Below are 71,548 nucleotides of genomic sequence, written 5' to 3'. Positions count from 1 at the left end.
CCTGAACATTGTACACAGAATCCCTCATTTCATCCTCACAGAGAAGGTCCGAAGGTGGCCCATCCATAGCTCTATTTTGCATAGGAGGAAACCAAGCCACAGAGAAGTTGAGATATTTGCCGCAAGCGACACAGCTTGTAAATGCCGAGCCAGGATTTGAACCTGGGCAGCATGGTCTCCACCCGCACCGCACACTGCCCCTTAGAGCACTAGAGGAAGGTGGCATCTGAGATCTCCCATGCTGTTTGCTGCTGTGCTCCTGGGCTGGGGTATAGAGGAGGGTGTTGGAGACTGCAGGCCACGGCCACATCTGTGTGCTGACAGTTCAGGTATGATGGGTGGGGTACCTGGACTGGCATCCTCGCTGGGCTACCTGCTGCCTCTGTAACAGCCACAAGGTCACTTATTGTCTCGGTCCATCTTTGAAACAGGTAGAGCCCGCCTTCCCTGGAAGAGTGACATTTTGTGTGTGCCCAGCACGGAGAAGACACTCCATAAACACTGGGCTCTTTGCCTGCCTTCCTGGTGGCCGGCTTCCATGAAGCTTGACCTGGTTTCTTTCTGGCCCCCGGCCTGTGAGTTTCTGTAGGATACAGTTACACGTCTCTTTCCAAGTGATTCACTCTCAGCAAGACCCGGGTGGGACACCGTCCCCAGAGCAGGCCGACACCCCCGCAGGCTGAGCCAGGGTGCCTGTCCAGGAGCTGCGTCCGCCACGCTGAGCCATCTTCTCCCCGGGAAAGGCCACCTCCGGACGCCCAGGAGCCCTGCCCTTTGTGGCAGCTGGAAGGAAAGATTGAGGCCAACCCAACTTCTGTTCCCTGTCCATCGCTTCTTCAGGCTGCCTGGCGCCCTGCTGGTCGGGCAGAGGAGGGAAGGGCCGCCGGCCTCGCTCTGGCAGGCCCAGCCACGCAGGCTGCCCTCATCCGAGCCCCTGTAATCCGATGGCTGAGTGCCGTGATCTGTGACAAGGGCTTGGGGGGCCTCCCTGAGCCAGGCACCGGCATTCCCAGCCACCTCCAAGGGTGGAGGAGAGGGTGCTGCCTGGCTCCGTGGAGCTGGCAGGATGTGGCAGGGGGACCCAGGGGCCAGCAGCTTCAGCTGGGCGCACAAAGGTGCCAGTCCCCTGGGAGGGCCTCTCTGGGTCACAGGAAGGAGGGTGTGAGCTGACAGAGGGGGGCGGAGCTGGTCAACACAGACTGAACCTGGGGGAGCCCACTCTGCAGGTGCTGCTTCCGTTCCATCATGGGCTCACCATTGCCATCCCCCCACCCCCATGCACCCTGCGCGTGCATGGCATTCCCCGCTTGAGCCGGAAGACTGCGTTCTTGGGCCTTGACCCAGCTCTTGGCCCCCCACTTCCTGTCCTCCCCCACTCCTCTGCCCTTAGGACAATTGGTAGAGCTTTTTTCCAAGCAAGAGAGTGCGGTGCAGTGGAAGAGGCCCTTTTATTCAGGTGACATCACGCAGGAGAGGAGCAGGTTGGGTCAGACGTACCAGGATCTCACCTCAGCACTGTCCCTTGGGCGGGGTGACCTTAGGCAGGTTACTTAGTTTCTCTGAGCCTCAGTTACTTCATCTGCAACCTGAAGATGAATCAGATTTCTCAGCGTAGTTCGGATGACCTGAGAGAGTGTGTGTAAAGCTCCCGGTACAGCGCCTGGTACACGTAAGAGCAGAGAGTAAATTGTTCTAGGTCTCTCCTCCTGCCCCCAAGCAATTCTGCACTTTGCACCCATCGCATGGGGTTATCACAGCCCCTCTGCTGCCAGACCCCGTTCCTTGGGACCCCCTTGGAGCCCCGTGGTCAGGCCATGACTGCGACAGGAGGAGCTAGCTGGGCCAAGAGCTGCTCCCCAGCCTGCAGCTAGTCACAGGATGGAGGCGAAATCAAACTCGGGGCTGCTGGTTTCACACCCCTGGCGGCCGGCTGGGCGGTGGCCCTCTTCCCTGGGTGCAGACACTGTCTCTGGGCACAGCTGAGCTTTAACGTGATTGTGGAGTGGAGCCCGGCGTCTGGAATTACACCGCTGGCCTTGAGGTTTGTGCGTGTCTCATCCTCTGGGACGGTAGCCAGGCCAAAGCAGCATCTCACTGTCCAGGGGCCTGGAGAGCTGCCCTTTGGTGGCTCATCTGCTGGGCCCCACCCCCGGGACCCCCGACGGCCACTCGGTCCTGGGTAGCCCACGTCTGGGCTTCACACTCTGCCCAGCACCCTGCCTTCATGGAAGAACATGCCGCTGCCTCAACTTCCCGATTCCAGGGAAACGCTGACACCAACCAGGGAGAAAGGACAGTCCAGCCGGCAACTTGAGGGCAGGGTCCCTGGAGACCCGTGTACTGTTCCCAGGAGGTGGCACCTGCTGTTCCCGCCATCACAGGAATCAGTTTGAGTAGCGGCGGTTTCCTCGTCCATCTTGCCCACCAGGCGCTGAGCTCCTTGAAGGTACCGACTGTCCCAGGTGCCTGACACAGTCCTTGGCTCGAGGGGGAGCTCAAGAAATGCCTGCTGAATGGACACCTGAAAGGGGTCGGGGGAGAGGTCCTCACAGTGGGCCCGACAAGGGTTTGAGAGGCGTCCTCCAGCAGCTCCTCTCCTAGTGGGCCGAGTCCTGCGTTTGCGGGAGTCTGGTGCCCGGGAGACGTACGTGTGCTGGGCAGCGTGAAGGGGGCAGACGTGCTGCCGGCTGCCCCCATGGGAGGAGCTGACATAGGGTCAGAGGCCACGGGTGCCCCGCTTCCAAAGCGTGGCGAGCATGGGGCTGAATCTGGCCAGGAAGCCGCTCTGATCACAAACTCGGGGGAGCAGGCGCCCTGGGGGTGGGAGCAGGGATGGGCCATGGGGTGTGGCCGCACCTTTGAGCACAGCTACCCGTGAGTCAGGCTCCTGGTCTCCTCTAAAGGGCACAACGAGAAGCAGAGTTCAAGTTCCAGTCTTGGATGCGCAAACCCTGTTCTGGAGTTGAAAGCTTCGGTGATTTGAGGCCCCTGCCAGCAGGCCTGCATCTTGGGCTTTTCTATCCTGAAGCGGAGGATTTGAGCTGGTAACTCTTGCGAGGGGCTCTGCCCAGGTGTGGGAGAGCCATTGGCCGTAGTCCCAGAAGGGCTGTCCTTGGGGTCTAGAGGTCTGGGCCGGTGAAGCCTTTGCCTCTGCATCGCTGGGTGGCTTCGGGCAAGTCCCTTAACTTTTCTGAGCCGCCTCTATTTATTGCCATTGAAGTGGGCTGCCTCATGAGCTTCCAGAGTGGGCACGGTGGTGTGTCAGGTGACAGACGTTTGAAAGTATCTTCCGAAAAAGACTCCCAGCGTGTCAGGTGCTGTTGGTATTTGTTCCACGTGATGGTTAGCCCTGACCCTGCCCATACCCCCAACTACCCCCTGTGGCTGGGTTCTCTGGAACTTTCTCTACATCCAGAAGTTGGTTCTGCCTGTTTGTTTGTTCAGCTCCTGATGGAGACAAAAGACTCCTGATAGGCAGAGAGCCTCCGGGCAGCCGAGCCCTGGCCCTTGTTGCTGGTCAGGACACCGCCTCCAGGAAGCAGGCTCTCTTGTGACCAGGGACATCGCATGTGATTTTCTGGCAAAAAGGGGTCGGACTTGGAGTTTGGTAAACCCGCTGTGCCATTGACTCTTCCAGCTCCTCCTGGAAAAAGCCCGGTCCATGGCCTAGGGGCGGATGGGTCCCTTGGAGGAGAGCCAAGTTATTGTTGCCCCCGGACGGAGCCCACTTCCTGGGTTGCTGTGCCTGAGCCCAGTCACGTGAAAGACCGTGTGAGCCGGCCCTCTGGCTCAGCCCAAGTCCTTCCGTTTCGCATGGTATCCACCATTTGTAAAGAAATACCGTTTTATGCATTTAGCATACGTATACCCTACAAGCCCAGGTATAGAAGGAGTTGAATAAAGTAACGTCAAATTATAAAGAACAACAGGCTCATGTTTCATCTTAGGGACCAAGACATGTGGGCTTGGAGAGAAAATATAGTGTCGCGGAGGAATTACAAGGCAATCTCTGAAATCCTAGGAGCCCCTCCGCTTCCTTAGTTTTGGGGTCCCCATCCTTGATCTTATCAAAAGTGTTATAATGCACCCACATGCCATATTAAGTATAATTTTATGGGGGAGAAGAGAATGAGGAGACCTTATAGCTTTTTGTAACTTTGAGTTTTGAGAAACGAGATCTATTCCTTAGTGACTATTTGAGGATTAACTGAAATTACCATTGACCAGTTAATAATGTTATTTTGCAGACATTTAAATAACATCGGTAAGCATAGGTTTTGTAGTTCTTTATATTCTGGAGCTGATACTTTATTTTTTCCTCTTTAAGGATTCTAGTATTTTCATGGGCCCATGAAAAGCCCGCAGGCTTTAGTCATTGCGCCAGCACAGCTTTAAGAAAGAGAGTCTTGTGGAGACAGAGGCTTGAGTTTGATTCCTGGCTTTGCCGAAAGTTAAGTGTGACTCACTGTGTGACTCTCTAAACCTCACGGTTTCCATCTGTGCATGGGTCTGGTTTGCTCTCGCTGTTTCGTGTATTGGCTGTGACAATTAGCTGAGCTAATATCCAAGAGCATAGCCAGTACCTGACTCCTACATGGAAAACCACCCGGTTAAACATGTTAGTGTGAAAAACCATATATAAACAAAAGACGCAAGGTTCTAGAGTTTCAAAAAAATAATAATTTGTATGATTTTCATATTCTCCAGGAAGGTCCCGAAAGTGCAGCTTTACGTATATAAATGGTCATCGTCCAGAAGTTCATTTATTCAGAATTCAGAGTAATTTCCCCCTGTCTTAGGCTTAACTAGAAATTTTTGATGATAAAAAGGTTAGCCCTGGGGACTTATTATAGAAACATTATTTGATGGAGCGGAGAGGTTTGGGGGTTGACTTGAGGGAACGAGCTTTTCAGGCCCTAAGAAACACCTGCTTGGAAACAATTAGTCTGTTAATTAGGGAGGATTCTTATCAGATCCGGCAGAACCTGGTCTTGGCCCTGCCCCCGTAAAAGGGGTGCTCCGCAGTCGGACACAGGGTCAGCACCCCGTCACTGGCAGCTCTCTGTAACTGAGGGTTTTCAACTCATTCAGGCCAGTCTTTCTCCCTGAGTTTGACCTTGGGAGCTGCGTGGAGGGGGACCTCTGTGGGTGGTGTCATGGGCACATGATGAACACACTCGTGATATGAGTCATGCCTGAATGACTCCAGGTAGTTTACCCAACATCATATTTGGCAGTCACAGTTCTTGTCTTTCTAATTGGAAGGGCAAAGTGGCGGACTCACTGGTGGAAAGCTTGAGCTTGGAAAATACGTGGGCATTTCAGAGAAGGTACCAACCGCCACGTGGTGCCACTCTGGGTGGTGGTTTCTGCTTTGGGACTACGTGCCTTGGTTGTCACTTGGTTTACTGTGTGCGCGTGATAGCCTTGATGGGTAGGAAGTATTGGGATTCAGGACCCCTAAACTCCAGCTTGGATTCTGTTACCAATAAGCAGTGTGGCTTCAGAGAAGTGACTATGACCGTGGAAGAGTTAGGGTTTATAGCCTATTGAATTCAAGAAGGATGATATATTGGGGGAAATGCACTGCTTTCCAAGAGCGCGGTCTGAATGGATGAGGTTGCATTTGACTTTGTTGTCTGGTTAAAAGAGTAAAAGTGAGCTGGATAACAGTCTTGTTGGGCAGATTCCCAGGGGGTTAAACAGCAAACCCAAAGTATCAATCAAAGGCTCATTCCGAGTCAGAGTTGCACTCCAGGCCCCCATGTCTGAACTTTTATCCGTGCCCTGACTGAAGATCAAGCAAGTCTAAAGACGACACCAGGCTGGGAGCAAACCAGCATGATGGATACAGGCATTAGGGTCCCTGATAATCTCCGTAGACCCAAGAGCTCAGCCAAACCCAACAAGATGGAAGACTTTCAACTATGGCTGTTCCACTGCATGTGGTTTCAAATTCAGAAGCACAAGAACAAGATTAGAGAACCCTCCGTTGGCAGCAGTTCACTTGAGAGAGATCGGGAGGTTTTAGCTGCCCGCAAGCCTAATTCGATCCAACAGAGCGACTGTTGCTAAAAACACAAAAATCCTCGTAGGCTGCCTCAATAGACATATGGCGTCCAGATCTGGGCAGGTGGTGCTACAGTGTCTTCTGGCCTAAGCATCTAGAGGAGTGTGTTTAATCCTAGGCGCCACGTTTGAAGAGGAAATGATCGACCATTGGGGGCACGCGGTGGAGGTACAGGTGAAGATATTGAAGGGGATTAACTGGTCCAGCCGAGACCCACTGGATGCTCGTCACCCCGAGTCTCTTCCTAGGCGCCCTGAAGTCCACACTGATCAGCCTCCCTTGTGGGCAGCCAGCCGCTGACTAGCTTCTGGATGATGGAATATGCGTGGAGCCGATACACATGATTTCCAGTGCCCTGTAATGTGTCCTCCTGATGGCTCATGCTTGCTCCTTTCCTCCACTGGTCCTGAGGATGGCAGAACAGCACGATCCGAGGAGGGGGTCACTTGGAACCCCACTTGGAAGGCTCCCTATCGAACAGCCAGCTGGACTGGGGCAGGAATGAAAAAAATGCTCCTTGTGTTAAAGCCCTGAGACTTGGGGAGTGCGTTGTTCCAGCAGCTAGCGGTCCTCGCTCTGGGGAAGAGACAGTCAAGACGTGATCGCTATGATGACGGTTATGTACTGATGATGGTCCCGCACTAACCATGCAGGTGCTCGGTTAACCCCCTGAGATACTGCTTTGCTTGCCGCTCTAGGACACTCGAGGGAATAAAATGGCGACTTTCTCCTTCTGGAAACAGTGCTGGGGACATGGCTCCTATAGGAGCAATTGTCAGTCTCCCACTCCCTGCATTCCCCTGCCAGGTTTTTTATTTTTAATAGTCTATTCATACTTCCCCCACGTGCTAGTTACGTGACCTCAAGCGAGTTACTTGACGGTCCTCTGTGGCTCGGTTTCTTAATCCATAAAATGGGCTCAAAATAGTACCCATGTCATAGAGTGGTTGGGAGGGTTAAACGCGTTAATCATACAATAGCGCCAGTGTGTGTTAGGTTTCGGTTTCGTTTCGTTTTTGTTTGGAAAGGCTGTGCTCAAGGAACGCCCCACTCAGGTCTTTGGAAAGTCGGTCCCGTCGAATGCTCCACAAACGGGAAAGAGACAGGTGTTGGCTTTTCAGTTATTTATTTCTTTTTATAGATGATGGAGTCCAGGCCTGGCCTGGCCTTCACGGACCTGGCTGGGGGAGAGTGGGAGTGAGGAGGGAGGGGCTGGGTGGTCCCGGGGCTGGGTCATGAGCACCTCCTCCCTGGGGAAGACCCAGCATCGAAGGGCTGTCTGAGAGCCGGGGAAGGACCAACCCTGAACCTGTGTTGTGAACCTGAAGGTAGACACCTTCTCACGATGGAGGTCACCCTCCCTGACCCAAGGACCAGATCCTCCCCTGTGATCCAGGGACCACAGGAGCCCCGGGGGTTGCAGAGAAGGTCTGTGAAAGGTGTTGTTAATGGAGGGTGGAGATTATCCATGCTTGGGGCAGATCCGTACGCAGGCACCCGGAGGTGGCGTGTTGCCATGTCCCCTCTGTGCCCCACCCCATGACCCTTCCTCGTAGTTGCGGTGCGTCCTTGGAAAAGCCGGCTGATCTCTCCAGGTTTCCCTTTCCTCCTCTGTGAACACCTGCCCTGCCACGTCCAAGAGGAGCTGATGTTAAGTAGGCAGACTTGCGGACTCACCTGTCAGGCACAAAGCACCACTCAGGGCAGGTGTGTCTGGTCCTGCTTTAGCTCAGAAGGAACTTCCTCACCTCCTAGGTGGGCTTGAGCTGTTTTATGAGTTCAGGGGCACCTGGGAACCGGAAGTGCTGGACCAGAGGCCAAGGGTGAAGGTGAAACTGTCCTTGCACGGAGGACGTGGAATCAGATGCACGCCAAGGTCCTCTGGGAGCACTCTTCTTGCTGCGTATTTTCCAAGCAGGGACGCTTGAAGGGGCCACGGGGCACGAGGACAGGTCACCCCTCAACCAGCAGGGCGGGTGGGCGGGTGGGGGGTGGGGGGTGAGGGGAAGGGGAAAGCCCAGGCGCCTGAGCATCTCACATAATAACTCAGGACTGCCTACAGCCCGGCGAGGTGTTTCCCACTCTGCGAAGGCAGATAATGAAGCATTCTTCCAAAATGAAAGAATGCGTCTTTTCTTTGCTTTTTTCCTCTTTTCACAATAAAATAATTAAACCGGGATTTCCGGAGGCCTGACACCTTCACCCCCTCTCAGTTTCTGCAGAGAGGGTGCGAGAGCCCTGAGCTCCAGTGGGAGGCGAGAAGCCGGGCTGGGAAGGGGCTTGACTGGTGACAGAGGGAGAGCGGGCCTGCGGGGCAGGGTGTTGGGGTCTCAGAGTGCGCCGGGGCGGGGCCTGCAAGGTTCCCACCCCCCCAGATGACATATGACTTCACACGTCCTCAGTCTCCAGGGCTGCAGCTGGCTGTGGACTTTTCAACATGTGTTTGGTATTATCGATGTTTTTAAAATAATAACTGTGGTCTTGAAAGGGGCTAAAATTAATTAAAATGCAGCGCTCCGCCACATTTTACACTATTATAAGAATGCTTGCCTGGAGAGGACCTCCTTTGGGGCGGGGTCATCTTGCCCACGACCCCCCTTCCCCGCCCCCCCGACTGGGTCTGTGTCCCAGTGGACTCTCTGGGCCCGTCTCAGAAGATTGCCAGAGAGGGGCAGCCTGCAGTCTTCCAGGTCCAAGCCCTTCTGTTTAAGGACATCTTTCTTGGTGTTTTAACTGCCCTGAGTAGGATAGTGCAGACACCCTCAGGTGCTGGGCCCGTGACCCCAGACTTACACAGAGGACGCCCCTCTGGTCAGATTTATTCGATTCCCTGGGGCAGGCTCTCTTCGGAAGGCACCTACCTGCCTGAAAGCGTCCTAGTGGCATCCCTGGTTTCTACCCACTAGCTGCTGGTGCCCTTCCCACCCACCCCCATGACAACTGAAAATGGGTCCAGACATTGCCAAATGTCCCCTGGGGGGCAAAAATGCCTTCAGTGGCGAACCACTGATTTAGGAAAAGGCTCTCCGGGATTCCTGCCAAGAGTCAGGTGTCCAGGTGGGACGAGGGGGCTAGTGCAGGTTTCAGAGGTCCCTGGCCCCCTCTCCCACCCCAGCTGCAGGGAGGCAGCTCTAATCCAGGCCGCAGCGCCAGGGGAGTGTCACCATCGCTCATCAGGAGGGGAACAAGTGACTTGCTATGAATAACATCCTGAGGTTTGGGAGTGATTCACTTTTTAAGACAAATTAGAGCAGGTACTAACATAGCAACATCGCGTCCACCGCCTTGTGTCCCAGTCAGCTTTTCCAAGTGGCTGGGCCTCGCCGTTACCCGAGCCTGTCCCATGGAGGCCACAGTCCAGAGTGGGTCAGCAAGCCTTGCTAATACGCCCCGAAAAGTGTGGCAATTACAAATTATTGCCGTGGTCTGGTGTTTCACCACATTGGGGCTGGTCTACGAGACGGTGCTGCGCACAGCCCGGCCGCCTCCGGCTCCACCAAGAAGAGAAACTGGATGCCGTGGTGTGGGGCCGCCGGCCCTGCCAGCCCTGTGGGCTCAGCTCCTGGGACTCTCCCGTCACTCACGGCTGGGCTCCGGCCACGGCCGCCCCCTCTGTCCCTCTCACACGCTTCTCCCTCCCAGCTGCCCAGAACCCTCTCCCCGGCGTGCTGAGCACGGTTGGCACCTCCTCGTCCCCCTCCTCCCTGTCTCAGCCCCATGGTCACCTTCTCAGAGACACTGTGTACGCATGACATCTTGGCTGCTGTCCTCTCCTGCCACGTCAGGCTCTCTGTCACATTGCTCCATTATCTTTCCATAGCCCCCGTCACTACCTGCCGTTGGCCTGGTGTGTGTCCCCCCCAAGTCTCTGGTGGGCTCCCCAGGAAACAGATATTCAGATGGAACTGAGGGGGCTTGGAGAGAAACCCCTATGAGCAAAGAGGGGAGAGGGCAGCCTTGGACAGAGACTGCCCCCCGGAGAAGTGCTGTGCCGGTGGACACGCTTGGCCCTGGGCTCACCATGTCGCACTGCCATTGTCCAGGGGCAGCCCTGGGGAGAGCAGGGCCTCAGCCCGACAGCGACAGCGGAAGAGCACCTTGTTGGCGCGGGGGGCTGCAGGCTGACAGCCAGTCCTGCTCCTCCCAGACAGGCAGCGAGTCCCCTCCTGAGGGGAACCTGCATGGCCCAGCTGTGTCCGCCTCCTGGGCTGGCGTGTCCCTCCTCCAAGAGCAGGGCTCCTGTCCATCTTTTCTGTGGCCGGTCCCCACCCTGCAGAACAGATCTGGGTGCACGGCAGATGCTCAGACGATATTGTGGGAAGACAAACCCGCGTCTTGAGGAGGGGGAGGCAGAGAAAGACTGTTTCGACGTATCTCAAATTATTTTTCACCCCGCACGCCTCACGACATTGGGGCAGCCGGCCGCTTGCCTCTTGTAAGGTGGGGAGATTTGGGCTGAAGGACATCTCTTGGGGCTGCTGTGCGAGTCAGGGGTGAGGCAGGTGGGGAGGGAGGACCGGCAGCCCCAGGGAGTCCCAGAGGAGAAGGAAAACGCAGCTATCAGGGGGGCCAAAGGCACATACCAGGGGGCCGTGAGTACCTGCCAAACTGGAATGGTTTTCTGGTCGGTAGCGCGCAGTGCCCTGGGTGGCTGCACAAACCCCAGATATGGTGTTCCCAGAGGCCGGGGGCCGGGGAGACCGCCCTCGCCTGGGTTAGCCGTTCTCCCGCCCTGGCATCTCCCTCTGCCTGAGGATCAGGCTGGGATGGGTGTGTCCCCTAAGCTGCTGTCCTTTCAGGGGCCACGCGGAAGCCCAGGATTCCCAGGGATCAGGCCTCGCTGTGTAGCCTCAGTACGTGCAACACACAGTGACTCGCAGGAGTCTTCCTGGGTGACCAAGACGCCGGGGGCTGTGCCCAGGAGCTTGGGGTAAGCAAGGAGGGGAGAGTGGAAACTCGACACTGTGAGGAAAGGAAGTGGGGGGCGGTCCATCCTGGAGAGGTGCTTGGCTCCGAGAGCAGGTGTGAACCCTCCTGTATAAACTCAGCAATGTGAGAAATAGAACATGGTTTCCTTCTGAGTCCACTCTGCCGGGGCATTTCAGGGTCCCCCATATTCATTGGTATTGCATCCGACTTTAGGGGCTGAGGAAGGCTAGTGGGGTGCCGTGGAAATAGGGAGCTGGGCGGTGTGCTCGGTCTGCATCATTCGTCCACACTGGATGCCTTGAGACCTCCCACAGCGTGTGAGGAGGGGTGCGGCCATTAGTGCACTCTGGCTGAGCTTGAGTGGTCTTGTTCCCACCCAGAGACGCTGCAGGGCACCTTGGTAGCCCAGCTTGGAGAACCAATTGGTTGGTACAGTCTTCCAGCCTCAATGGCGGCAAAAATGCAATCGGGCACCAACAGGTGGGTGGTGAGTCTCTCCATTCCTTTCCATTCATGAGACCCTCTTGCATTGAGTCAGGAGGGCCGGGTACCTGACCCAGAGCTGGAAGAGTGGTTTGGCCCACACAACAGACACGTGCCATCTGGGGATCTCAAAAGCCACTCAATCCAGACTGAAGTCAGATTTTCTGAATCCACGTCTAGGCAGAGTGCGGCTGTAACCCAGGCCAGAGCTCCCAAAGGAGAGCGACCCAGGTTTAAATATTAGCTGCACAGGCGAGTCGTGATCCTGGGAAACACATGTTATTTCCCTTCGTCTCAGTTTCCGCATCTTTAAGTGGGCACAATCGTTTTGAAAATCAACTACGAGGATGTTTAGGAGGACTTTGGAGCCGTATATGGCCTACCTGTTCACAGCCAGTCACTGTTTATTCCCTTCTGTTTCTCCTAGGAAGTTTAAAGATTCAAGAACAGCTCTCCTCTCTGTGGTTCTGAGTATTTCAAGTTGAGAATTCACAGCCACTCAACCCCTGGAAACTAAAATCAAGCAAATGCAGAGGAAGAACTACTCAGACCTTTCTAGCTCCTCCTTCTCAGCGCTACTACCTGGGGTTGGTAACCGAGTGTCTCACTTGGCACAGACCCTCACCTGGTGTGACTCAGTCTCTTGCAATGCCCTGCATTGCCAGGGGACTTATTTCATCGCTGAGAGTCTTTTACTGATAAGACAGGTTTCCTTATTCAGTATCAATTTCTTCAGCCGATTGGCTTCCTTCCATTTCTTATCGTGATGGGTGCCCACCTAATAGAAACGCAGCTCTGACGCTGGAGAAGGAAGTGCCAATAGCATTCTCCCCTTTACGTGAGCCCAACACAAGTGAAATCATGGTGTGGGGGAAAGGCGGCGGGAGGGATGGGTTTAACCCAAGGGGCAGCTGCCCCTTCTTCTCGCGGGCAGGATGCCGGGTTCTCTATTCTTCTGAAGTCAGTGGTCTCTCAGCCTTTGTGCCCTCGGTTCAAGGTCACGGTCAGGAGCCCTTATGCTCTGGAGGCAAAGCAGAAATGCTGGGATTTCAAAGGAATGGTTAGCTTTGTGCGGGAGGAGCGCTCAGGGCCCACGGCCTTTGAGGGGCAGAGCCATCTTCCTGTTTATCGGGGTACAGGGGGCCCCAGTAAAGTGTGGATTGCACATCACATTCCTCACCTGTGAGTCTTTATTAGTTGAGGAACGAATGGTGTTTGGCAACATCCCTTTGGAGTTGAACTGTCTTTATTCTGACTCAGAGGGTTGGGGCTGTGCAGGGCATAGGGGGGAAAGGGGACTGGACTGGGGGAAGTCCCTGTCACCTCACTTTACCTTTCCCATTTACCTGCCCCTCACCTGGAACGAGTGCATCGGTAATACAGCCTGTGGGGTCAACAGCGTGGAGGTCACCTACTGTCCTTGGGCCGCCCCACTGCGGAGCATGGGCAGAGGAAGTGTTAAGGACTGACCCATTTTTGCAAAGGTGTTTTACCTACTGCGGCCCAAGTGGAAGAGGCAGTAGCTGCCCAGAGACCCCTGCAGGCTCGGGACCTGCCACAGTCATTCCAAGTTGGCACCTTCCCTGCAGCCAGCGAGCTGACCGCTGCCAGCAGAGGTCTGAAGGCTCAGGCAGAGGTCTAGACTCACTGTCCCGGAAGTTAGAGCTGGAAGGACTCTCAGAAATAGTCAGGTCCATAGAGTCTCATCTTACAGATCAAGGAATTAGGGGACCGGAGTGGGAGGGTGCCCAAGGGCGCAGAGCGGTGAGCGGCAGAGGTGTGAGTGGGACACAGACCACAGAGACATGTACACCCCAGTGGAGGGCGGGTGCCCGGGCTAAACACCTGGCTGTGCTTGCGCACGCCTTCCCTTAGAATGGAGAGCCGTGCGTGTGGATTCCCCTGGGAGCCCCTCCCCGCTGCGCCCCACCAGCCCGGTGCCCCAGGAGCCTAACCCGCAGAAGCTGAATCAGAAGGCTGCCCGCCCCTCTGGCTTCCGGGTGGCTCTGGGCAAGGCTGCGTTTCAGTGGGAGACCAGAGAGGAGGAGGGGGAGCGTGGAGTGGGGGCTTCACGGACCCCCCACCATGCCAGCTCTATCCCCACTTCTTTCACGAGTAGCCGCTGAGCCATATGGAAGGCTCTCTCTCTCACAATTTTCCTACCCCTGCCCACACCTTGTCTGACAATCCCTTTACTAACTCACCTCCAATGACCTAATCTGAGTGTGTCATGCTTCCTGCCCGGACCCTGACTGACACGAACAGAAAGTTAATGGAAGGATTGAAAAACTGTAACGGCGTTTACCGAACCCTTTTGCTTTCACATTCCTTTAGAGTAAGCTAAACTTCGGAGAGCGTCACCCAGGAAGCCTCGGGGAGCAGCGCCAGGACCTCTCCAGGGCTACCCACTCTCTCTTGTTTAGCCTTCTATTCTCCCTGCTGCTTCTGTTCTCATTGTGACGAAAATGAGACAGGTGTCACGTGACAACATTTTGATGGTACGCCAAGAAAACAATTCAAGTGTCTATAGGTTGAATGACTTAATCTGTCCTTGTGCCACCACCAACCTCAGTCCTTTTCATCTGGCTTCCTGTACGTTCTCCTAGTCTTCCTCTCCAGGTGATTTTGTACCCACGCGCACATACACCCGGGTGTAGACCTGAGGAAACATAGGTTTGGCTCATAGTACATGCATTGCTCTACCACCCTTCCTGTGGGTCCCTCATTCTTTTTAAAGTGCTGCATATTCCATAACATGGATACATAGAAAGCTATGTCATTTAAGGGTGTATAGTTTTTTATAGTTGTTCCACCATTACACGAAAGATTGCAGTAAGCATTCTAATATGTACTCCGCCCCGCCAACACCCACACGTATATACCCCCAAATGCGTATTTCCTTGGGATGGCTCCCTAAACACAGAATCAGGTTGAAGAAGATATTTTAAACTTGGCAGGTGACCCATTGGACACCCCCAAAAGGTCACAGCAACAGTTGGTGAGCATACCTTTCCTTCACAGCCTTACCAGCTCTGGGTAGTATCAACCGGCTTAAGTGTTGCCAGTCCGATAGGAAAGTAAATACCTTCTGAAATGTTCGTTTCCGGGACCAGCAGGAGACCGAGCATCTTTCACCACCTTTTGCTGCTTTGGCCCCTTGGATACGTCCTGCAGATGTCCTGTTCCCTTTCCGCAGTTCCTGCTTCTCCGTGGCAGGTGTCTCTGAGCTTCTTCTCTTCAGGTGTGGAGGCAAGGATGCAGGCTCTGGGGCCGCTCTTCGCAATTGTATCTGTGTTCGGAGCGTGTGGTTTTGCCAGAGATTTTCAGCAAGTTTCCAAAGAAACCCAAAATTAAAAAATGCGAAAGGAAAATCCAAATCTTAAAACACGTGGTTCACGTTTCCCCTAATACCTACTTGTATCATTTTATATGCTATTTGATATATTTAATTATAGATTACATCCATGTAGCTACTTGCCTCTCTTCCTCGCGTCTGCCTTCCTACCTATCTATGTAGTTTGTCTACTTTTCGAATTTGCCCTGCTGTTCTCTACCATGTTCTTGGCCCCTGCGGGCATTAAGACACATGTCCTCAAAGACGTGTAGGGTGACAATCATTGACGAGGGTCAGAGAGCATTTTGTTCAATTTCTGCACATCTGCCTGAGGCCCCCAGAAGAGCCATGACTTGCCTGGAGGATCGCCAGCAACTTACGGCGGAGCTGGAACTTGAACCCAGGTCTCCTGATTCTCAGGCCCAGTTCTCCGTGATGTCGCGTTGGTTTTCTCAGTTGTCTTTGGTTCATGACTGGGCACTTACTCATACTGGCTTCAGGGAAATGACGGAGTTGGGTGAAGACACAAGCTCAGGAGAGGGCTGGTGATCGAGAGGTGGATGTAGTCCCTCCGCCAATGGGCTGTCATTTGCATATAGACCTTTGTGTCCTGCTATGGAAGGCAGCCTAGAAAATGGCCTTGGAGCCTCTCCTTGGTGATGCTGAGGTGGTTAGTGTTCTATATCAGCTTGGCCAGGCTTCCGTACCAGTACTTTTAATCAAACACTTCTCTGGGTGTTGTGTGCAGGTACTTGGTATTTTGTGGTTAACATTGACTGGCATTGACCTTAAGTAAAGGAGGTCACACCAGACAGCATGCGTAGGCCTAATCCAGTCAGTCAAAGGCCTGCAGAACCAAAAACGAGGTTTCCAAGAGAAGAAGAAATGCCTCCTTAAGACTCTTGAAGCATCAACTCCTGCCTGAGTTTCTAGCCAGTTTGCCTGTCCCATGGATTTTAGGCTTGGCAGTCCCCCCGCACAATTGCATGGACGTTTGTTTTAAACGAATCGGTTCTGTTTTCTCTGGAGAACGTGGGCTTTTACTGAGATTTACCCTCCTGCCCATGTTTAGATGTTAAGAACAGGAGACCAGAAGACCCAGTGGCTACTGAGGCCATCCTGGACCATGTCCTGCCTCCCGCCTCTGCTCCTCTCCCACACTCAGCCACGGCCAGCCCCCCAGGTATCCTTGTGGCTGGTCTCTTGTCCTCCTCTGTCAGTGAGAGCCATCGTCTCTAATCCTTTTCAGGGTCAGTGAATGCCATCCCCATGACAAGTCAGTTTCGTCGTTTTGCAATCCTTGTCATCTGCAGGGAAGCCTAGATCAACAGCCTGCCACCTCGGACGTCTTCCAAGTCATTAGCCCCAGGACTCTGCCCGGCTGTCTCGACTGGATCAGCTGCTGGCATTCCGCACTGGTGACACTTCCCCTCCCGGGTGCTTGTGTAAGGTGAGGTCTGCAGAGGTGGCAGGCCAGGTGAGAGGGGAAAAGGGCAGCACTCACCACCCTCGTTTCCCCAGTGACCCATCTGAACAGACACGGCTCCCTCTCATTGCAGCAAAATGGGATGGGGAAAAAAAAAAGTGTCTTGGAAGAGATTTGCCCCACTTAAAAAAAAAAAAAAAAGTAATATAAAGAAAACCTCTTAGGCCATGTAGCTTTGGGGTAAGGAAGAGGTGGAGATCTCGCCAGAGCTGGCCTCTGAAGCTTCCTGTTTTCAAGCAGGCGGGAAACCCAGTGCAAACATCCTTCTTCATTTATGGTCTTTGTTCTTGCTCAGCCAGTGTGCTGTTCCCCGGGTGGCCTTTCGGATGCAAGCCCCGGGTCTGCGTTATCTGCCTCCCATCAAAAGGGAGACGCATGAGAAAGTGCTCCGAAGACCTGGGTAGGGCACACATGCCAGTTATAATCACAATCATAAGTGCTTGGGCTGGGACCCCCTGGGGGATGCGGGGTGCTGTCTCTTTCCCTGAGATCTGTCTCCTCCTTGAGTTCAGGCCAGCCAACACAGGCCGCATGGTAATGTGCCAGGCACTAAGCTGAGCACGGGGGCCGGGTGTGTGTGTGTGTGTGTGTGTGTGTGTGGTCACTCCCCAGTGGGACCTCTGAGGGACTGAGTTAGAGAATGAGAAGCTCCATTTCTCACAGAGAGTGTGGTGACTGAGGAATTTGTTCATTCAGCCCCGTGAGGCATCCATTTTTCTGTTTGAGAAGCTGCTTCTGTCCCCGCCCCAACCCCCCCCCCCCCCCCGCGCCTCGCCAAGACCTAAAATGCATAACGGTCCCTCCCCACTTGCAGCAGTCCCAGTCCCCACGCACTAACAGCACATGTCCATTCTCCAGAGCACCCCAGTGTGGATGGTAAGTTCTATGGGCTTCCTATTTATAACCTTTCTGGGCACCGCAAAAAAAAAGTCGAGGTCCTTTCCCAAGGAGCTGAGACAGGGCGTGGCACCTAGAAGGACCCTCGAAAATGCTGATTTTTGAACCCGTTCGTCTATTTGATTTTCATGGGGATTTGAGGGCTGTCAAACGCACAAGGCAGGACCTGGGAATGATTGGGTTAGGTTTCCCGTCCAGCCCTTGAGTGACTGAATGGGCGGGGACAGTAGGCGACCAGAGGTGTGTGGGGTGGCATTTGTGTGCTGTCCTGACACCAGGAAAAATTAGCCCCAGCTTTTCAACCCCATCAGCAAAGGGCTTGAGGCACGCCAAGGTCTTCATGGAGGAAATGGGGCTCCAGGAAAATGGCAGAGCTGAGGGAAAACCCAGGGGTGAAAAGAAGCAGTCTGTGGGCCTGGTTGTGGCAGTGTGTTACCGCGTGGCCGGGGGGCTGGGTCGCCTGGAATATGGGTCATTTATTCAGGATTTGGCACGTAAGGGAGCATGTTTGCGTGTGTTCTTGCTCAGGCGTATGGCAATGGGGGGTAAGGAGGACGGGTATGATCATCCCCACTTTGCTTTTTAAGGCAAGGGAAGTGCCCCAAGGTTACGCAGCTACAGGGTGGCAGCGTCCTGAGTGCTGAGGAGCCCTCGTCCAGGAGCTTGGTGCTCCTCCCCCCCGTTCAGGTTAGCGTGAGCAGGAGCACTTTGCGTCCTGCTAGGGGCTTTGGATGGTCTCTGCAGGGTGGGTTTGCTCTCGGGAGCGAGGTTGGCAGTTTGTTATAGCAGCTTCTACAGTGACCGGCAGGACCAGGGAAGTGTCTGTGAGTTGGGAGACGGTGGCAGAGAGGCCATCGCAGAGCCGAGGTTCTTTGGGGACCACACCAGCTGACTTCTGTTTACAACCTGCAGGCCTCTGCCCAGCGGGAGCCCGGCCCTGTCAGCACGGGGCAGAGGACAGACGCGAGTGATGTGTGACGCTGGCGCTCCCACTGCGTGATTGGGAACGTGGGAAGGCAGGGTGACTGAACTGTGGCTGACCCCGCCGAACAAGGAGGCTAATTAAAGCTTCTCTTCCCCACATCTTCAGTCACAAGCCCCTCCTGTCCTTCCTTCCGATGGGGCAGCTGATAAGGAGGGATTGAGTTTATGAAAAGCGATGACGATGTTTGGACAAGCTGGGTACCAAGGCGAGCCGGCCTGACGAGTTAGGGCCTGACGAGGCGGCTGGGGTATCTGTGCTTCGGAAGGGGCTGGCAGGGCGCAGAGGAAGGGGGAGAGCCGAACGTGACACCCCGTGGGCGTAGCCGGGTGACTGCACACCTTGGCGATTCCGGTGGAGATGGGCTTGCTGAACGCTGCCCCGCTTCACCCAGCACCTGCCCGTTCCCAGACCTGCCACCGTGTCCTCCGTGAGCGGGACGAACAGGAAGACATGAAGCTGGTGGGTAAGAAAAGGCTAGAAGGTGGAGAGGTTAGACCGCTCGATGGCAATAATAAGGAAGACGAAAATGTCCTTTGCTTACAGAGCATCTACCGTGTGCCAGGCCCGGTGCAGAGGGCATCCTACATGTAGTCTCTCACCTGACCCTTCGATGTGAGCGGTGTGGCGGTTATGATGCCTGTTCTGCTGATATGGAAAATGCCCAAGGTCACACAGCGAGATCTAGGAATCAAAACCAAGCAGTGAATAATAATTTTTAAAAACGATCAAGAGTGGGACTCTGGAAACTTTGTTCTAAATTAGCATGTTCCCCGCCAGTGCACTGTGCCGCCTGGTGGGGTAAGGGCAGGTATGTCTGCCAGGATTGCAGGGGGAGCTTCATCTTTTATCCCAGGCCACCAAGAGTCGTGCCTTGGCTGGGTGGCTCCTTACCTGTCCCACCCCGTTGGTCCCATTAGTCTTCCTCAGGCCATTATAGGGAGTAGATGCTATTAGCTGACAGAGGACACCCCTGAACCTTCAGTGCTGGCTGTGGAGACACTGGCTTTGAAGAGCTTTGAACTGAAATGTCCCCAAAGCTGCCTGACCCCAAACACTCCTGCCCTCCTGTCACAGAGGACCCTTGGGATTCCGTGGCCACCTGGCCTCCTGATCTGGCCCACGTGTGCCCACAGAGGCCTGGCTGCCCAAGAACCACCTGACCTACAGCTCTGTTCTCCTAGACGCTGCCCTCACTGTGCAGGATTCATGGGTGGATGGTGGAAGCTGAGGGGCTGCCTTGAGTCTGCAAAATGGGCTGTGTCCTGAAGGCCGGGGTGCAGCTATGAGGAAGGTGGGCTGGCTGGGAGGCATGTGTCACCTCTGAATTAAGGGAGACCTCCAACCCCCCTATGCGTGGGAAGAGATAAGGGCAGAAGTGGGGTGGCCATCCTTGGCAGGGTCTCCCCAGCTTGGTCCTCCTGGCTTCTGACTTTCTCCTGGCTTCTGGAGGCCAGGCCAGCCTGAAGGAGGTGAGATCCTCCCCTCAGGGGAAGTCCTCCCCAACTTGGCCCTCCCGCCTTTTAAGCCATAGTGAAGACTCAGACCATTGGAATCAGCTAATTCCATAGCCCGCCCATCACAGCATATTCCAAAATCACACATGCGAACCAATACATCGCTTTCATCCCCAGATTTTCTGCACACTTTCCTCTTTGCTGGGAATCCCTTTTCACCATGAAGGCCAAACCATGATCCCGCTTATTAAGGGGACTGTCTGGTGTGGTCTGGTTCAATCCAGTCACGGCTGGGAGGCAGTAAGAAAGGAAAAGCCAGGATGGAAGAAATGTCTGTGCATTTTGATAGAAAACACCCTCCGCTCTGGTTAAATGCAAAGCACGATGAATCAGCCTGGGTCATTTAAGTTAACAGTTCGGACTTGGTTTTAATGTTGGTCATGGTTCCCGCCACTCATTTCATTAGTGTCCGTTTAACGGTTGGGTACGTGGGCCAGGGGTAATATTAATGATTACTTGTTAGTTAAGCAGACGTGGAGCATTTACACAGAGCGCCAGCAGCACAGAGACCTTTCCAGCAGGGGCTGTCGGGCACCCGCTCCCCACAGCGGGCTGCGGTAGGCAGGGCAGGCGGCTGTGGTCCGGGGGCGCTGGAGCTCCAGGGAGGACCACGGAACTTACAAAGGCTCCCTAAGCCCCGGCAGGTCTGGCTGGGCCTCACCTGGACCTCAGCCCAGGCGGCCCCTGGAAAGGTGAGCTGCTGCCCCTTTGGGGCCGAGTCATTGTCTGAGCAAGAGCTTTCTCTGCAGAGCCAGACAGCTCAGGAGGCAGCTAGAGCCCAGGCGAAGTGGGGGGAGTGCTCCCTGGGCCTCCCTCTCAGGGGAGGAAGCTGCCTTTGCAGTCTGGGATGGGTGCTCCCCGTGCCAAAATGGGAATACCCAGCGGTGATTTATGCAGACTTTTATAGAAAGCATATAGGCCTGCTCATTCCTAAAGTGGAAGAACAGTGTGCTTTTGGCCCTGGCAGGGCCCCGGGCGGCTCTCAGGGTAGCGGGGCAGATTGTGATCGTTTCCGGAAGTGCCGTGATTTGCCTGCGGGGATGTGGAGGCGGCATGGGAACCGCCTGCCCTGTGGAACTGAGCCAGAGGGAGCTGCTGGTGAGGGTCCCTCCTGGGCCCGCTGCCCCTCCTGCCCCCCTTCCCCCCCAGGCCACCTCCCAGACACCCTTCTATCTCCTAGAACTGCCTGCCTTCTGGGTGGACGGCTGCCTTATAAGGCCAAAAGGGGTGATGCTCCCTGGCCCTGCCCGAGATGCCGGGTCTGGGGGTTCTGCAGACCCCGCCCCAGCTGTGACCAGCAGCTGGCAGGAACCAAGTTCAGGCCTTGCTCCCCGCGGAGCGGCTGGTGTCCTTTGCTGAGCTGACTGGTGACTCACTGTGCCGGTGTCTTCTCCCTGTCTGGCCACCTTGACGGAGGGCCAGGTGGGTGGGTGGGTGGCAGTCAGAGACCCATAAATAGTGATGTTATTTCAATCCTGCCCTGTACCTCTGGGTGTCGGATATGGGACTGGGTGGTGGATATAAACTAGATAAGCGTGGTAGGGTGAAGTGCAAAGTAGGTCTCAGCCAAATGCAAAGCCTGATCTCTTGTGGTTTTCTCCATCCTCTTTGGAGCCGAAGGCTCAGCAGTTGTGGAGTCTGGACCAGATGAGCACTCCAACTTTTGTAACTGCGGTCCCTTTAGCAGTGGTACCAGCTGATCTGTGGGCTTTGTCCTTGCTCTGACCCTGGAGAGAGGAATGCATGTTTGTACCTGTCTCCCCTGACTGGGTCCCCTCAGCCAGGACAATCTGGAGCCCTCAGACACCTTGCTTTGGGTGTGGTCCCTGGACAGCTGCCCGGGCCTCTTTGGCACCTTAAAATTGCTTTGACAAGCCCAGAGGCACATCCACTATTGGCTTTTGGATGTAGCCACAGCTCCCTGTGTCAGGCTGTCTGGAGGATGTGGGGTGGGGATGGGGGGTCCCGAGGAAACCCCCATCTGTGGGAACAGAACAGGCAGAGTGGCCTTGAGGGGCCTGCCTGTGGGGCCCTCCACAGGGTACACTACACTATTGGGCACGGGAAAAGGTGCCCAGAGGAACTGCTTGCGCAGTGGCCAGGACCACTTCCATGCTAGGGTGCAAATGTGCAGTGGTGTGACCTTGGGCAAGTCTCCTGATTTTTGAGAACTTCAGTGTCATCAGCTATAAAATGGGAGTGGAGAAGTCTTACCCAAATATCCTTTACTAGCAGATTAATCGGGGGATAGAGGGATCTTCCAAAGAACGAGACAGCTCTGCCACCCAAAATGAGGATGTGAATAGGGACTCTTGTATCCAAGATGCTAAAACCTGCAAGGGAATCTACAAAAATTCTAAGAAGGTGGCGTTTAGTGGTACAATGGTGCAAGGAAGCAGGATCTTCCTGTTTCTGCCTCGTGCCGCGAATCCTTTACTCTCAGCTCCGAGAAATGGCTCTGAAAGGGAAAGGCAAATTAGCCTTTTTCAGCAAGTCATTTTTTTGAGTTGCCCGTGTTCTTGTGAGGGTTTGGGTGAATCGGGCTCCTCAGTTCCTTGACAAAGTAGCTGCTCTTCCCCAGGACTTTGGTAAGGGCACGTGGGAGCTTTCTTGCACTTCCTTGAAACTCTCCTGCCTTTCTAGAGGTTTCTCCATTGGCACACCCAGGTGAATAAGGTCACTTTTGTACCCATTATAAAAATGATATAAATTTTAAAAGGATGAGGGCTCGTCACAAGGACACAGAAAGCATCTCTAAGGAGCTCCCCTTGGCCAACTCAGGCACAATTTGAAAACCAGAATAACTTAGTCCAGGAACAAAGTATCTTCTTAGTCTGTTCAGGTGATATGACAAAATTAGCACAGGCTGGGGGGTTTGAACAACCAGTATTTACGTCTCACAGTCTGGAGGCTGGAAGTTCAAGATCAAGACACCAGCAGATTCGGTGTCTGGCTGGGGCCACTTCTTGTTCATCGATGGCTGTCCCTTCACTGTGTCCCCACATAATGGCTAGGCGAGGGAGCGCTTTGGAGTCTCTATAACTCATGACACTAAGCCTGTCATGGGGGCCCCGCCCTCATAACCTACTTCCCTCCAAGAGGCCCCACTTCCTAGTAGCATCCCATTGGGGATTAGGACTTCAAAATAGGAGTTTGGGGGAGATACAAGCATTCCATCCATAAAAATAATAAGCCATTAACAATAGAGACTATTGATGAGTCCTTACTAATGATGTGGATAGGCAGATGATGGTAGGTAGGTATATGGACAGATACCATATAAATGGGGAAAAGGGAGGGCTCTGGTTAATAGAACTCTGAGGGCCAGCTGGTGAATGTGGTATGTGTCCCAGAGCCAGAAAGTCACTGTTTTGAGACCATTATGGTAGAGACTGGCTTAGGTAAGAATCATCAGTGGCTGGTAAGCCTGGGAAGAAATTCTGACGAGGAGTAAGATATTTGCATCGCCTTAAAATGTGCAACCCTGGGGTTGGGTGGGGTCATGTGACCAGCTCCGGCCAATGAGTTGTGAGTGAGAGAGTGATGTCTCTTCAGAGCTGAGCCCCCTTTCTCATCTCCCATGGGACTGGCAGTGTTCACCACAGAGGCTAGGCCACGAGCCTGGTCAGAGGACGGGCCAGAGCAGGGAGCAGAGCCACTGCTGCCTTGTAATAGCCATGGAGCAAAAATGAGAACCCGACCTTTGTTCTTTGGGGCTGCGGCCACATGTGGGTTGTTTGCTATCTTGGCATTCCCTCTCCTCTCCTTTCCTATTTACTGTGTCTTCCCAAATGTTCTTCCCTCTCCTTGGAACACTCCTCCTCCTTCCACCTGGCAAAGTGCCATTCCAAAGCCCTGTTCAGGTAGCACCTCCTTGTTAATGTCTCCCAGCGGCAGAAACATCCTTCTAGGCTCTGCTTCTATTTGGTCATTTGACAAGAATTTATTGAGTGTCTACTACATACCAGACACGATGCTGGGTACTAGGGTCATGCACCATTGATGCAACCAAGTCCCTGCCTTCCTGGGGTCTTCATGGGGGGACACTTGTGTGTTTATTGACTCAGTCTCCCTTTGCTGAGTAAGTGCTGTGCAAGTAGAATGCTGACCTAGCCGTATTTCTATTTTTAACACCCATCACACCGTAGGAAGCCAATAGGTCTGCGCAGAATTCTCTTCCCTCCAGTGTCTCCAGCCCTGACGCGTAATGCCAGTGGATACAATCTCCACGTATTTGCTGACCCCTGTTTTGTCTCCCTCCTGGATGTGGTCACTTAGGAGCCTGGATATGCCTGGTCGTGCTGTGTGTGCCAGAGGTGTAGGTCCCGGGAGGGCTGGCCACATGCCAGACACGCAATAGTATCTGTGGAATGATTCTTCTATTTTTTTAAATTAAATTTATTGGGGTGTCATTGGTTCATAAAATTATATAGGTTTCAAGTGCACGATTCTATATATATCATCTGTGTATCACATTGTGGAAAACAGTACGGAGACTCCTCAGAAAATTAAGAATGGAGTCACCATATGATCCAGTGACCACTCTTCTGGGTACCTACCTGAAAAATTGATGACACTTATTTGCAAAGATATATGCACCCTTGTTTTCATTGCAGCGTTGTCCACGGTGGCCAGAGCATGGGGACAACTGAAGGTCCGTCCGTAGAGGGTTGGATAAAGAAGATGTGGTGCTTACATACAGTGGAATACTACCCAGCCAGAAGAAGAGTGAAATACTGTCGTTTGCCACAACATGAGTGAGTCCTGAGAGGGTCACATTCAGTGAAATAAGTCAGAAGAAGTCAGGAGGCACATGGTTTCACGCATGTGTGGGATATGAAACTCAAAGCAACACATGAACAAGCAGGAAAAACAAATGAACAAACACTCATAGACACAGACAACGGCGGTGACCAGATGGAAGGGGGGTGGAGGTCGTGAAGGGTCATGGGGGTCAAGTATATAGTGTGAGGTGAGTCGTGTTCTCAGTTAGTACAAATGGGGACAGAGAGCATCATGAACTTATTCCTACCATGTGATTACATATGCAAAACATGGTAAAGGACGTTGAAATCGAAGGTGTCACGTGCTACTCCTGTGTGGTGGGCTTGTCACTAAGAACCAACAGTGGGCTGGAGACGGTGTCCTGGGTCTGACCCCAGGTCTACTGGTGACTGTGTTGGTCACTGGACTGGTCCATTCCCTTCTCTGGGCCTTCACGTCTATGTCTGCAAGGTAAAGAGTGGGAATGAGACCTTTGCTTTTCTATTTCCTCAAAGGCAACAACACGTGGAGGTCTAGGTGGGGCAACTCCAGAAAGACTCCAGAGATACCATTGTGGGCGACCTGCACCTTTTGTACAGTTCCAGGGCAGGGAGAGAGCAGCCCTCGCCTGCTCCGAACCGTTGGACACACTGTCCTGTGGCCTGGACTCTTGGGGACATTTTGTGGAAAGAGCATGGCTTCCGAGTCCCCTGGGAAAAGCTGGCAGAAGAGGCCGCGCACAATCAGCCTCCCCTCTGTGCGGTGGTAACACTTCAGTAGGGGCTCTAACGAGCCTGCGCCCCTCCCTAAAGCCATGGCTTGTTTGCTTCTCCTAGGAGCCTGGCACCGAGTCCTGGATGCTGTCATTGTCTTAGGGACAGACACCCCTCCCCCCAGTGCCTTAAGTGGCCTGCATCACCAGATTGGGCAGCTTTGCCCCAAACCGGGCTCCCACCCTGGAGCGCCTCGAGTTTCCTCCATCCCTGGGGCTGCAGGGAGTGTGGAGTAAATAAATTCAGCGGGTCTCTGTGAGTGGGAGCCTCTTTCTGTTCAGAAAGTTCTCGGGCTGGGCTGGTGGGGGCTGCTCTGTAGACACTTCATTCACAACTTGTTGTTGGTTGGTTTTTCTCTTCCAAGGGAGGCGGGGGTGTGGCTACAGAATAAATCTTAGGGTTTTTTTTCTTCTCCCTAAAGAAATCATTGTGTCGTAATGCCGGGAGAGCCTGAGCTGATGACATTTTTATGGGACTGCCTCTAGTGAAGGCTGTAGTGTCTGCTACGGCCATCCGCAGGGTTGGGTAGATCTCTCTCTCTCCCCCTTGGCCACCCCACCCCTTTCTCTCACAGCAATACAACTTCAGTTCAATACTTGTCTAGAATTCTCAGTGGGGCTACCTTAGCTAGAAGGGGTGGGGGCGGGGGGGAGATGACATCATATTCTCACAAGCTGATTGGCTGCTTTCAGGCTTCAGGAATGATATCATCTCTGCTTCTGCCTCCCCACCCCCCAGTTGCTCCCAGTCCTTTCCTGGCTGGGCAAGCCCCCCTCCCCAGCACCCCACCCCAGGATACTCTGTTGCCTTGGAGACCACAAGTTTTCAACCTCCTTGTCTGAAGGAATAGTAATTCATTATATGTCTGACATGGGGGTGAAGGGTGCAGCGAGGGAGACCCCGGCTGGATGGTTGTGAGGGGAGATTGTGGACAACAAAATAATGAATAAAAATTTGTTTCATGTGTGAGAAACTGTCAAAGATGGTAGAAAAGGAGAGGCCATTGCTAACGGTGTTTATGAAATCAAGGAGTGGAGACAGAACCCTAACAAATAAGCCGTGGTCAAAACGCGGTTGAAAATAACCACTCCCCTCCCCCAGACCACTAGCTCATTAGGAAGATTTTGGAGAGACCGTCACAGGCGGTCTGGGGCTGTTGTGCTATCTTTGGAGCAAAGGCCATCCCCTTGGGTGCCCCCCTCTCAGGGAGCATGCACTCAGACAAAGCCTCCCACGAGCTTTGCTCAGGGAGCAAGCATTTTCTTGAAAAAATGAACGAGATAAGGATCCACCCACACCCTTGGGGTTTGTGGGTGGCTCCAAGAATGGAGTTCTGATCCCTTAATTTGAATCCCAAGGAAACCAAGACAGGAGGAAAGAATCTCTGGTTGAGGGTGTGTGCGTGTGTGTGTGTGTGCGCGCGCGCATGTGTGTGTGTTTCAGTTATCCGTAGATTACATGCCTACATTGTTCATGTTCACTAGGGAATATTCCAGGTCCCGATTTCCCTGGGAGAGCTTCAAGACAACATGCAAGCTCCCCTTGGTTCTACTCTATCTCCTCCTGCCTCTTCTCCACTCTGTTTTCTCCCCAGCTCCCCATGTGCTGTTATTAAGGGTCCCCTTGGGGCATCCCCCTATGTTTGTGCTGTGTTTGTCTTCTTGTCTGAGGCGCTCTTTAGAGTCAGGATTCCAGATTTGAAGTTTGGAATATTGGCAGAGCACCTGCTTCTTTTGGTCCCTACTTCTCATGCCTGACCCCCCAACTTCTTCTTGGCTTCTCACGGCTGCCTGGCAGTCTGTTATAGGTAATTCTGAATCTACAGTCATCTGATTGAAAAGAAAAGAAGTAATTGACTAAAAAAAAGGTGTTGAATATGTACTTTCTGGGCCATAATAGGAATGTCTATAGGAGAATCATTTTAGGGACAGATTCTTCTAGATGTGCTTGTAGGCAGAGATTGATAAATGTTTTTTCCTATCAGTAAGTCTAGAGCATACTGACAGCTCAGTAAAAGTTGCCTACTGTTATCTTTTTGTTCATTTGCATAGACTTTTTTCAGCTACAATAGTATTTTAAAATACCAGGTAGAAATAGAGGAAAATTATACACATGTATACACACATACACATATAAATGAGGGTCTGTATATGTGTGTATGTGTGATTGCACTTCTTGATTTCTGTTTTTGAAGCTTCTGAATGTTTTGCAGTGAGTAGGTTTGACAAATATAATCAGGAAAAAAAAACATATTAAAAAAATCAGTCACTGGGCAGGATGTTCCAAAGGGCAGATGGATATAACTTCCAAGATGAAGTAACCGGATGTCTGTCAACTCAGAGTAGCAGAGAAAACAAGGTATGAGTTTGTCCTTAATGGGGTGGTGACATGACCATCTCTGGAGTCCTGTGGCTTCTCTTCCGTTCTGCCATGGGCTAATTTCTCGGCCTTAGGGGGAAAGCAAAATCTTCGAGCATTAGGATGGAGCTCATCTTGGGCAGCCTTCTGGTCTACCCCTTCCCACCTAAATTAGACATGTAATGCATCTTGAAAAGGGAATGTTGACCTAAGATTACACAAGCTGTCACTTCAGAATCCACATGTCCGAAACCAAAGTCATAATTCTCGCACACTGCCTTCTACCACCCTCTAAAGTTCCTGTGTCTGCCCCCAGAATCACTGTTTTTATCCAAGACAGAAAATGTGGATTCATTTTTGATGAATCCCCATATGTCAGTCTCCAAGAGAGTTGTCGAGAAGTTATTTTTCCTTACAAGTGTGTCATTGTATTCATCTTCCCAATTTGCCACTGTCCTAATCCAAGCCACTTCCTCCAAGCTCCAGCTAAAATGCCATCTCCTTCAGGAAGATTTCCTTGATTGGGCCTGTCTTTAGTGATAAACATCTAACCTGAACTCTAACAGGAGAAAGAGATTGGTAGCACCACCCATCTGGGTCAGACAGCCTTGATTGGTTTGAGGAATTAAACTTGGTTTCTCACACAAACCACATGGCTCTAGAGAGCAAAGACATAATAAGGTCACATTGTAAGGGTTCAAGACAATTTATTGATTAAGCAAGAGGAAATCACTTCCTCCCTCAACAGATCCTGCTGGTATTTTACCCTTTCTTTAATAGATATTTTCCCAAAGCCCTGACCCAAATGCCTACTTTTTAATTTAAGCAAACTCTTCTCCCTTGCATTTCCATTTAGTCTAATTTCTCATTTGTTCTCCTTGAAGATATTGATTAAACTCTACCTATAGATTTTTTACTATTCTCCTAATAAATAGTTCCAAATTCTCTTAATTGGCAGGATAGTCTATTGTTTAAGGGTATGGGATTCTGGAGCCAGATTGCCCAAACCTGGGAGTCCAGCATGGCAGCCACTAGCCACATGTGACTGAATGTAAATGCATTATAGTTAAATGAAACTAAGATTCAATTCCTCATTCATACTGGCTGCGTTTGAGGTGCTCAGTGGCCACAGGGAGCCGGTGTCTGCCATCCTGGAAGACACGGACACAGGACATGTCCATCATTGCAGCAAGTCCCTTTGAGCAGCTCAGGTCAGATCCATATCCCAGCTCTGCCACTCTCACCGTTGGTGTGAGCTTAAGCAAGGTATTAACTTTCTGGGCTAAGTTCTTCCTTGTACCTACCTCTTTGAGTTGTTGGAGCTTTTAATGAGTTACTACAGGTAAAGCACTGGGAATAGTGTCTGCAGTGCACTAGGTCGGTCATCATTAGTCATGATGGTCTTGTTTTCCAGCTCTTGACTCGTCTCCATGAACTGAACTTTAGTCCATGGATCCCTATCATATTTTCAAAACAGCATTCTCACTCCTCCTGCCAAGAATTCTCTTTGATCTCCTTTAAAAGACAACATTATCTGGCCAGAAACTATTCATGGAGGCCACCTTCTTATTCATGCACGTAGAAATTGCTCTATAAAGCCATAAGCCACCCTGGGAAGTAAGACTCATTTTATGTTGGACCCTCATGGCCTTTGGACTGGGCTCGCCTTCTTGGTCACCACCAGGCCAGGGAAGCTCTTTCTTCCCCTTGGTTCTGGAACATCGAGTGTGGAGAGGGTGTTTAATCACGCCGACATTCCTCACTGGTGACCTAAGGAGCCGGCCTGACTAAATGACCATTAGGCGGAATGTTTGTGTGAAGTGTGGGAGAAAAGTTCCTCTCGACTTCCTGAAAAGGAAGATAATATATCTAAATAGCTTCCTGCCTCTTTGCTGCCAAGCAGCAGCAGAAGCAGCCTAGATCCTCCAGCAGGGAAATATTTAGCACGTTGGGTGCACTTGGCTCCTCCCCGTTTGGAAGAGTGAATGAAGCTGGGCGGTGAGTGGGCATCCAGGCAGCTCTGGATGGCCGTGACTTTGGGTGAGTTGCTTCTGAGCTGGGGATTAGGGAGATATTGAGAGATTGCATGGACGCTCTGAGGGACATGGGACAGAGATGGGCTCCTGTTGCTCACCTTGCTACCGTGTCATCAGGGCCTGGAGCAGTCCTTACTTTGCTTCTTAGAAACCCCAGTTCATGTCTTAGCAGGAAAGGGAAGAACAGATTGCTTCCTGCCTGCCAGGTGATGGCTTCCAAGCCCTGTGCGCGTTGCCCCGAAGTACCTTCGCACGGCTATTACAGACATAGTCGGGGGCTTGACTTGAGGTGGGGACTCTACGTAACGCAGCCAAACTGCAACATGGAAGCCAGAAAAGCCCCTCTGCCATGTGCTGTGGCTCCAGTGTGGGCAAAGCAGCAGGACTTTCTCAGAAGTCCACAGCATGCCTGCCCCAGCCCCCACTTCCTGAAGGGTTTGCAGCGGGGTGAGGCAGGTGCGCAGAGGAACCACCAGGTGTGGCTTGTCCCTGCCACCCCGAGGGTGGCATCCCTGGAAGCTAGCCCTTGCCAATTTACCCAGCTCCCTCGGGTCAGCTGTGGAAAATGGCCAGCAGGTGAGCTTTGGGTCCCTCCCCTCGCTTTGACTGCAGGCCACGCTAAGCCCCGTCAGCAGCTGCTGTGGGTATCTAGACCAGAGGCCGGCAGACTTGTCCTTTAAGGGCCAGAATGGGGTCATGTTAGGCTTTGCAGGTCAAGAGGCAAAATCAAGGATATTATGTAAGTATTTATATAATCATTTAATATTTAAACATTAAAAAAATCCATCCTTCTTAGCATGAGGGCCACAAGAAAGCAGGTGGGGGGGGAGCGGATTTGGCCAGTTTGCTGACTCCTGGTGCAGGGTGTAAACTGTGGCTGTTTTGTGGGAAAAAAAGTCCATTTTCTAATGGGGATGATTGATTTGTGGAACGGTCATTAGGCAAGTGCCGAAAAGCTGATGTTCACAGAGAGGAGGCCGTGGAAAGGCATCCAGCCCCGCTGTGGGATGTGTAGGGTGTGTGTGTGTGTGTGTGTGTCTGAAAGAGAGACATTCAGGCTTCGATTAATTACATTATAATTAATTTCAATTGCCATGAGTTAAAATGAAATGCAATTAAATAACTAAGTTAATTGATCATTAAAATAAAATACCATTAAAAATTCAGTTGCGCAGCTGCGCCAGCCAAGCTTTAAGGGCAGTGGTCACACGCAGGTAGAGGTGACCATGTCGGAGAGAGAGAGGGGGAAAGAGAGAGAGAAGGGGGAACAAGAGAAAGGAAGAAAAGGCTTCCCAGTTCAGGGGAGTCCCAGGCTGAGTCTTTAAGACTTTTTCGTTGAGCGAGGATCGCTGAGCCCAAGTCCGGGTCTGGGCTGAGGGGAAGCAGTCAAAGGCATGAAGGTGGGAAACAACATGGAATTCTGGGAGCAAGACCGCAAGCCAAGAAGGGCAGGATTGCAGAGGGGGCCATGCCGGACACATCGTTCCCACTGGAAGGGGTCACCAGGTCACTCCCATATGTTCTGGGGACTTGGCATCCATTACCAAGCCCTCAAACAAGACCCTGAACTATACTTGTGGGATTGTTGGGGACGTTACTCAAGAATTAAGTGATGCCCAAGGCCACACAGAGAGTGGGTGGGGCTACATTCAGATGGAGACCTGTGTGTTCCTTACACGAAACCATCCTCTGTCCCTCACTAATGTCACGGAATCACACAGACTCTGTGGTTGTCTCTTCAGTGGCTCTGTGGCTCAGCCCACAGCAATTTTATCAGGACCCACTGCACTCTAGGCCATAAGCCATGGGTGGCTAGTTCCAGTTCAATTAATTACAATGTAATGACATGCACCTGCCATTGCTCAGGGACACAAGCCCTCTTTCGAGGACCCAGTGGCCACATGCGGCCAGCAGCTACCCCATTGGATGGCACAGATGTAGGACATTCCTGTTGCTGCCGAAGTTTCTACTGGGTGATACTAACAGGGGATCTCTGTCCCTAGCTTGGCTTTGGGAAACAGTTAGCCAAAAAGAAAAAGAAAAAGAAAAAAGAGAAAGACAAAGAAAGAAAGGAAAGGAAGGAAGGAAGGAAGGAAGAAAAGAAAGAGACAAAGAAGAAAGAGAGAGAGAAAGAAAGAGAGAGAAAGAAAGAAAGAAAGAAAGAAAGAAAGAAAGAAAGAAAGAAAGAAAAAAAAAAGAAAGAAAAAGAAAGAAAGAAAAGTCGAAAACCCAGCTCTTCTTTACAAACAGGCCATGTTGTGGGAATCTGTCAGGGCCCCTCGGGAAGTGAGGGAGAGAGGAGAGAAAAACAGGGCCGAGATGGGGAACCCGTGTTTTCCCCGATATTACTAAGCAACCGTGTCCTAAAATCTACCAAGCCTGCAACAGAACTTTGTTTACCAGGAAGAAAACACTTGAAAAGAGGAATATTTGGCGGAAATGCGCTTGGGATTAGCAGGTTTTCTTTCTTTCTTTTTTTTCTTTTAATGCTGTTTTGTTTTTCTTCTGGGTTGTTCAAGGTACTGACCTAGCACACAGCCCCCTTTGCCAAGAAACTCTTTCCCTGCCTAATTAGCTTGTGGTATTGTTGGTGGTTCTGGGAAGGGAGGGGGGGCGCGGTAGGGGGAGGGCAAGACTTGGCAGGCCCAATGGGGAGCTTCAGTTGGTGGGGTGGCGGGGAGTGAGACTGGCTATTAGATGCAAGGTCTTGAAAATCCCTCTGTAATTAATTTTCTCCTGCATTAATTAGAGAAATGTTGGAAGGGGTGGAAGAGGGAGGGATTTCTTGCCCCTGGGCCGCTTTCAGGGAGACCAGAGGGAAAGATGGAAATCTACCGGGGAGCTGGTCCCTGGCTGGGGTTTTCAGAAGACTCTATTGCCTGAGGGAGGGGAATCCAATTTATGCCAGGGTCACAGGGAGACACGGGCTTTATTGTAACTTGGACTGGATAATGGGTCACACCTCTTCAGAAGCCCTGTGTGTGTGTGTGTATGTGTTTGCACGCACACATCAGTGTAGCAGAATTCCTGTGAAGAGCTACATCTCTCCTCTCTTGCCCCCAGTCACTCAAATGTAAATTAGAGACCCTCTTGCCTGTATCCTCTCACATGATTTCATTTTAGCCCAAACGGAAGACATGGTTATGGTTATTTCCCTGTGTGCCTTTTTTTTTTTAAAAGCATCAGCTATGATTCCTCTCTTGCAAGTAAGTTTCTAGTCCTGTGGAAAAGAGATTCCCTGAGAAGATTCTAATAAAAGCTTCTGGAATCTACCAGCCTGCAGATTTTCTATCCTGAGTCCCGATGTGTTGAAAATGATGTTTCAGAGGCAAGAAGCCAGCACAGTTCTAGAATCCAGTGCCAATTCCGCGGTCCTGTGAGCTGCTTTTATGGAAATTTGAATTGAGCCCAGCTTCTTCTAGACTCTGGTTTCGTATGGATTTTATTAATTTGACCAATGGCTTAATAGTTCTGTTTTAGCTGGTGGGCCGTATCCAACAAACCATGTTCTTGTTCCTCAAGCCCGCCTCTAAGGCCAACACCTTCAGTTAATAATTCAATGGCGTTTTCCCCCAGAGGGAGGGCCAGCCTGTTTCAGCCTGCTGCTCTTTTCAAAGCAGTCAACTCCGTGAATCAGCAGGAAAGATTTAAGCTCTGGGCTCAAGGGAAGGCACCCTCTTCCCCGGCTGCTAACTGAAATGAACAGATCACCAGTAGAAAAAGGTCTCATGGGATTGACAGGCCTGTTCATGGTGAGTGGAGAGAAGGGCATGGGCCGAAGGCCTTGGGCTCCAGCTCGCTTCCTCTACTGGCCGGGCTCAAGCAACCGCACCTGGGCTCCCACCCCTCCCATCTGCGATCGTTGTCGCCCACTGAATGCGCTGCCTCCTTAGACCTTCCAGGCCGTGGATTCCTTTGGTAGGACACAGAATCTGAGGGTTACTTTCCAGCTCCATTCTCTGGCAGCCAGCAACAAGTTTTCCAGTTCGGAAGAATCTTTGATCCAGTCTACTTGGGCCACTAACCCTCTCTTTTTCTTCTTCTTTGATTATGTTGTTACAGTCGTTCCAATTTTTTTTCCCTTTGCTCCCCTCTGCCCAGTACTCCCCTTCCCTCCAGCAATCCCACCCCTCTTAGTTCATGTCCATGGGTCGTGCATATAAGTTCTTTGGCTTCACCCTCTCCTATATTATTCTTAACTTCCCCCTGTCTATTTTGTACCAACCAATTATGCTTCTTAATTCCCTTCAGGGATGGATAAGAGGAGAGAGGACAACAAAAGAAATGAGAAGAATGTGGGGTGCAGGTTCTTAGCCAGAAATGGGGTTGGGAGGAAGGGCGAGAAGAGCAAGGTGGAGCCTCCGGGAAGCTATGCCCTCTCTGTTCCCAGGCCCGTCCTTCATGCATCCTTCCCAGCAGCTGTTTCAACTCTTCTCTGCCCTCCTCAGGCCTCCAAATCCACCCCACCGTTCATGGCAGATGCTTCACCTCCAGCTGCACTGAGAGGACCGAGCCACCAGTCCATAGGAACCTGGCTGTCCCAGCGGGAAGACCCGGCTTTACACCCGTGCGCTCTGCTACGGTTATAGTTGCTGATGGGCAATTTGCTTAGCTTCTCTCAGACTCAGTTTCCTCACCTGTAAAGTGGGGCTGTGGTGAGGATTAAGTTAGACAGTGCAGGGAATTTACATGGAAACAGAAAGCAATAACAGCTATGGATTATTGGGAAGAATACCACTCCGACCACCCCCATCACCAGCGTTCGCTCCCTCATCTAATCATCCACCCACATCAGAATTGTCTTGTGTTATATCCTTGCTTCCTTCCAGCCTTCTCGGAGAAGGTGGAGTCCTGCCTCTGGTCCATGGGTGGCGTCTCCACTGAAGCAGAAGCCATCTATCTGCTCCTACTTGATTTCAACTCCCTGGCATCTTCAAACACCCCCCCCCCCCACCTGCCCTTGGCCAGCATCTTCCTCTGGGTATCTGAACGTGCTTGGGCCCCACTTAACTCCCCCCAGAGGCTTCCCTTCTCTATTCCCTCAGCCACAGTCTCATCTCGTTCCTTCCTTTCACCAGCCTGTCTCCCCTCAGGATCATCCATGCTTCTTGACACCATTTCCCGACCTGCCACTCACTCCTCGGCCCCCTTTGACTGGCCAGCTGCCCCCGCTGCTCTGGTACGACAGACCTCTCGAAGGCTTTCCTCAGTGCCTTCCTACACCCGACCCGGCCCTTCGGGGGCGCTCAGCTCCGTTGGTCCAAAGTCATCGCCCATTCTCTTCTTCCCGGCGTCCATAATTCTGCCCCTCCCTGGCTCTTCATTTCTCTTGCACATGACTCATGATCATCTGTCATGCGCTCCAGGTGTCACCTTGTTTGCCCTCGCCCTGGGTGGGCTCACCGACTCTCTCCTCAGCCATCATTTTACCCAAGAGCCGGCCAGCCTCACGTGTCCAGCTCTGACCTCTTCTAGGCTCCAGATTCTCATTTTCTCCTCCTTGTTATTCTTCTTCTGCACAAGAGCACCTGCTCCTCCCCATTCAGTCCACATATCCAAAACTAAAATATCAGTCATCACATGAATCTTCTTATTTCTTACTCTGTTCATTTGTCAGTCCGTCGGTCTCATTGATCACCTTCAAAGCAGGCCTTTGACCTCTTCGTTTCTTTCCATTCCCATTAGTGCTCTGCCCTTGGGGACTTTATATTTCCTACCCTGATAACTAATATGGCCTTTGATCTGGTATCTTGGGGTGTAGCCTCTTTTTTTTTGCCCTAGTTTCTGTCTCCCGTTGACAGCAGGGTGTTCTAAAAGTAGGATGGCCACGTAATCTATTGTCCAAGCTCAAACACTTTGTCCTGATCTTGTTAGTTCCTGGTTTCAGAATCTCGGGGCCCCGATCAGAACACATCTCCCCAGCACAGTGTTCTCGGCTGCACCGCCCCCAGCCCGGCCGCCTTCAGTTGTTTTAGCCTCACTTTCACTCTGAGCGCTCTGTGCACCTGCGTGTTGGCTATACTGAAAGCTTCGCCTCCCCCAGTGCCTTAGCGTTCCCTGTCTCCGGTCTGTGCCCTCACAGTTGCCCTGCCCAGATCCTGCATCTCCGTCTCTATCCTTCAGGACTCAGCTCAAATTCCGCACCCTCCCCGAAGCCCTCACAAGTACGAGCAGACAGAATGAATTCCCCCCCGCTCTCTGTTTCGGCAGTACATCGCCTGACCATTCACAGTATGCCCAGCATTCGAGCTGTGTACACAAATGTTGCTCCTGAAAGACCCAGGACTTGGGGAGCAGGGCCATGTGACATGCCTCTCTGCATCGCTCGGAGCTGGTAACACCATTCCTTGCTTACAGAAGTGAAGAGGGGTTGAAATGTTCTGAGCACCTCCACGGTGCCAGGTGATCGCAGAACAGTCTCTCGTTCCAACTCTACAGCTCTGCGTGGGGGATATCATTAGGCCGCCCACCCCACACTGTCCTTTTTTTCTTTAAATAGAAGAACGATAAGCCTGGAGGGTTTAAGGAATGCACAGAGATGGGAGGTAATAGAACTGCACTGCAAACCGAGGCCTGTCTTCTACAGAGGAAGGTTAACATGTAGGCTACACGGATGGCTTCTAGTCCTACATCTTCCTATACACTATGCTGTTTCCTGGATTTATTCGTTCAATAAGATTTAATAAAAAGAGGGCATGGTTTGCAATGGTGCAGTTCACAATGGGCCCTCCCATGCCCTTGGTCCAGCAAATCGATAACCAAACACTTCTCTCCAGGGAAATCAGAGGAAGGTATGCAATAAGGTCTGTCTTGAGCAGGAAAACAAGTCCCAGGCAGGTAGCCTGATGGAGAGCGCAGGTGGAGGGGATGGTTGGGTGTAGCTATCTTTTGTCTTGGTGATGGTGGAGGAGAGTTTTTACCAGCAAAAGAAGCCATTGGAGCTTTTAATTTTTTAAATTCAATGTCTCCTTCGTCTCTTTTCTCCCTTCATTACTGTTTAACTCCCAGGATGGTGGCGTCTCTGGAAAGTTGACCTTCCTACCCCAAGGCCTGTCTCCCATACTGACTACCTAGATTCAGACAAAGAGAAAATGTGTTTGTAAGATTGAACCTGATCATCAGGGGAACTGCACCTGAGAGCCAGGAGAGGACTTTGAGAGGACTCTTGGATGACTCGCTTTTCTTTCCTTGGGCCCTTTTCACTTGGTAGTTTTCAACTTTTCACTTCGTATGGTTGTAGGAAAAAGTAATAAGAACATAAACGCCTCTGGAATGTCACATCACTAGGTGTGATGACAGGCCGCTCTGAGATGCCACTTCTGCCTCCTAGACAGGTGTCCAAAGTCTGAAAGAGGGAGATTGTGGTGGAGAGAAAGACCACCTATACCTGGCATTGCCCTGTGTGCATACCAAGGCGAGTATGAAAGGTGCACTCCCAGGAAGGGAGACTTCAGGGTCCCATAACATCCATAAATGTATTCACACACTTAAATGTTTACAAAAGGGCACATGTGCCCTTGCTAAGGGTTTGATTAATCTCTCTATAAAACTGAAACATCCCCCCCAAAAAAGCAAAACAAAAAACCCCACATCTCTTGACACCCCTTTGAGCATTGCCCAGGATGCAGCAAAGATACAATCAAGTTCCTGTCTCTCTCATTCCCTCCCTCAGAGCACTGGCCAGAAGGAAAACAAACCTCCACAGCCACATGGACCGCGGAGAATGGACATCTCAGACAGGCCACGAGCGGGGCCAAGTCTGCAGCCCCTTTCCTGTTGTCACCAGGACTTCTGGCTTTCTTCCTCCCCGACCCCCACCATCTGCATCATGGACTAAAATGGGTGGAGTAGAATGACCTGGTTGGAATGGGGTGCCAATGGTCAGGAAGAGGGGACACCTATGCACAGGTGAATAAACAGGCCCACGAAGAATGCCCCTAGCTGACTGCTTCTGTATGAAAGTTTCAGACCAACCAACTCTCTGGCAGGCTGGGGAAGAACCGTCCCACATCCTGCTCTTCCAGAAGTCAACCCGATTTTATTTATTATATTTGACATTATATATTTTGGGGGGTTGAGAGGAATTCAGATCTTCCAGGCCCGGGGTCAGCAAAGTAAGGCCATGGGCTAAAATACTTGCCACCTAATTTTATAAATAAAGTTTTATTAGAACACAGCCATGCCCGCTTGGTGAACCAATGTCTATGGCTGCTTTTGCCACACAAGAGTAGTTGAGTAGTTACTACAGAGACCATATAGCCTGCAAAGCCTGTTACTATCTGGCCCTTTCCAGAAACTTTCTCCAGTCTCTGACAGTCCATTGTTTAATTCTGGACCATGTGCTCCGACAGCATAGGGACCGCACTGAACTACGCAGACACCCGGAGAAGGCCACGTGACCTCTGAAGCCATTTTTTATTACAAAATTATAAAGAAGAAAATAAAAAGTCCCCCATAATTCTGTCACCTTCTAATAAGAACTGTTACTACTTTGCTGTGTTTGCATTTAGTCTTTTTTAGGGCACGTATAAAAACACATGTAAATATGTAATGAAAAGCCTCCCGTGTTTAGTTTTGTATTTGGGGTGAGTGCTTGTGTTTCACATTTTATGATGACCACTTTGCATGTCCTTGAATATTTCTTGTTAGTGTGACTTTTAATAACTTTTAATATGTGTCCCGACATTACTGGAGGTCTACGTAGTTTTCAGTTATTTGTAGATCAAAAAAATCGTGTGCCATGACAAATCCCACGGAGCAGAAATCTTGGTCTGCTTCCTGGAGTATTTTCTTCAGATAGATTCCCAGGAGTGGAATTACTGGGTTAAAGGGTAAGGGCAATTTTCAGGCTCTTGATAACATATTGCCAAATTGCTTTCCAGAAAGATTGTACCAATTTCTGCTCCTCCCAGCAACGCACGAAATTGCCTCCTTACCCTAGTCTCACCAGCCTGGAGTACTATCATTAAGAAAAGTTACCAAATTGATAGGCAAAAAGTGCATTTTGTTGTTTTGATTTGGATTTCTTTGATTACTGGTGAGGTTAAACATTTTTTTTCATATGTTAAACACTTCTTCATATGTTTATGGCCAGGGGGAATCTTAATAATGGTCTTCAAGTGTGCAAAGGGGTTATTTAGTAGATTGGGACCAGCTGTGCTAGAGCAGGACCTGGAAATGTTGCAGCTTCAGCAAGAAAGCGATCGGCTGAAGGTCCCTCAATGAAGGATGGCCTTAAGGGTCATCAAAGGCTGGTGAAGATGAAGATGGCGGTGCTGCTCAGAGCCTCTTTCCTCAAGGTGCAAGGAGGCTGAAGAAAAATAGAGACAAATCGTTGGATACTATCGGCGCTGGGAACACTGCTAACCCTTACCTATGTTCACATTTAAATGCTTACGAAAGTCCTGCAAGAAACACGGGGCTTGGATACAGTTTATTATTAATGATCCCGAGTAGGACTGAAATCCTCACCCTAAAATCCCAGCGTCATAACCACTTTGCTACACTGCCTCCGAGAGAATGGATTCAGTGAATGTTCCTGGCTTAAAGGCTTTCGCAAATTCTTTGTGAACAAAACGAGGGCAGGGTGAAGCTGGACTCCCGTCATCCCTCTGCGAGACCTCTTTCTTCTCTCCTGCGTGAATCATGGCATAGCGGTTTGCCACCAGAACTCACTCTCTGCTCTGACGTTGGTGCTTTTGTATTGTTCCTGAGTGCACGAGCCGGCCTAGCTGGCCTTGCCTCCTTCTTTCCTCGCCCTTGCCTTAGGTCCCCGCCCTACTTCCGAGAAGCCGAAAATATCAGGTGTGTGCTTCGTCCCAAACTGCCATCTTCGGCAGCGCACCGGCCATGTGGGATTGCGCGTCCTTCCTTCTCCGCCCTCCCCTGGCTGTGCGGATGATGAGCCGGCGAATGAAAACCCTCCACGGGCTCTCCCAGGCTCTCCTCTCCGTCTCTCAATGGGAGCTTTGTCTTTGCAGAGAACAAACCTGAAACCCATCCGGCCGTGGCAATTGTCTGCCGGCTCCCGCACCATTTGGATTCTGACGCAGTTAGAGGTCTTGTAATTTAAACTTCAACCTGCTTATTAGAGATTCGAGGAAATCATCTAATAATATTCACAGTCTCAGCCTCTGCTCCCTCGCCGCTCCCTTCCTTTGACAGCCTCACACCTGTCTTTGTGGGTTGTTCTGAGATCCAGGTTCCAAACACTGGGTTGGGAGTAACTTCATCTTAAACAAATACAATGAACAGCTGAGGTGAGCAGTCTCCAGGGTTATGGGGATGAGATGGCTGGAGTTCTATTTTCGAGGAGGAACTGAAGGCATCAGCTCTGGTTCTTCTGCCTCCTTGGCTTTTCAGCTGAGAATTTGAGCGGTGTCATCCTCTGGGTGCTTGATGTTCTTTACCCTGTGTGGTCAGACACGAATTATTGCTCTGAGTAACGGTACTGTTTGAAACAATGTTTTTTTTTCATCTTCTCCGCTTGCCCATTTCTCACCCTCTGGAGTGCTGGCCCTCAGGAACCCCTGGGTGTGAGTGTGTGTGTGTAGGCGGGTGGATGAAGGGGGCAGCTGTGCTTCGTGCATTTCCCTTTGAGATGACAATTCAAATATTGTCATCCCAGTACATAGCGGGCTTGACCCTGCCCTCTTCCCCTCTGCCATCGCCCTGGTTTGCTGGGTGAGAGTTGGTTCTGCCCGCAGGGTTCACATCCTTTCTACAACGAAGGGGTTTTGGCCGCTACAGTCCATTTCATCTCCAAAAGCTTGTGTTTGCAACAGGAGCGAGCCGTTTTCAGAGTGGCCGGTGACTTGGGTGGCCAGTGTTGTCAAAGTGTTAAGACTCGGCCGTCCTTCCCCGGCCTTCAGCCCAGCCATCCCAAGCTCTGTTGTTCAGCTCTGCCTCTCATCTGAGCAGTGAAGGCGAGTCCTAAAGAAGCAACAGGTTTGGGTACATGAAAGATGGGCCTCCAGGAAGTTGGTTCTCTGAGAGTGGTCTAGGACCAACAACGTCTCATCATCTGAGAATGTGCCCGAAACGCGAATTCTTGGATCCCTCCCAGACTGACTAAGACGCTGTGGGGATGGGTCCCAGCAGTCTGAGTTTTAACAAGCCCTCTGGGTGATGTGAATGTTCACTCAGGTCCCCAGCCCCCTGCTCGGGGCTAAATCCGCAGAGGTCAGCAGGAGAACACAGATGTACCCGAAGTCCCCTCTGGTCCCATCACACACTGGAAAAGAAGAGGGACAGGACCTTTTGTCCTTCTTTGGGGGGGACAGGGAGTCAGATCCTGCTGGGGAGGCCTGACATCTTCTAAATGCGCTCTGGTTCTTCACAGCTTTTTTGTTGTTGTTTTTTTCCTGGAAAATGGGCTTCTCTCCCCTCGGGGTGTGGCAACAAGAGTGTCCGGATTTGTGAAAATGGCTGCCTGAGAGCGAGAACGCAAGTATGTGATCAAATAAAGAAAATGTGGTTTCACTTGGGCCACACAATTAAACATTAAGTGATGGCTTAGCAGTTAATAGTAATTATTATTCCGCTAACACGTATTATCTCAGAAACCACAAGGCATGGCTGAGTTGAAAGGAATTTAAGAACAGAAGAAGGCATGGATTGTGACTCCATGGTCAAGTTCAATGCCGCAGCCTCCTGACTGTTCCTTTCTGGTAGTGAACAGAGATATGCCAGGGACATCTCTCCCTTCATACAGAGTTAAAGGACCCTGTCATGGGAGTGAGCTCTATAAGCAGCTGAATGTTAGAGCCTTAATACATAAAAACTTATTTACCCAAAGTTTGCTGCAGATACCTCAGGACTCAGTATTGCTAACAACAAAACTAAACAAAATGACAAATAAACAGAGAAAGTCTTACAAAGCTTAACATAGTCTTACCATACAATCCTGCAACTGGGCTCCTGGGTTTGAAAACGTATGCCCGGCTAACGAATGTTTATAGCAGCTTTATTCACGATCATCCAAACAGGAAGGAACTATGATTTGCTTTAGTAGTGAGTGGATCAAGAAACTTGAATGCATAGAAACACTGGAACTGGCATACATACAGTGGAACAAGAAATGAGCTCCTGAGCCACGCAGAAGCGTGGGTGACCCTTAAATGCACACTGTTAAGTGGGAGGGGCTAGTCTAACAAGGCTGCATACTGTGTGATTCCATTTTTGTGAAATTCTGGAAGAGGCGAAAATATGGACAGCAAAAATGAAAAACAACAACAAAAATCTTGTGCTTTCCCTAAAGCTTCTGGAGGGACCGAGTGTTAAATTTTTTAGGACAAAAGAACAATTCTGTTCAGTACTGTAATCATGTATATAGGACACTATGCACTTGTCCAAAGCCATCGAACTTTAGAGCCAAAAGAGCAACCCTTAATGTATGCAATTAAAAAAATCCCAGGATGGAATGCAGAATGTGATGAGGAAAATCTAATTGTATGGCAAATGTGTGAACAACCAACCTCACTGAAGGGGTGGGAGGAAGGGGGCTGGACATAAGTCACCCTGGGGATGAGTCTGTAAGACTAAAGGCCGAAGCAGCTGTATGTACCTGAACTCCAGTTCATACTCTTGTTTCCCTAGGGGGCAGGGGGTAAGCGTTCTGCTACTGCTCTGCATGTGTCCTGGAACTGAACAATTAAGTACGTGATGGTGGGGGTGGGGCTGGTTTCTCACTGTTGGAGTGAACTTTACAAATAAGCAATGGGAGGAGGCTAGAACCATCCATGGGGTAAAGGATTAGAGTTGGAAATATCAGTATAAACTCATGTTAGCTTCATATAGATGCAGATGGTTACAGACAGAAACAAATATGCATGTGTATGTGTGTGTGGACACGTGTATGTATGTGAAAATGTATGTATTAGTACACACATGTATATTTCTTTGCACTGTCAATGAAGGTGGCTTAGAATGGACAGCGCCCCAGTAGCCATGAGCATTCCCAGTGCCCAGATCTTTGTTCCTAGTACTGTCTTCTGTAAAAAGAACCAGGGCTCCTTGGAGAAATGGCTGATTGTAGGGCCAAGGCAGGCAATAGCCAAGATGAGCCTGGAGCATCTGTAGTGCCAGAAAGGAAGGAAATGTTTAAGACACAAACAGATAAAAGAAAACAAAGCCCAAAACACACATATGCACAATGATGAAGGTTGTGAGAAAGGAACACAGGAACCAAATGAAAGCGTTCTCCACGGCCAAAGCTGAAACAATTGGAGCAAAAAAATAAATAACGTCGTGCTGGATGATAACCCAGAGCATAAAATATTCATGAGTCCATACTGATGTAAATAAATGATTGAATAAATAAATGAGGGAGAATAGACAACTCTCTGTGCTGAAGAATTTCAAATAATTTATGTGGATACTCTGCCCTCAAGGAGATGGAACCTGGTAACTTCCTTCCAAAAAGCACCGTAAGGAAAGGAAGAGAAAGGAAGAGCTTGACAGTGGAACAACCTGATGAATACTACCTGGGCCAGGTGGCCAAGGTCAAGGTCAACAGTGACATCACGCTGAAAGCATGTATCCTTAATATGATGTGATGAGGATATCACTTTACCTTCATGGTCTTCTTTCTCTAAAAAAGCGGTTCTCAACCTGTGGGTCGCGACCCCTTTGGGGGTCGAACGCCCTTTCACAGAGGTCGCCTAAGACCATTGGAAAACACACATATAGCTACATATTGTTTCTGTGATTAATCACTATGCTTTAATTATGTTCAGTTTGTAACAATGAAAATACATTCTGCATATCATATATTTACATTATGATTCATAACAGGAGCAAAATTACAGTTATGAAGTAGCAACGAAAATAATTTTATGGTGGGGGGTCACCACAACATGAGGAACTGTATTAAAGGGTCGTGGCATTAGGAAGGTTGAGAACCACTGCTCTAAACCCATAACCTTTCTAATCATGAGACAAGCATCCGACAAATAAAAATTGAGGGACGTTCTACAACAGAGCTGGCCAGTACTCCTCAAAACGGTCAAGGTCATAAAAAGAGCAAGGAACGCCACAGCCAAAAAAGCGTGTAAGGAGACATGATTGTTAAATATAATGTGGTATCCTGGCTGGGATCCTGGAACAGAGAGAGGGCACTAGGAAAAAACAAAGGAAATCTGAAAACTGTATGGACTTTATTCAGCAGTAGTAGAATACATCAGTATTGATTCATTAATCATGACAAATGTACCATAGTGATGTAAGATGTCAGTTACAGGGAAAACTGGGTATGGGGTACGTGGAAACTCACTGTCCCAACCCCGCAGCTTGTCAGTGAATTGAAAACAATTTTAAAACGAAAAGTTTATTAACAAAGACCAGAGAAGATTCTTGACCCTTGAGATTAAAATCAAGATCAAGGACATTGATGCGAAGGCATAATAAGATCCCGAGGACAGATTCAATATGGAACTGGCTGCAAATGAGATAAGCAATGGAGCGAGTGTGAGATGTTTTATGTCCAAACGAATATGTCAGCTCAGGCCCAGGACAGCAACAACTCCTCGGTCTGCTTCGCTGCCACGATCCCAGCAAGTGGGAGCGGTGGAAGAGTTGCGATTTTAAATAGGGTGGTCGGACAAGCTTGCATTGAGAAGGTGATGTTTGAACAGAAATCTGGACGAGGGTGGAAAGGAGCCAGGTAATTTTGACAGGGGTGTGGTGAGCTTGCTACCATGGAAACAAGGTCTTTGTTCGTCTAACGATGCCAGAGGAATAAAAAGTAACCCCAGACCTAACAATCGATCAGCGTTCTGCTGTCTGGAAATGACAGTAGCGGGAATAGAATTTAGTGATGGAAAACCTCACGAGGGGCTGGAGAAGTTCAACAAGGCTCTGGGGGGAGGGGGCTGAGTTGGCCCGGGTCTGGGAGAAAGGGGCGGAGGTATGGAGGAAGGAGCTGCAGGTGAGGATGTGAAGCCGTGATAAGAACGCAGTGAGGCAGCGGCTCCAACAAAGCTCAGCCCGGGGCTGAAACCGAAGGACTTCACCATCTCACGGCGCTGGAGGCTGGACATCCAAAATCAAGGTGTCGGTAGGTTTGGTTCCTTCTGAGGGTGGACGGGAACCTTCTATCAGAAACCCCTTCCCAATTCCCCTTCCTCCCATTGCGAGACTCGCTCAGAGGCCCAGCAGCGAGGAGAGCTCTTACCAGCCCAGAATCTGGCTCCTCTGTGGCCAGACACAGGGCCCTGAGCCACGCAGCAGGGCTGGCTGTTCTCCTGGAAAGGGGAAACCTTTCACGAGACTAACCTCGGGTACAAACACTGGAGCCGTGCGGCCCCATTTCCTGCCACCCTTGAACCTCACACCAGGCAGCTGTTGCTTGTGGCAAGAGGCTGATCCAGCAGCTGTTAGTGCCCCCGAACGGGACGCCCCCCGCAGCATTAGGCCAGGCCACAGGCTCCATGCAAATAGTTTTGCATTGGGTGTTCGTAGGCACGAAGGTGGACAGTCACATTTGGTTAAGTCACGTCTGCGCCCCTGATTAATCCCAGCTCCCTTTCTGCTTTACTGCTTTCCCACTTCCTGGTTTGGGATGTCCTTGCCAGGACATCAGGCGGTTTTTGTCATTCTGTTGCAATACTGTTGTCTCATGCAAAGAAGCAGAGGGGGAGGGGGACACCAGGAGGGAGGTGGTGGCACCTGGCAAACTTCCTGAGTCTCCAGACTAAAACACACACACACACACACACACACACAATAATAGAGAAATCGAAGGCCTGGGGGGGCCACAGTTCAGCTCTGAATTGTTTCTGTGATTCACGGAAGCCAGGAGCTGCTCGTGCTGATTCTGCTCATAGAGCAACGGTGCTGTTTCCGGGGTCAGCCACAGCGGTTGTTTTCTGATCGATCTCACTGAGCACGTGACGTGCCAGCACCCCGCTGCTTCTGAGCCACCCCCCACCCTCACTCACGGGGCTTCGGCCTCCTCGCTCTTCCCCGCTCGCGCGTCTGCCTCCCCCGCTCACGAGTGCTGTTCCTGCTCCCAGGGATGCTGTTCCCACAAGCCCCAGGGCTGGCCCTGACTTCATTCAGGGGCCCGTTCAAATGTTCTCTCCTGAGCGAGGTCGCCCCACCCGCTCTGTCTCCCTACCTCACTGGCTCACCTCTTGTCTTTCCTGTTTGGCTTTGTCTTAGTGTTCGGTGCCACCAACATTATTTTCCTCTGTGTGTGTGTGTGTGTGTTTTCTGTGTTTCCTGCCAGCAACCTGCCCCACGGGTCACCACTGCCTTTGCTCTCTGGTCCCTTGCGAGCTCATGGCCCAGAGGAGGCCCACCATGCTGGACTGAGTAAAGGGACAATGAGAACATGCTTTACCGTTAGTGGGGCGTTTTCACATGGAATATGTCCTTTGTCTCTCACAGTGGTCCGGAGGGGTGTGCGGGACAGGAAAATTAGGGCCGTTGTGTAGGCAAGAAGGGAAGTGGGAAACCTCTTGGTTCTCGAGGGCCAGACCATCCCGGGTTTGAATCTGAGAGCTGTGAAACCTTCGAGAAATGAAATGACCTACCCGAAAGGCAGGGATGAGCCTAGTTTGGGTGCATTCCCGGAGATCTTGAGTGGGAGGTGCCAGCACCTTGCTGGCCTGCGATAAGCCCTCCAGAGTGGGAGCGGTTACGGTTATTGCCGCTGCCGTCACAGCTGCCCTCGGGACCTGGGTCTCGCAGCTGTGGAGGCAGGGCAGGTGTGAGACGTTAGCTCCCCTGCCTCCAGCGCATGGAGCAGCCCCACGCACGGCCTGCCACGTGGAGTGGAGTGAGCTCCGAGCAGGCCGGGAGCCCAGACGCATGGGCTTGTGGGCCTTACCCATATGTATTTCGCCTTATTGCTTTGGTTTCTACATACGAATTTTCTAAAACTCTGCAGCCAGTGTTTTAGAAAACCACCACGTTGTATTTTAATGGGATTTGGAACAGTGTTCTGGGGTTTCATTGTACGTTGGTATAAACAACTCTTTCCAGAGGAGCACATCTCCAAGTGGTACAATAAATGTCATCCGGCAAATGAGATTTGATCCACAGAACTGTGCTTGGAGGAAACCTCCCAGGAAAGGGGGACACTTCAAGTGGGGTACTCCCACACTAGCCTGGGAGTGGTCCGGGTGGATTATGTTGCACTCTGGTTTATTGGAGCCTTGGTTTATTCCCTTATTGAATAAATACCTATTGTGTGCTTATTATATGTTAAGCATCAGGCTTTTAGCAGAGAACCAAAGAAACGAAGTTGGTGTCCTCGTGAGGTTTACTTCTAGTAAAGAAGACAGATAATAAATCTGTGGTACTCATGCCAGACAGTGAGATGTGCTCGGGAGAAAAAAATGAAGCAGGGTGAGAAGACAGATGGGAAACCACAGGGCTGTCTCAGGCAGAAGGGCCAGGGAGTCTCCCTGGAGGGGCCCAGGAGGGCAAAAACGGAATGCAGTGTACGCAGAAAGAACGTTCCAGACAGCGGACAGGAAAGTTCCTGATGCAGGAACTCTGTTAACATGTGCAAGAAACAGCCAGAAGGCCAGTATGGCTGGCGTAGTGTACATGAGGTAAAAGCAGTGTGGGATATGGTCAGTACAGGAGGGAGGGACCAGATCACATAAGGTCTTAACAGTCAGAGAAAGGAGGATGGGTGTTACTGTCATTTACAAATGTATCTGTTCGCCTATTGTCTTCATAGATTCTGCATCCCTAGAAAGACGGGAATGTAGCTTCTTCGTTGTTGCATCTGGGTGCCTCGTGTCCTTCAGGGACAGCATGAGAACTCAGTAAATATAACATGTTCCGTGGTCTCTTCTACTTCAGAGTGAAGATCCACGTGGGAATCATTTCTCACACTGGTCTATTTCCTCTCTGTCCGTGAGCTCGGAGGAAGGGCGAGGTGGCCGTCCACAGAAGAATCCAGAATGCCTTTAGGGTACAGCTGGGAGGGCAGAGTCTCATATCATTTTTGCCCATTTTCCACTGCCCTTTCCTTGGAACTCTGGCAGTAAATGCATACGGCCCTCTGAGCCCTGTCAACATGCTCGGGGCCCTGGGGTGTGAATCTGTGGGGCTTTGGGGAGCGAGTCCCCTTGATGGAGGCAGGATAATGACAATGGTCCTACCTGTGTATGCCCAGCAGTTTTCAGAGGATTCTTACTGATGGTGTCTAACTGGATCCCAGCTGTGTGTGTGTGTGTGCGCGCGCACGCGTGTGTGCTAGTGAAGTGCTGAGTGATACTGAAATTCAGGAACAAGATTTGCACGAGGGCTGCAGCTTGCGTGATAACACCCCGTGCGATGGCTGGGAAGTCACAGTTGCGTAAAGCATTTTAGTTCTTGATTCCTTGGAGGCCCTTTGCAAGCCAGATGGATGGCCAGGGTGGGGATAGGATGCCGTGGGGCGAGATGGTGGATTTCTCTCCTGAGTGGCTGAAACAGCCAGCCAGTCTCAGCCTCTGACCAGAAGCTGACATTTATTTCTCACTGGCTGAAAGATTTCAAAATCTTCTCCATTACAAAACTCTCCCTGGGTGTGTGGTTGGCTAAAGATGCCACCAGTCTTGGTTTCTCTGTCTTCTAGGCGTCTAGAGTTTCATCCTAGAAAGGAGGGTTTGGGTTCTGCAGGAGCAGGCTCAGGGTTCCCGCCACCCCCATAGCTGACAGCCACGGCCTGGGGACCCCCAGGGGCCTGCCTCTGCTGTGATCTGTGGACCCTGTCATCTTGCTGTGCTTGTGTGTACCTAGTCCCTCTCAGCAGAGATGCTGGAAACGGCAAACCTCTGGCAAAAGTGTGGGTTTGGTGGTTTGTTATGTTTTTTATTTTTATGTTTTTTATTTTGCTTTGCATAACTTTCTTGATAGGATGGTCCATTTTTAACCACAAGGAACTATATTTGAGTCCCGAGAAGTTGGGGAGTGTTGGAGTGAAGCAGCCAAACCACCCACATGGGGAGGTATTGCTGTCAACTACCTCCTTTTCTGAATTAACGACCAACGTTCGTGTCTGGTATCGGCATGATGTCTGGCCCCGCCTACTTGGCTTTGTAGCTTGTATTGCCATCTGCAGGTACTGCAAGTTTACTTGGTTGTTTATGTTTGTTGCCCTCCCTGTGCCTGTTAGAATGTACATTTCAGAATGACGGGGGTGGTTTTTAAAAAAAATGTTGGTTCATGCTTTATTTTCAGGAACCTAGAGCAGAACCTGCCCAAAGCACGTTCTAATGAAAGCACAGACAAATGAGCAGTTGCGCTGACCAGTGCGCTAAAGGAATTATTTTGCTTTTTCCCCTCCGAACTCCATCACACAGGTGTGGTTATTGCCCCAGGTTTTCGCAGGAGAGGTGGAAGGGACCGGCTCAGGCTTGTGACCCTGAACATGATACCTTACGTGTCTCACCCTGGTCCAGCCCGGCCTGGCTGACCACTTGCGCAGCACAGCACTGTCTCTCCTGGTGCGATCATGTGCCCACACACTCACACACACAATTATGCATTCACGCTCACATATGTATGCACTAACATGTTCACACACATGCATCCATACAGCCACATGCTCACACACACACATGCACAACATACCCACCTTCACTCACCCACAGACTCACTGTGACACTCACATAGCACATGTACATGTGTTCACACACCTGCACACATGCATGCCAACTTCAGCAGCGATCATGGCATTCTGACCTGATTGCTCTTTCCTGGGAGCCAGAAAATGGACTCGGATCCGCCACCTCCCAAATTCACACCATAAGCAGGAAAAATGCCTCCCTTGGGTCTCCTGGCTTTAGGAAGAAGAAAACCTTCAACCTGATTGACAGAGTTGTCTCCAGGGGTTCCCAGGTCTGGATGCCTTAACGACCACCCTGGAGGGCCCATAACAAAACCAATTTCCAGGCCCCAGCCCAGAAGAGTTGGATCCATAGTTCTGGGATGGGATCTGGAGATTGGATTTCTAATTGGCTTCCCAAACTGACTGTGATGCAGCCAGTCCGCGGGCCAGCCGGCAATGGGAAGCCGCTGAGGCAAGCTGCAGGGCGTGTCCCTGAGGCTGGAGTGGGACTCTGGCTTCAGAGGGGGGAGTCCTGCTGAGTGGTACTTACTGCAAAGTTGACAATGCACCTATGGAGGTCATGGCTATCCTGATAGGTGTGGCTGGATCACCTTTTAACGCTAATGTCTTATTCACACCGAAAGGTCCTCCATAAACATGTGTGGAATTCGCTTACCATCAGGGGACGGGGCAGCAGGAAATTCTGAACCGTTGCCAGCTCTATAATTGCACAGGGTGTCACCAGACTCTGTGCAGACCTCGGGAGCCTAAAAATCTATCCCTGCCTGAGCCCACCCCTCCCCCCATTCTCACTTACCAGAGGTGGGCTGGACCCACATCAGTCAAGTTTAAAACTGCCCAGGTGAGTCTAACATACTGCTGAGGTGGAGCGCCACTCTTCTAGACCAGGGGCAGGCAAACGTTTTCTCTAAAGGGCCAGGTTTTGAGGGTCACTGGGTCTCGGTTACTATTACCCACCTCCAGCATTGTGTTCCAAAAGCCACCGCAGAGGATCTGTAAAGTGGGCGTGACTGTGTTCCGATAAATCTTTATTTATAAACACAGGTGGTGGGCCACGTTTGCCCTATGGGCTGTCGTTTGCCAATTCCTGTTCTAGACTACCCCAGCCTTCTAAACTATGTAGTCAAAAATGTCCCAGGATGTTTAAAAATGAGAATTTCCTGACGCTCTAGGCAGTCTGGCCCTAAGTCTGGGTGAAGACCTTGGAATCTGTATCGATCAGAAAGAAGTATCCCAGAATTGGAGGCTATTCTGATCTCGGGAGCCAGTGAACCAGAGTGAGGAGGAGCCGACAATCATCCCTCCGATTGTTTGAGGCCCCGCCTCCAGAGATGCGTAGGACCACCTGGGCTGGGCTGCCTCCTGCCTCCTTCCTAGGCTTCCTCTTTTTGTCTCTTTAAGTCCTTCTCAGATACCGGTTATGACCTCACAGTGGTTTGAGGGAAGAGCAGATGCCAGACCTTGGCTGGGGAGGCGGGGAGGTCAATGGAGAGGCTGCCTGTGGGGACAGTGGGGATGTGACTCTTGTTGAGACTGTTCCGAGGGGACTTGCCATAACTCCCCTCACCCACCGTCCACAGGCGCAGCCCTGACTCCTGCAAAACCCAAATCTTCCTGCCTCGGCACCCTGATGCTTAGTGCTCTGTTTTCACAGGTGAGGGTGATGGGGACTCTTCCAACTTTCTGTTTCATGACGAGATTCTTATCTGCTTGGCCCTCCCCACGCTCCTGGGTGATGGTCCTGCAGAAGCCTCAGCTTCTGCTCGGTTGTTCTTCATTACATTTGAAATCGACTTGAACGGAGGGCTTTGGGGGCCAAGGGCCTGAGGAACTGCCACGGGTTAGCACCGCCTCCCACGGCCCTGATCCCTGGGACCTGTGGACAGATTATGGAGAGATCCCTGTGCCATGAGATTAGGTTAACTCTTTAGCCTAGGTGCACCCGTGGACTTGGGGGGAGGACCTGGCTTTGCACGCTGAATGTGTGGGGCAGGCAGAATCAGAACCCTCCAGAACCCTCTGTCCAAGTTCTCGGGCATACTTTCTCCCGGCCAACTCAGTCCTCACCACCTTTATTATTAGAGGGTTCCCCTTTAAAGTGATCGAAGCAGCTGAGATACGCAGAATACAGTGTTTGGGATTGAAAGGGAGGCATGGGGTGCAGAGGTGGGGGTTGGTGCCTGGCTTCAGCAGTTTGTGGCTGAGTCTAGGGCAGCCCCTGCTAGCATGTCACTCAGTAGGGGAGCATCTTTTGGTATCTCCAGTTTCGAAGTGCAGCAGGTGCTGGGGACCATTCGTTATCTGTTGTACACACAGAAAGCAGTAGGAGTTATGCATATGTACAGAGGTAGATAATGCTCCCCCATTATTAAGCACGCATATGATTTACATATGCACTCCTGTTTAATCAGGGCAATAGCCACGGGACTTACCATTATCTGCACTGCAAGATGAGGAAACTAAGGCACAGAGAGGTTAAGTAATCTGCTAAGGTCATGCAGGTGCTAAGTGATGAAACAAGTGTTCGATCCCAGGTTGGCCTGGTGCCAAAAGAAGTTAAAAATGTAGTAAGGTGACAGGATACTTCCCCTTGTCACAACTGGAAAATATTTTCCAGGTAACCCCAGAGCAAAAGCAGTGTTGCGTGGGTGGCTGTGGAGGGCATTCCATCTGGGAGCAGATTGTTAGGGCATCTGAGGACTTTGAAAACTTGAGTGAGTGTCCAGACCTCTGAATTCTTCATAGTCCCTTTCTGCAGGGGCAAAGGGCCAGCTTGCCCATGTCACCTGAGGGTTAGATGCACTGGAAAAAAGTCATCTCCAAATGCAAAAGTAAAGGAAGGCAGTTAAAGGGCCACCAGGTTGTGACCAACTCTAAGCAGAATTGTGAGTGCTGCTTTCTCGCCCCTCCCCCAGGGTCACGGGTCTCTTCTTTCAGGGCCCTGTGTGACCTTCAGGAGCCCCTTCCTCAAGTCTCTCTCTGTCTTGCTTCTTCCCCCAAAGAAGGAGATTGGGTGTTATGGATTGAATTGTGTCCCCTCCCTGCAAGTTCACATGCTGAGGTCCCAATCCCCAGTATCTCAGAATGTGACCTTGATTGGAGACGGGATCAAATTACAATGGATGGGCCCTAATTCAGTGTGACTGGTGTCCTTATGAAAAGGGGCAATTTGGATGCAGAGGGGAGGCAATGTGAAGAGACTCAGGGAGAGGACAGCTGCCGACCGGCCAGGGAGCACGGCCTGGACCAGGTCACAGCCTCAGAGAGAACCGACCCTGCCGACACCTTCCTTTGGGACTCCAGCCCCCAGAGCTCTGAGATGATAAACTTCTGTTGGTTAAGCCACTCTGTCCGAGGGCCTTTGCTGGGCAGCCCTCGCAGACTGATGTGTGAGTGATGTATATCCCAGCATGAGTCGGGTTACAGCAACTCCGGGCACTTCAAATTTAAAAGAATAGAAAAAGTAAAAAAAAAAAAAAAATTATCTTCAAGGATGGCACTCGGGGCACCCTGAAACTCATGAGCAGATGTTGGGGGCACGGGCGACCTCCATCTCTGCGGGGCCCACGCATGGCTTCATTTACCCGGCCAGTGTCCGGGGAGGCCCCTGACCCGGCCTCCTGGGGCTCGGCCCCCACCAGGCGCATTTTCCTCCCCACGCTTCCTGCTCTGCGACCTTGGTGTCTGTTTAGCTGCTTAGTTTGGTTTCCTGGAAACTGAGTGATGCTAACGCTGCCACCCCAAGCAAGCAGGGCTCCCTGGAGCTGTGATTTCTGGAAACAGAATGTTCCTGGTTTCCAGAAGGTAAAGACGGTCCCTGGGGTCATTCCTCCTTAGCAGCCAGTGCGTGCGTCGGGGCTTCATTTTGGTTTCACCCTGCGATTCCTCCGCCTGGTGCGCTCAGCGTCCGGGTGCAGACACGCGGCCCCTTTCAGGGAAAGGGATGAAGGATACAGCCCGGCAAGGTTTGGGAAGGCTTTGCTGTGCTTTTTTTACCTGTGTCTCCCGTGGGCCAAGCCCAGGCTTCCGCTCGGCACTCACTGACTGAGCCTGTCTCCGGGGCCAGGTGCTGGGGATGATCAGGAAAGAGGCCGACACCCCTGTCACCCAGGAGCGCGCGGGCTGGGAGGGGAAAGCCACACAGTGCATGTGTGCTTTCCGAGCTGAGGGCTGCTCTGAACCTGTTGGCTGTGGTCCTTTCTGTGTTTATTCTCATCAATCTTAGATGATGGATTTCGAGGGCACCGCGATCCTGCCGGCGTACTTCTTCGCAGACGCTTTTTCTGTTCCATGTATCAAACTTTACTGTGCATGATAACCACCTGGGGAAATCTTGAAAATGCAGACTCCCGGGCCCCGCCCTTAGAGGGCCTAGGTGAGTAGGCTGGGGTAAGGCCCCAGAACGTGCATTTTGAACAAGAATCCCCAGGAACTGTGGTGGTTGAAATGCGGGCACCACAATTCGAGAATACAAATCCTAGGGTCAGGGGCCACTTGCTACTTTTTTGGACAGCCCCACAGAATAAACCTGTAAGCAGAACATTGTGACAAGTGAAACTGGCAAAGGTCAAGGAGAGATAAAATTATGTTGGGGAAATTAGCAAGTCAATAAAATATCAATTGGATTGAATTGGATTCCTGCCACCATATGATTTTTTTCTTTAAGAATGTATTTTTTAGGTGAGTTTGGGTTCACAGCAACATTGAGAGGAGGATGAGAGGGTTCTCATATACCCTCTGCCCCCACATATGGACAGCCCCCCCCCATCCCCCACATCAACAGTGCCTCCCGGAGTGGACATTTGTTACAATGGATGAACCTACAATGACGCGTCATATCACCAAAGTTCCTGCTGCACATTAGGGCTCACTCTTGGGGTGCATTCTGTGGGTTTGGACAAGTGGACAGGAGTCCCTCTCTATATCGCGGTTCATTTATCGCGGCCTCGCTGTATCGCGGGATTTTTAAAAATATTATATTTAATTATTTATCGCGGATTTTTCGCTCTATCGCAGGATACTGTACAGTAAATACTAAAATAAATGTAAGGGTCCTACTTTGCGGATTTTCACCTATCGCGGGGGGTCTAGAACATAATACCCACGATAAGGGAGGGATCACTGTATACTGATGTGTGCCCACCATTAAGTAGCATACAGAGTAATTTCCTTGCCCTAAAAATTCTCTCCGTTCGATCTATTCACCCCTCCCGCCTCCCAGCCCCTGGCAACTACTGATTGGTTACTGTCTTTATCGTTTTGCCTTTTCCAGAATGTCATATAGTTGGAGTCATGCAGTATGGAGCCTTTTCAGATTGGCTTCTTTCACTTACTAATATGCATTTAAATTTCCTCCACGGCTTTTCATGGCTTGACAGCTCATTTCTTTTTAGTGTTCACTCGTATTCTATTGTCTGGAGGGACCCTAGACTATTTATCCCATTGTTTGCTTATTCAAGGCACTGGGTAGGCGGTACAGTGTTTACATCAGCTGTGGGTCTCTTTCTCTTTCAATAAAAGAAAAAAATAGCCAAAAGAGTCATAAGCCTTGTGGTATTAGATTTAAAAACTTTTCATCAGAGATATGCATCAGAACATTAATTCGGTTTCCTTTTATTTTCTTTGGATTGGGGGCTTGTCAATCATGGATTCTGGGCTCTAAGCTGAAACATGACAATGAGGTGGACAGAGGGTGACAGTGGTCATCTATGTGTCCATCATACGGCCCACAGGTGACAATGTGGTGGAGACCTGCAGTAACGTCAGCGTCCCTCCTCTGGGGCTGGCCTCTGGAGGGTCACACGCCAGACCTTCTGCCCCGTTCTCATTGTCTGAAAGTCGCACCAGCCAGCAGGGGAGCTGTCTGTCTTAGATAGACGCCTTGCCCTCTCTGAGTCTTGCTTTACTTATTTGCAAATCAGTGGTTTCTAAGATGTCCTCTCACCTGGAAATTATAGGGCATGGCCATGTCACAGCCAGATGATCCCCTTTGCTTCATCATCCTCATTCAACCTGCCTTGGTCCATTGATTGGTCAGCCCAGCATCGAGAACAGCGGGAGACACAGAATAAGCACTCAGTACATATCTGGAGGTGGCGCTTGGGTTCCCAGGCTTGACCTGTCTGTATCTGGCATATTTCTGAAATATCGGAGTGGGTTAGAAAGAAGGCAGCTGGAGACAGTGATATGTTTTCCCTTAGGGACCCCCTCCTCTTCCTTCAGCCCCATCCAGCTGCTGCCACAGTGGCCCCCAGACCTCGAGCCAATTTTCCTCCCACTTATTCTGACTCATATCTTTCATCATGTCTCAGGAGAGCGGCATCTGTCACTCCCTTCTCCTGGCAAACAGGAGGGCCTTGGCTAGACTCTGAGCTATAACTGAGTGCAGCCAGGACCAGGCAGAATCCTTGAGCAGTTAGCAAAGTTGGGAGGTCTGTCTCCAGTGGGGGTCCTGTGCACATCTAGGTGCACAGGAAGTTTCCATCTTTCTTAGCCACGTTCTTCCCTTCATCCTGAAGCATTAAAAAGAGAAAAGCAGCCTTGCCTCCTGTCCCTCTGTCTTATCTGAGTCATGATTCTGAAGGACACTAAAGATCATTCACTTGGGAGCGAAGAATTCTGCATCTTTCGCTGGTAGTATTTGGCCGCAGTGGGCCTGCGCAGCGCCAGTGTGGAAGTTCAGACCATTGGGGCCCACCTTCTCCCACGAATCTGACCCTTTCCCATGAGATGTCCAGAGAGGATCTTTGCTGAAAAGCCAACCAGAAAGAACCCTTACCAGTGCGTCTGGGAGAGGAAAGCTAACTTTGCATCGGGCCTTCCAGTGCATTCCTGTAATTATAGCTTGATTCTACGGCACTAAGTGGTTATTATAATGAAGCCAATGTGCTTGCTGCCAAGGCGATAAGAAAGACACCATATAAACCACACCAACACAAGATTTAGGAAAATCAAGGGTTTTTGCTGGATTTGGGAACAAGGTGGGATGGCAAGGACAAAAATTAGGGCTCTTAGGCCGTGCAGGCAGACTCACCGATTCTTTGGGAGAGAGAGGAGAAAGACGGAAATGAAATGAAGGAAAGAGAAAGCTTTTGGACTGGTGGCCGAGAGAGCAGGGACCTAGAATGCAGACACAAGGTCAAATAACCCTTTGCAAGGATTCTGGACGATATTATACTTCTGTGACATTGAAATGTATATTTCCCCAAACTCTGACTCATTTCAAAGTGTTGATGTAGCTCTCTGTGTCCCAGGCATTGTCCCAAGCCCTCTACATGTATTAACTCATTTAATTAAGTTTCCATTGACTTTTACAGTTTCTAGATTTATGGAATTTTCACCTGGAGACTTTTAGCAACGTCTGTGATCACTCCTCACCCAAAGAAGCTCTTGGAATGGTGACAGATCCTTCTAGATTCCAGCCTACACTTCTCTGTTAGCACCTGCATCTCTGTGGCCTGGCCTCCCCGTCCTGGGTCCTGGGAGTATTTAACCCATTGTCTGCTTGACAGGACAAGATCTAGTGAATGAGAAAGGGAGAGGGAGGTCAGGCTAGAGAATGGGGGATGGGTGGGGCCAGGGGGGAGGAGAAAGGACTGGAATCTGAAAGCGAGCTCAGAGGGAAGCTGCCGACAAATCAGTGGGGATGATTTTTCCTAAGAGCTACCATCCAGACAGCAGGAGAGAGATCTGTTCAAACCAGTGAGAGGAGGGCCAGCCAGCTTCTGATTCAGCCACCCCTCCCCCTTAGCTCCCCCCGGGGCGGGCCTTCTCCTGGCTGTGAGCCAATGTTCCTGGGAACTCTGTGGGAGGTGCTGTCCAGAGATCGGATCCTTGGAAAGCATTCAGAGCCCAGTAATGACTGAGATGGGGCCCAGGTTAGGTGAGGAGGAAGTGAAGAGCCACCAAGGTGGCCCATATTCTTTGTCATAGCTGCTCATGTGGGGATGAGTGGAGGGGTCAGAGGCAGGGTGGCAAGTTTCCTTTTCTTCCATAGTTTCCTTTTAAAGAGAGGCAAAAAGTCTGCTGAGAGTGTTAAACGACACAATCCTTGTCAAGGGCCAATACAGTGCCTCATATAGGTATTCAACAGATTAGTTTTTAGGATCATACTTTGTTAAACAAAGTCTCCAGAGGTCACGATAAAATTCACTCCTCTTTTTTTAAATTGAGTTTAGTGGGGTGACATTGGTTTGCAAAACCCTACAAGTTTCAAGCATACAACTCAATACAACGTCCTCTGTACACTGCATTCTGCGCCCACCGCCCAAAGCGAGATTCACTACTCTTTGGCCCACTCGCCAATAACACGTGATCAAATTTGCCTGCGATAGCAGAATACGGGTATATTTTCTCGGTCCTGGCCCGGTACTTCTGGAGCCCTGGATCAGTGGGTCTGTGCCAGTTTGCCTGGCACATAAGCATGCACTGGTGACGGTGACTTGGGAACCAAGAAAAATCTAGTTTCGGGTTTGATCATTTGAAAGAGAGTTCCCCAAGAAGGTAATACTTGCCCTTGGTCACGCCCGCACAGTGGTTTGACAGTGACTTGGGGAGGGAGTAGAAGAAGCCTGGCTTATATATTTTTGAATTCTAGTATTGTCTGGTGTGTCTAGGTCATGGGGGTGCAGAGTTGGGAGGCAGATAGTGGGAGGAAGCTGTCTGTGAAGCCATCGCACACCATGCTCCGTGACTGCAAGCCCCCCCCCCTAACTTCTCCTCAGTGGTGTAAAACATGCCCCAATTCTTGCCCTATAAGTGGTGACATGATGAAATTCATTTTCTTTTCTTGAGGCCATTTCTCTCTTACCACCCTCTTCAGCCTGGCTTGGTTCCCAGGAACCTTGTATGTCTGCAGGCTTGAAGAAAGCAAAATATCTTAGAAGCTGGAAGACCAGACTAGAATCAGGGAGCACCCCTTCCTGGCCAGCTCCCCCGTGCACGCCTGCTCCCCCGGCTTGTTGCTCAGTCATCCACCCAAGAAGTCGTGGGCAGCAGGGACTGAGCTGGCCGCCCCAGCCCCGCCCTTCCATCGCCCGTGGACGGAGACAACTGCTGCTGGTTCCTGCCAAGACCAACAGGAAGAATTCAGGAAATTCAGAGTCATACGGGAAAGGGTCTGCTAAAGCAACCACAAAAAGCACAGAGGGCCCATCTGCTCTCTGGGGTGCAGGCCTAGCTGCTCCAGGGGCCACAGTTCAGTGGCCAGATGCTCAAAGGCAGGGCCTTCATTCTTGGGATGGTGGCAGAATGGGTTGAGGTGGCTCAAGGGGGTTAACAGACAGGGGACGTGCCCATGCGTTTGCCGGATGATTTGATATCGACTATCCCGGACTTCAAATAATATGAACTCATGAGTAGCGGAAAGTCTTCTACTTATACCCACCCCATGTTAGTGATATAATCCAATTTGCAGAAGAATTTTTCTTGCTAAAACCCTTAATATGTGGAACTGGCTGCATTTATTGATTCCACCCCCTTTTCTTTTCTTCTAATGGCATATTTGTTTTCTGTTGTGTATAAGTTTAATGACTGGGGGGGGGTGTTTCCTTTTATTTCACTTATTCGTGTATTCACGCAACACGGTTTAGTGAGCACTCGGAACACCTGATCTAGGCTCTCGGAAAGGTGAAAGAAAGTGCTTCCTTCCTTGGAGAAAAGAGGGGGACAGAGAAATGACCCTAATAGAATGTGGTGGAGCCTCCGAATCTTCCTGCGTGGTCCTGGGAGGCTTTTCCGGAGAGGAGGTACCGGGGAAGAGGCTGCCAAGACACACAAGGGGCGGGGGAGATGGGGGTTGGAGATGCGCTCCTTCAGACAAGTGAAAATCCACGTGTGGGGGCAGTAAAGTAGTCCGAGCACAGATCCTTCTGGGACGGTGAGGAAGTGCAGATGCCTGAGGTATCACGTGCAAGAGACCCAGGATGAGAGATGAGGCTGGCCAGGCGAGAAGGGCCAAGATCGCAGAGCGTCCTATAGGCCCTGAGAAGAAGGAAATGTGTTATATTCTCACCAGTAGGGAGCCAACAAAGAACGTTAAGCACATGGAGATGAGACCATCGTTTTTGCAGGTGGGAAGGATGACAGGGATCATGCAGAGCACGTGTTATAGGCACATTAGGCGGGAGGCAGGAAGGCCAGGGAAGGGCATTTTCTTTTTTTTAATTTTTAAATTTATTTTATTATTATTATTTTTAAATTATTTATTTATTTGTTTGCTTATTTATTTTTAGAGAGAGGGGAAGAGAACGAGAGGGAGAGAAACATCACTGTGTGGTTGCCTCTCACGCGCCCCCAACTGGGGACCTGACGTGCAACCTAGTCACGTGCCCTGACTGGGAATCAAACCAGTGACACTTGGCTCACAGGCTGACGCTCCACCCACTGAGCCACAGCAGCCAGGGCCCAGGGAAGGGCATTTCCAAAACTTGAGACAAAGGAAGCTGAGACTAGTAGTCTGCAAATGGTGACCAAAAGGGGACAGGTGACTTGAGAGATTTGGGGAAGGTGAGATGAACTGGACTTAAAACTTTTAAAAAACTTTATTTATTTTTTAGAGAGAGGGAAAGAGAGGGGGAATGAAGGGAGGGAAGTATCGATTGACCGCCACTCATACACGCCCCAACCGGGGACCTGGACTGCAACCCTGGGATGTGCCCCGACTGGGACTCGAACTGGCAACCTTTGGGTTTCCAGGGCAGTGCTCAGCCCACTGAAGCACAGCAGCTAGGGCTGGACTTACTTTTTTATTACATGTGAATGTAAGAGAAAGGGGAGCATTCAGCATGGCTCTTGGTTTTCTGACATGGGCCACTGGTGACTTGGGCCACTGGTTGGTGGTTCTGCTCTCAGAGATAAGGAGACCGGGAACGTGAGCAGTGGGAGGGGTTGGATGGTGAGAGGAGTTATTGACATGCTGAGTCTGAGATGCTCGTGGGAGGTCTAGCTCTAGATGCCCCGCAGGCAGCTGGCTCTGGAGTCTGGAACCCAGAGGAGGAGACTGTCACTGAGAGGTCATTGGCATGTGGGTGGTGGTTTAAGTCTTGGGCAAGGATGGAGAGTGATAAGAGAACCGAGTCTTGGGAAACACCAGTATTCAAGAAATGGGTAGGGAAAGAGAAGTTCCCTTACGGGCTAAGGAAGAGCAGTAAGAGAACAAGGGAGGGGATTAGGAGGTCGTGGAGGGTGTCGGGAATGGAAATGGGGCAGCATTGAAGAAGGAGGCAAAGAAGACCAATGAAAAGTCCTCTTGTGTTCGAGAATTAGGGGAGCACAGGTGATTCTGGAGGGAGCTGTTTCAGTACCGACAGGAAGGGAAACGAACCCAACGCGCTGAGGGGCATTGAGAGGTGACAAGGTAAATGTCCTCTGTGCGGGCTGCCCCCAGGAAAAACGTGGTACTGTCAATGAGCATAGACGGATGATTGACAAATGGATAGATAGACACACAAGTCGATGACAGATAGATACAACAGTGTTTAGAGGGGATGAAAAGTTAATAGACTCTTACGATAGAAAACACCTCAGTAGGTTAGTAGACTGAGAGGAAGATGTCAACAGAGAGAAAAATAAAAAATGCAGGAAATACTGGGGCCAGTTATTTGAGGGAGGTTATGGAAGAAGTGGGCCCCACACATGGCTTCACCTTGGTCAGAGAGGGAGGGACAGTTCGTACTAGAGACCTGGGGAAGGAGGTGGGAGTGCAGGTTGGGCCGGGCACTGAGTGAGAAAGTTTACGTCCGATTGCCTCTTTTTAAAATTTTTCAGTGAAACAAGAAGCAAGAACATCCTTATTAGGAAGGGTGTCAGAGGGGCTTAAAATCTGGCATTGCTGCTGAAGAAAATGGGGGATGGGGTTGATGGGGAAATTATGGGAGGGTTGCTAAGCACCGAGGGAACCACCGAGGCTGGCTGTTGGCACTTTGTGAGGGTCTGTGAGCAGCTCCCTGGTGGTGCACAGCCGTCCGGGTGTGGGAGCAAGCACACCCTTGCTTGGCCTGGCCCAGAGTGCGGTGGGAAGGGGCAAGACAAGCTGTGCTGCCTCCGTCACTGACATGAGCATGACTGTGGCCAAGTGGGCGTCATTGGGAAGAAAATGACACTGGGAGAACAGGGAGGCGTCCAGCGTCTGGAGATCCTGATGAGGTGAGAGAATGGGCAGAGGGAAAGAGCTGGAAGGACGGGACATCACTGTGTCAGCCGTCTCAGGTTATAAGCGTCAGCGGTGGGACCGTTTGCCGCGATGGCCAGTCTGAGATGTGGCCCCAGAGGGCCCTGGTAAAGAGCAAAGACAGTGGGAAAAGTGTTGACATTGAGGTCAAGGGACCGGAAAGTCATATGTCTGCTGGACATTGACCGCCTCTGGGACAGTCACAGGATTGGCATGGGAAGAGGCCCTGAGACCGCAACCACAAGACGGAAGGACCCGAAGAGCTCAAAGAGAAAACTGTCACTGTGGTGAGGGTGGCCTCCCCAGCTGAAGGGCAGAAATCTTGATACACATGGTCTGCTGGGCAGAACAGGAGAGGGGCAGGGAGGACCCATCCGCTCTGTTTCAGTGCCTGGTTCTGCCAGGCCACTGGACCTCTGCTGATTTTCGTAGCGAAGTGGGCAACGCTAGTTGCTTCCAGCCTGCAGAGACGTGGAAACTTCGATGACAGTGCCAATGACTTGCCCAAATGGACACCGCCGAAGTGCTGACCTCAGCCCGTCACTTCACCCCCCTCTTCCTCTCCCCGTGGCCCCTCCGGTCGCATTAAACCTACTTCAGCAGAGCCGGGTCAGCGCAGGCCTCCTCCTGGAAGCACACCCTCTGCGGATTTGGCATTGAGATTTGATAGGAGGACGTGGAGGGGAATTTTCCCACTTGGCACAGTGGTTTGCAAATCAGGAGGGAATGTTTTTCCTGCACAGCAACAAGAGGTATCAGATCATGACTTCTTCTTTCTCCCTTCCAGCTCCAGTGCTATTTATGCAGATTCGGCAGGGCCACAATACCTGCCGCTTGGAAAGAGCCCGCTCTCCCTAAAAGTCCCCTCCCAAAAAACCTCCCTGTATGTTTTATTCCAGAAGGAAGCATGCCTGGTCTGTTTCCACTTCCACTCCTTAAAAACTAGGGATCCATGTATGCGTTTACCTCCTTCCAACCTGACCCCTACCTAGGTGGGAGGTACCTGGAGGTGGGAACCCTACCGGGTCTTCCAGTCCTTAGTTTGTTGCATGAATAAAGTGTGTTTATTAAATGAATGGAGGGAACTCTCTGGCCCACCGCTCCGAAGCAGATACTTTGAGGCTTGGGTACCTGTGACAAGAATACATTGCACGGAGCCCTTTTCTCTGACCCATTGTCCCCTGTGATAAAGGCAGCGCAGATGGTAAAATGAAAAAGAATCAGGTCCCAAGACACCTGGGGTTAACCTTGGCTTTCCCACTAGCTGTGTAGCTGCAGGTAAATCATCGCACCTCTCTGAATCCAGGTTTCTTCATGTGAAAATCAAAAGAAGTAATACCTCCTTTGTTTGGTTATTAGGAAGATTAAATTTGACTCCATGTGGCTGGGTCCCTCAGATATAGAAATTGCTCAGTTAAGAAAAGATTCTTTCTTGACTTCCACGCACAAAGACATCCATCTCTGCATCTGTTGGTCTCGGGACATGTTATCTCTGCAATGGTGAACTGATGAGGAAGTGGTTCCCAAGGTGGTGGGACAGCTTTCTTCTCTGTACAAAAATAATTATGACCAGGACCTCATACAAGCCGTGCTCAGGTGCCCATGGTGGGGATGCTGGGGAGAGAAGGCTCACTCTAAGTCCCGGTCCATTCTGTCACTGGGCAGTATGACCAAAGAGCCTCTTCCTGAAAGGCAGGGATGCGGGTGGGATGAGAGAGGACGTGGCGGTCAGGAGCCTCACATATCAACAACAGAACATGAGACGTTCTATTGAGCAGTCACCATGTTCCCGGCACGGGGCTAGTTGCTTTCTATTTGTAACATCTTTTAATGATCAACAACACCTCTGCCAGGAGTTGGGAAAGCTGGAATCCTGAAACAAAGACATTCTGGATGTGCCAGCTTTGAAACTACTTAAAATATATGAGTACAGGTTGACTCGTTCCAAGTTGCTTAATGAAAACAGAAGTGAAGGGATCCAGAATCACTGTAAGTGGACGTGTTCCGGGACAGTCTCCAGATTCACAACAGACTGCAAGACACAAGAAGCCATGGGTCCCATCTGTTTGGCTCATCCTTGTACAGTACTTGACAGATAATACAGGTGTTTGATACAGGATTTGGTGTTGGGAGCTGTGGTGGCCACTTTGTGACCGTGAGGCAAGTGAAGAAAATGAACGCACCCTGGGTGTACCATCAGACCTCTTCCTCTGTGGCAAAATTAAGTGTCCTCACTTGTGAAAGTTATTCTTTGCTGGCTTTTCTTTTCACGGCCAGAAACATCCGAACTGACCCCGCCTCTAACTATGAGCTCGGGCTGGTCCTCTAACATTTCTGTGCCTCAGTTGGATGATCACCACCATGCTCTTTAATGGCGTGACACCTGACAGAAAGGATGGCAGGCAGCTAGTTCTTGAGGGCTAAACTATAGCATTTGCTGGGACCCGTGGGCCGATCTCCCCCACTCTTCAACAGACTCTCATTTCACGTGGCAGAGAATGTGCCTGGCATTTCGGGCTTGGATTGTCAGGGTGTCCACCGTGTAAAGTCGGGGGCCAGGCCCTGTCATGTGATCCAAGCCGTCTCTTCCTATTGACGTGGCTCATGGCTCAGTGTTGCGGGAAAGCGCTGACATTCTTCCTTCTCTCGCAGAATTCTATAAAGAAAGAGACCTGAACTGGTCTACTATGCATTTCCCCTTTCCTTTTCTGTTGGATCTGCCGTCTCTCAAACCTAAGGTGGGGGAGGCGGGGGGCATCGGTATATTCCGAGGTTCATTAACCATTGATCAGAGAAGACTGACTTGAATAAGCGCACAGGTGAGCTGGCCCGGTGTGTGTGCGTCCGTATTTCAGGTAGGCAAAGCAGCCTGACTTCTGTTCTCAAACACCCCAGCCTGACGTGCGGCTGGCTGCCTGGGAAGAGCCTTTCCAGCCTGGTACCTGGGTCTCCCCATTCTGTTACCTGTACTGACCCAAACAGCAAGGATAGGGATTAGACAAAGCCTGGGCTGCATCTGAGCCATGGCTGCTGCTAGAAGGTGCATTGATATTGGACAAATGGGGTCACACTTTCAGCTCATGGCCCCAGTGGACTGAGGGCCACTGGGCTCTGCAGAGAGGAGAGGAGTGGGCTGAGTGTTCAGGTGGGAGGGACAGAGCTGCAGTACCCACGGGCACAGCCAGGCTGGGGAGAAAACACACGTAGAAAGTAGCTGATGGAGTTAGGGGCGCAGGCAGGGGCCTCGGAGCAGACACACATGCACAGTGAACCAACACCAAGAGGATGGCTTTCGCTTCATTGATTATCGATCGTCACATGCTCTTTGGGGAGGAGGAGCTGGGCACCCACTTGGGAGACTTCTGCATCTCCTCTGTGCTTCGCTGACATGAAGTTGCATGGTCAAGTCTGTAGTCCCGATTCAAGTTTGGGCCCAGCCAGTTATAACCAACCTCTTGGCTGTGAGAGAATCCCAAACCCAGTTCCCCTTGGACTACTGTGGCATTTTGATATCTGTATTATGTCTCTCTACCGGGTCTTTTTGTCTTTTTTCTTTTTAGGTTTTTGTTTTGAAACAACCTCTGGCTTCCAGAAGAATTGCCAATACCGTACAAAGAACATACTTCTTCATAAACTAGTTGACAGTAAGTTTTCAACACGATGCCCCGCCTCTGTGAAAATGTTAGTATGTAATTCAGAGAGCATACCTCCTACATAGCAACATCTGCAATGCCTACATCCTACATAGCTATGATCCAGCCATCACAGTCCCAACGCTGACCTAGACACGTTGCTGACACTTAGCTAGGTCCCCTTCAAGTTTCACAAGTTGTTCTAATAATGAATCCAGTTGTCACATAGCTCTCATTTCTCTTTAGGTCCCTTTGAACCTGAACAGGTTCTCAGTCTTTCCTTGACTTTCATGGCACTGAAAATTTTATTTTATTTTTTTAATGGAATTCCTTTCTTTGTATGTGTCTGTGTATGTGTGTGTATGTGTGATTGTGCGTGTGTGTGTATAATTTTTTTTTTTCCTATTGGGTAGCTTCTTCTGAAATGCCTATTCTTGTCATTTGCTCTTTTCTTCTTTCATATTCTTTATTGCATTCACAGGGGCGGCATTGGTTAATAAAATCACACAGGTTTCAAGTGTACAGCTCTATAACAACACATCATCTGCCCACTGCATCATGTGCTCACCACCCAAAGTCAAGTCTCTTTCCGCCACCACTTTTCCTCCTTTGCCCTCTTCCACCTTCCCGATGCCCCCTTTCCCTCTGGCAATCACCATATTGTTGTCTGTGTCTGTTTTCTATTTTCTTAATCCCTTCACCTTTCTACCAAGCCCCCCAAGCCCTCTCCCCTCTGATAGCTGTCAGTTTGATCTCTGTATCTATAAGTCTGTTTCTATTTTGTTCATCCATTCATGTTATTAATTAGACTCCGCATATGTGTGGAATCATATGGCACTTGTCTTCCACTGAGTGGTTTATTTCCCTTAGCATAATATTCTCCAGGTCCATCCATGCTGTCACAAAAGGTAAGGTTTCCTTCTTTTTCATGACTGCATAGTATTCCATTGTGTAAATGTACCACAGCTTTTGACCTACTCATCTACTGATGGGCACTTGGGCTGCTTCCAGATCTTAGCTATTGTAAATGATGCTGCAATGAACGTAGGGGTGCATATATTCTTTCAGATCAGTGTTGTGGATTTCTTCTGCTATATTCCCAGACGTGGAATTGCTGGGTCATAAGCAGTTCCATCCTGACACTGGCAGTTTTAAAGACTAGCTCAGTAATCCTAGAATATTGCTCAGTTTTCGTTTGTCAGATACGTCTCAGGTGTTGAGTATTTGGTAAGCATGTCACCTGACACGTGATTCACAAATCTGAGCTCTTGATTAAGGTGGGCCAGCCAGACTTCTCCATCACAAAGCTACCCCTCCCCCGCTGTGTAACTCATATTTGTCTTGTGTGGGAAAGCATTCTGAGACCATGCAAATATTCTATTTCCCATGAAGTTGTTAACATATTCATTTATATCATTGTAGACTCATGGATTCTTATTTTCATTAGTTAGACCATTACGTCATCAATTTTATCGCTCAACTTATTCCAGATCTGGCAAAGGGGGGATCCTTTAAGCGGTGAGCCCTCTTGACATGTCTTCATCACTTTTTGAGCACTTCCTTAGGTTGCGGAACACTGTCGTGGTCCAGGCTCGTTGTACTTTCCCTGCCCAGCCCTGAATCCAGCTGTTTTTTCCAAGGAGCGCTGGTTTCCTTTGGTGGAGAACGGTGTGTGGAAAGCAGATCTGGGAACTAAGCGTGCTTCTTACTCCTGGACTGTTTGCCGCTCCCAGGCCTTCTTGGTGGAATGTGTGTGTGTATTCGTATGTGGAATGTGTACAGCACACGCATGCATGTACTCATATGACATCCATATTTATTTCTGTATCTCTTCATAGCAACTGGGAACCATGAGTTTACATCATCTCCAATTTCATCCGCCATCACAGGGTTCACTCTAGTTTGGACCCTTCCTACATTGGTCATTTTCTATCAACGAGAAAGTTGGTTTCCATTATCCTCCATATATAGGGTTTGGCAAAGTAGATTTACAGTTATGAATATACAATGTAGAGTTTATTCTTGTATTATTTATTAATTCTTGTGTTATTTACTCATATTATAATTGTAAACCTACTTTTGCCCACCCCTTATTTTCCCGTTGGGTGCTGTCTTTGTATATAACTCAAATCTCATTATGCTTACCATCCTCTCGTCTCCATTCTGGATGGGCTCCAACACCCACACTCGACTTCTCCCCATGTGCAGACACCCTGGGTCACCCTCACTCATCTGGTGACAGGAGGGGAGAGGCGCAGGGCAGTACCGTCTGCCAGCTTCCTCTTTGGCTGGTCTCTTTGCGTCTTCCCCTCTACAGCGGCCATGTTCACAGGCTGAGCTCTTTGCCAGCCCCTTCTCCCCAAAAGGTCCCTCCTTTTCCTGGGACAAAATGCCTGGAAGTCACGAGGCTCAGGACTGATCACAGGGAAAGCCAAGGCTACCTCTGTCCCCAGCCTGGCTTGTCTCGTGCCTTGGGGCCATATCCCTTGTACTTCCTGGGACCAATCTCATCCTCCTCAGGTTTGGCAAAAGAGCAGGGCCCACTGCTCTGCGCACTGAGGACAGGCCCTGTCCCACCGCTGGAGGGTTCGGGACTAGCTTGGAGGGCAAAGGGCCATCTGACGCAGCCACCGTTGCTATTTCTGCTTTGTGACACCACATGTCACAGCCCCCCTTTCAAACAGTGCAATCTCTCTTCCCCTGTATCAAGGTCCATGGCTTGTACTGTTGTTTGATGCATTTGGGGGAAGGAACAGAGAAGGTGTCACTGTGGAGGGATGAGCAAGCAGGAAGGCCACAGAGAGAAGAAGTCAGGGTGCCAAAGAAAGTCCAGCTGTTTCACCCCCACAACGCATGCAGGGACAAATGGCAGCTTTGAACATCAGGTCTGAGATTTTTGTGCCTCCCCAGATGTAGTTTGGCTGGAACTTGACATGGAAAGAGGACCTGAGTCGTGGGAGAGGAGAACAAGGCTCCTTGGGGGCTCCTAAAAGCCGGAGCCCGAGGACTCCTTAACCATGGACAGACAGACAGACGGACGCAGAGAAGCACCGAGTAGTGACATGACCACCTCTGCTCCCCTCACATTTCTTCTTGGCTCCAAGGTTCTTGATCAATGTGAATTCTTCCCCAGAGAGCACAGCAGCATGGTCATAACTTGCTAAATACCATAATTAAAATAGTTCTCTTATTAACTTTGTGATAACGCTGCCCCCCCCCCTCAAAATTACATGTTAGCATTTTGTTAATTAAATTTCCAGTTCCAACAGAACTTCTCGGCTGCTGCCATGCGATTTACAGGGGGCCCTCTTCCTGGGGGGCGGGAGGTGGCTCAGCAGGTCAGACAGGTTCTCATCTTTTTTGCCGGAAGTTTGAGAGAAGAAAACAGAAGTGATCATCAGCAGTCTCTGCCTGAATAAGGTGGCCAGCTTTCACTAAGAAAAGTAAAGGGCACTGAGTTAGATTTGAATTTCAGACATACAACCAATAAGTTTTTGTTTTCTTTTTTTAGTGTAAGTCTGTCCCAAGCATTGCATGGGACATGTGTGTCCCAAAAACTTATTTGTCGTGTCTCTGGGTGTTGGGCTTAGTGAGGCATCCTGGACTTTCTCTGGCAACCCTACACCTGTCTGGAAACCTTGGCTCACAGCTTCAGAGAAGAGAGGTTTTCCATTCTGTTTTCAACATACGTGGCTTCTTTCATGACTAAACTTTGCACTGGAGGTTGTTCCTACTGTTTTGGTCAGCTCCTTCAATCACACAGTCTCAAAAGACTTTCATCACAAGTTTTATTAATACCGGCATGAGGACGGATGTGGATCCATTGATTTCTCAGTCATTCAAACGGTATCCACGATGGAGCAGGTGCTATGCAAAGTGCTAGGGATACGAAAGCCAAGGTAGAGACAGAGAACAGATTGAGAGCCGTCGGGGTGGGGGTGTGAGGGGCTGCGTGGAAAAGGTGAAGGGATTAAGCGAAAAGAAAAAAATCACAGACACAACAGTACGGTGGTTCCCAGAGGTGAAGGGGGTGGGGCAGGTAGCAGAGGGTAAAGGGGGATAAATGGTGATGGAAGGAGACTTGACTTGGAGGGGTGAACACATGATACAATATACAGAGGATATGTTGTGGAATTGCATACCTGAAACCTATATAATTTTATTTACCAACATCACCCCAATAAATTCCATAAATTAAAAAAAAAAAAAAAGTCAGTAAGATGCTGGTCTTGACCTCAGTTCCTCACTGCTCAGAGCAGTGTTCCTAGGTCTGCCCCAATCCTGGCACCATCTTGTTTTACAAGTAAAACTTTATTGGGACACAGCAATCCCCATTTTTTATGACTCCTTTGGCACCTGCAGCTCCAGTAGCTGAGTTGAGAAGTTGAAAGAGACCATGCAGCCCCCAAAACCTAAAATATTTACTTTGGGCCCTTAAGAGAAAGTTTGCTGACTTCTGACCTGGAGGAAGGACTAGTCAACCATGTGACGTAAACAAAGTGAGGGGGAGACACAAAGAACTGAGAGCCAAATTCTGTTCCTCTGGCGCCGACATCAGAGCCGGGTTTGAAAGGATTGGCAAAAGGTGGGAAGGGCGGGGGTAAGAGTCTAAGCAGAAGAAGCATCATGTACAAAGGCACAAAGGACACTTTGGGGCTGTGTCCAGGGGCTGTGGAAGGGGCAGGTGAAGGTCAGAAAAATCTCACATCTTTGGGGCTCATCGTCGTCGGCAGCCGTCTGTCTCGAGAGACGATGGCTTAGCTTCCTGAGAGTCTATCTGCACCTCCGAGAATGGCTGTGCAGTCCGACTCGGGAGTGACAATCCCTGCCGCACTTGTTACAGGTGAAGGCAGATGGCTTGGGGCTCAGTATGTCAAGCATTTACGTGGGTTCACTAATGTAATGCCCACAATAAGCTGTGAAGTTGCAATTAGAATTTGTGCTTCATGTGTGAGTAACTGAAGGCTCAGAGAGGTGAATGCAATTCTCTGAAGTCCCGCAGAAAGAGGCAGCAGAGCCAGGGCAGTGACTCAGAGGGCGCCCGTGGAAAAGCCGTGTTCTTGCCCCCTCCTCGCTGCCTTGCACAATGTATGCGCCGGAGGCTCCTGGAGTGAGATGCATATCTCGCTCCCGAGCAGTGGCTCCCCACTGGGGACATCTGGCAACGTCTGGGCACATTTATTAGTTGTCACAGGTGTTACTGGCATCTGGTGGGCGGGAGCCAGAGATGATGCGAACTATGCTATCATGCACAGGACAGGCCCCACCACAAAAATTACCTGTCCAAAATGTCATTAGTGCTGCGATTGAGCAACGCGGTCCCTCATCCCTAGACCCAACACTTGGCTTGGCAAATAAAGGGCCACTTAGTGATGCTTGTTGCACTGGGGGAAAAAGGATGCGTTTCGTGAACAGGGAGAAGGTGACAGCCTTCGGTGGACGATGGGACAAGAGCGTAAATTAGAATGGGATTGCAGGCGTCAGGAGGTTCATTTATTCTAAGGCCCGGTAAACGTCAGGCAGCGAGGCGCTGTGGTTCAGGAGAGTGACATGCCTGGGGGGCTGGTGGGACAGCTACGCTGCCTGCAGCCTGAAAAAGAGATTGAGATCGGAGGAGGCAGACCTGTCCCGTGGGAGGAGAGAGGGGCAGGGACAACTTGGTGAGAGATGACAGGGTGGACTCCGCAGGATCTGGGCGGCGAGAGGAAGGGTCATGAAGATACTCGTTCGGATGCTCACAACACTGACGGACGGGAGGAGCCCAGGTGTGCGTGCGGAGGTGGACAGGGTGATGGCGTCGGGGGTGCTGGTTGGGAGGCAGCTCCCGCACCCCCGTGCTCCCCGGTGGTGCCCCCCAGGAAGCCGTGGGGGTCTGCAGCTGGAACCGTTCCCGCGGACCCACAGCCTTTCTTACGTCGTGTGGCCCATTCTCCCACCAGACCGTCGTCCGCGAAGTCAAAGATGATGGACGGTCGGTCACGAGCTCGGATGCACTGAGTCTGAGTTCTGGGTCCGCTGGGAGCGAGCTGTGCAATATTAGGGTGTCATTTTGCTTCTCTGAGGCATAGACTTTCCTCGTCTGTAGCGTGGAGGTAATGTCAGCTACCTTTGAGGTGGTGGCTGTAAGCATGCACGGTGCCTTCGGTGACAGCAGCAATTCAGTCTCCTACTCTTCGGTGTCAGCATGCGTGTGCGTATGCGCGGGCACACACACACGTGCACATACATGCTGATTACGTGTCTGAGAATTCTTGGCTGAGCTGCTGATCTTCCCCAAAGGCTCCTCCAGCACAGGGTCATTGCCCTGGTTATCTCTGGGTCCCAGCGCCTTGCACAGTTCCTGGGTCACAGGTGACATTCGCCTCAATCATGGGGGCCTCAAGTTGAGGTTAAGCAACATGTCCCATGTCCCAGAGCCGGTGACAGGCAGAGCTGAGGCCTCCCGAGTCCCAGTCCAGTGCTCTTGGCAATATCAGGAGACTGAAGTCTCTCTGATAATTTTGATCAGCAGAGAATCCAGAAAACAACCTCAATGACCATCTCAG

Source organism: Furipterus horrens, unplaced genomic scaffold (genome assembly GCF_987537825.1).
Source record: "Furipterus horrens unplaced genomic scaffold, mFurHor1.1.pri manual_scaffold_11, whole genome shotgun sequence".
Taxonomy (NCBI): Eukaryota; Metazoa; Chordata; class Mammalia; order Chiroptera; family Furipteridae; genus Furipterus; species Furipterus horrens.
The sequence above is the reverse complement of the archived record's forward strand: the minus strand, read 5'-3'. Positions refer to the sequence as shown.